Source organism: Coffea arabica, chromosome 4c (genome assembly GCF_036785885.1).
Source record: "Coffea arabica cultivar ET-39 chromosome 4c, Coffea Arabica ET-39 HiFi, whole genome shotgun sequence".
NCBI lineage: Eukaryota > Viridiplantae > Streptophyta > Magnoliopsida > Gentianales > Rubiaceae > Coffea > Coffea arabica.
In genome coordinates, this window is record NC_092316.1 from 8,538,901 (window position 1) to 8,598,581 (window position 59,681).

The 59,681-nt window shown below is 34.5% G+C and overlaps 3 protein-coding genes and 2 long non-coding RNA genes across 8 annotated transcripts in view; 3 read left to right on the forward strand and 2 right to left on the reverse strand.

The window, feature by feature from the left end:
* Positions 1–3,293: 3,293 nt before the first annotated feature.
* Positions 3,294–3,976, forward strand: LOC113739804 (uncharacterized). Its single transcript, XR_003460316.2, has 2 exons — positions 3,294–3,388; positions 3,667–3,976. It is a non-coding gene; the product is annotated as an uncharacterized lncRNA (long non-coding RNA).
* A 6,245-nt stretch (positions 3,977–10,221) lies between these two features.
* LOC113739377 (uncharacterized) lies at positions 10,222–10,771 on the forward strand. The gene is made up of 2 exons (XR_003460230.1): positions 10,222–10,327; positions 10,475–10,771. It is a non-coding gene; the product is annotated as an uncharacterized lncRNA (long non-coding RNA).
* A 5,327-nt stretch (positions 10,772–16,098) lies between these two features.
* LOC113739802 (omega-hydroxypalmitate O-feruloyl transferase-like) lies at positions 16,099–18,605 on the reverse strand. Its single transcript, XM_027267141.2, has 3 exons — positions 18,146–18,605; positions 17,522–17,989; positions 16,099–17,167 (listed from the first exon to the last, which is right to left on the reverse strand). Exons 2-3 carry the CDS (start codon positions 17,960–17,962, stop codon positions 16,310–16,312), a joined length of 1,299 nt encoding a protein of 432 aa, XP_027122942.1. The 5' UTR covers positions 17,963–17,989; positions 18,146–18,605; the 3' UTR covers positions 16,099–16,309.
* Positions 18,606–21,304: 2,699 nt separating this feature from the next.
* LOC113739801 (DEK domain-containing chromatin-associated protein 1-like) lies at positions 21,305–28,007 on the reverse strand. Of its 4 annotated transcripts, none has more exons than XM_072045897.1 (11): positions 27,200–28,007; positions 27,055–27,088; positions 25,796–25,875; positions 25,531–25,590; positions 24,789–24,902; positions 24,624–24,704; positions 24,424–24,501; positions 22,645–23,173; positions 22,133–22,230; positions 22,014–22,044; positions 21,305–21,930 (listed from the first exon to the last, which is right to left on the reverse strand). In XM_072045897.1, exons 1-11 carry the CDS (start codon positions 27,638–27,640, stop codon positions 21,767–21,769), a joined length of 1,710 nt encoding a protein of 569 aa, XP_071901998.1. In that variant the 5' UTR covers positions 27,641–28,007; the 3' UTR covers positions 21,305–21,766. The 4 variants fall into 4 exon arrangements, with proteins under 4 accessions (XP_071901998.1, XP_027122941.2, XP_071901999.1 ...); XM_027267140.2 differs by having other exon boundaries at positions 24,424–24,504; XM_072045898.1 differs by having other exon boundaries at positions 24,624–24,700; positions 24,785–24,902.
* Positions 28,008–48,806: 20,799 nt separating this feature from the next.
* The window catches only part of LOC113740225 (protein MICRORCHIDIA 7-like), a 12,004-nt gene continuing 1,129 nt past the window's right edge, over positions 48,807–59,681 (forward strand). Inside the window, exons 1-18 of the mRNA XM_027267767.2 lie at positions 48,807–49,360; positions 50,774–50,848; positions 50,945–50,979; positions 51,104–51,182; positions 51,709–51,801; positions 51,895–51,979; positions 52,259–52,334; positions 53,426–53,554; positions 54,528–54,626; positions 54,746–54,847; positions 55,925–56,086; positions 56,183–56,278; positions 56,625–56,676; positions 56,751–56,862; positions 56,947–57,011; positions 57,278–57,687; positions 59,149–59,222; positions 59,315–59,402. Coding sequence (XP_027123568.2) covers positions 48,907–49,360; positions 50,774–50,848; positions 50,945–50,979; positions 51,104–51,182; positions 51,709–51,801; positions 51,895–51,979; positions 52,259–52,334; positions 53,426–53,554; positions 54,528–54,626; positions 54,746–54,847; positions 55,925–56,086; positions 56,183–56,278; positions 56,625–56,676; positions 56,751–56,862; positions 56,947–57,011; positions 57,278–57,687; positions 59,149–59,222; positions 59,315–59,402 — 2,286 coding nt within the window. The 5' untranslated portion in view covers positions 48,807–48,906. The remainder of the gene's footprint in view (positions 49,361–50,773; positions 50,849–50,944; positions 50,980–51,103; positions 51,183–51,708; positions 51,802–51,894; positions 51,980–52,258; positions 52,335–53,425; positions 53,555–54,527; positions 54,627–54,745; positions 54,848–55,924; positions 56,087–56,182; positions 56,279–56,624; positions 56,677–56,750; positions 56,863–56,946; positions 57,012–57,277; positions 57,688–59,148; positions 59,223–59,314; positions 59,403–59,681) is intronic.

Here is a 59,681-nt window from a genome sequence, read left to right on the forward strand (position 1 = left end):
CCTTTAAAATAACGCTGTAATGAAACTCTTTCTTTGATGTCTATTATTCTTTCCTTTTCTTTTTCTATTCTTATTCTTTCCTTTTATATTTTGCAAGTACAACTATGAAACTATCAACACTGTCCTAAGCCTTCATCATAACCAAATGTCGAACTAGTCATCTTTTTTGACAAGATAACATTGGATGTGATCTTTTTTTTTTTTTTTGCTATTTTTGTTTTGATAAAAAAATAATAACTCCAATTGCAATAGTTCAAAATCACTATCAAACTATGGTAATTCTACCACTACAAAGATCCATAAACTCTAAAAATTTTATCGTAACACTTTCTTATTGTAGTAGATATCTATATTCTCAATAAAGCAACTTCAAAATGTTTCCTATCTTAGTAATAGGATTAGCATCATAGTTTCTTATCAAATGATATAAGTACGAAAAATTTGACACATGTTCTTTATAATTGTGCAAAATTATTTTACAATTGTTTAGAAAAGAAAATTCAGCTTTTATTATATGAATATCTTTCTCTTTTTATTAAAATTTTAATATATGAATCTATTTTAGGGTATTCATTTAAATTTTTTTGACCAAGTTGAGGAGATTTTGAGGTTCAGTTCTTAAACCTATCAAATCAGGAAAAGTAGGTATAATCTTTGAAACCTTGAAGAAACTCAATGAAAATGTTAGAAAGCTCAAGAGAGGTTTCTTAAATTATCCCTATAATCAAAATTTACACAAAAATTGACAAAAAGTGTGCATATAACTTTTTTGTATTTATTGATGTAAAATATCTATAAATATTATTACTTAAAAAAGTTATCATTACATACTAATAAAGCTTGAATTTGGGCTTCCTGTATTGTCGAACTTACTTGAGTCAAGATCCGCCAGGCTAGTTATGCTGATTAGAGTTCAAGCATTGCATTATGCATTATGCATTATGCAATGTCAATCTTCGAAGAAGAAAAGCGATACTGAAAGTAGGGGTGCAGAGAATTCGAGTAGCTTGAATCGAGCTCGCGAGTAGCTTGGTTAGCTACTCGAATCGAGCTCGAGCAAATTCGAGCTCGAGGCGATTTCGAGCTACTTGCTACAGTAAACGAGTCGAGTTCGAGTAATTAATGGCAAGAAATTTTAACTCGTCGAGTAGCTCGAGCTTGGTGGCCTATTTGTATATTTTATATATCAATTTACTCTTTTAGGTTTGTTAGTTAGAATATTTACGGGCTTAACCAGTTATGTTGTAATAATAATGAAGGGTGAATAAGTAATTTTGGCTCGTAAACTAAAAGCGATGAAATGCATTGCAAACTCTGTCCTTCATTTGCCTTCTTCGTTCCTCTTCAGTCTTCAGAGTTCAGCTTACCTCTCAAATCCCAATCTCAGTCTTTGGCTCATCTTCTCAAATCTCAATTGTCACTCAAAAAAATTGGGGGCTGCTGCTGCTGCAATACTTGTAATGGTTTCTGAGCTCTTGAGTCTTGACTTAGAGGAAGCTCTTGAGTCTTGCGCGCTGCTGGCGCACGCCGTGGAGGAGAGGGCGTCGCGCGTTGGCAGATGACTGCGCGCCGTGCGCAGCTGCTGCTGGACTGCTGCGGCTGAGTTGCTGCTCGATCTGCCTGGAGGTGAACTGGAGCGCAAGGGGCAGGCTGCTCGCAAGGGGGCGACTGCGGTTGAGTCGCGCAGGGGTTGCGTGAGAAGGAGCTGCTGGTGGCGAGGCGCGGCTGGGCAACAGGCGCGATGGGCGGCAGTGTGGCGTGCGGCGATCTGGCGGGGTGCAAAGTGGCGGCGGCGGACAAAGAGAAAAGAAGGAAGAAGAAGGAGAAAAAGAAAGAAAAGGAAGAAGAAAGAAAAGAAAGAAGAAGAAAAAGAGAGAAAGAGGGGAAGTAGGGCTGATGTTGTTGTTGTTGCTGTTGTTGCTTCGATCGGATGCATGTCAAGTTCGAGTACTCGACTCGAGCTCGAGCTCGATATGCATTCAAGCTTGATTGAGTCGAGTACGATCTTACTCGTGCTTGTCTCGAGTCAATCCCGATCTTCATTGCTCGAGCTCGATTCGGCTCGATTTCACCCCTAACTGAAAGAGAGAGAGAGATGTACATGTGCAAAATGATTGTTTTAGTTCTCACAGCAAATGAAATATCAAGTATTTTTAAAGGATTTTCAGATGTTAGTTTTTTTTTAAAAGCATAATTAATTAGGAAAAGATGTTAGTCTTTTGAAAAAAATATAATTAATTAGAAAAAGTGTCAGAATTCAGGGGTGCAATAACTTAGATGTAATTTAAAGAGACGCCTTTTAGAAATATCACTTGTTTTATTAAGAGGCCTACTAGCTGTTTTTGTACAATATGTGATTAAATTTAACTAAATTTGTCAAGAAGGATTTACTTTAATGGTTAAAATGGAAACCCCAAAAATTAGAAATCTTGGATTCGAATATTTGTTTTACATGTCATTGTTTGAGCTCAAGCTTCAAACTCAAGCGGATATTTGACCCAGAAGCTTGCAAGTCTCAGTTCATTTATACCTGTAGCACGGTGATATGCTCGAATTGGTGATTTAACGTGTACCAATTTTTGATGTAGGTAAATTGAAAACTCAATAAAATATAACAACAAAATTAGGATGAATAAAGTTGGTCAACATATACTCCCGCGGTCCATAAAGATTGGCTGACTTTACTTTTGTGTATGTCCCAAATTATACGCTTATTTCCTTTTTTAAAGAATAGTTAATTTGTTATTTTACTAATATACTCATATTTAATGTACATAGTTATTACAAATTTTTTTAATAAACATTAGTTGCCTTCTATATTGTTTGGCAATTTTATTTTTGTTATTTATTTTAGTCAAACATGTAACATTAATTTGATTGACTCTTGTATTGAAAAACTAAAGTACCTTAAGTTCCTAGAATAATATAGTAATATGAACCTGTTACTTTGAATGAATGATCTAATATTAACAAGGGGTATTTGAGGAAAGCATGAACACAAAAATAATTATTGTAACTATGTTAGCTAAATTTTTTAATTTATGTAAAAAAAAGAAATAGGTCTATCTTTACAGGACGGAGACAGTAATTAATGCATATAAAGTAATCCCAACAAACTTTACGAGTTATCTCAAACTCCTATCCTAGGATAGGATGGATGGATGTAGTTGGTGGTTGAATTGATTTATTTTGCTAATGTCTCATTTCCATTTCATCTTCAAGAAGACATCATTAAAAAGAACACGCCACTCTATGTGGCCTGTATAAAGGATCCACAAGACAGAGTTTCAAGTACCCAACACTTGCATTTGCACCCATCAGTCTTGCAACATGTCAAAAGTTCTTCTCCTCTGCTGCATTCTTTCGCTCCTCTTTGTCATGAATCTTGGTACTTTTTCCTTTTCACTCTCTTCTCTCAATCCTTGTTGTTATGAAAAAGAATAATAGACAAATGTACGCTGGATTGGCAGATATGGCCATCTTAATTAGACTTGCTACACATTGCCTCCCTGACAGAGAAAACTAGACCAGTTTTAAGTTACATATATAAAACTGAAATTTTCGCATCGAAAAAACGAAATCAATGCATATGATTAAAAAGAAAAGCAAAGAGGGTTGTTGGATTATGAGTTTTTTGTGAACTTAGAATTTTTCTCACATGTACAGCTGAAGAAGTCCCAAATGCAGGAGGGTTGGAGGATTCCAAAGTTACGGTAAAGCACCTTGGACTCAGATTAAGCGTAGCGCAATGTGTTAGAGATTGCCACGCGAGGTGGCCAAACTCCACAGCGAGATGTCCCATTTTTCATGGCCATATATGCGCCTGCCTATGCTATGTCCCTTGACTCCCTTCTCTCTAATTATTATTGTCAATGATAATTTCCGTAAGCGAGAAGGCCTATATAATATGTATGTGACTTCTCGGTTTTTATACAGAAACTATTACATGCTATGAAAACTTCTATATTCCAACAAACTTTACGAGCAATAATCTATATTCTTCGCTCCAAAAGTCAAAGATTAATCATCCAACTGGACCATCATTAATCCTAAAGGCATGAAGAACAATGACAAATTTTAAAAGTTCTGAGATCTAATGGAAATTTAGTATTAGCTATTCAAAATTTGCTACGTGATCAAAAAGAACGATGGAAACGAGTTTGTTGGACCATTAATTTCCAAATTGCTTGAAATTTTTTAAACCCACATAATTTTAAACACTACAGATGATGATTCAAGGCACAAATAAGTTGAAAGGAAAAGGCAAAGTGGGTGTGAATCTTGGACGTTATATATGAATCTTAGGTACAAGGAAATGTAATCCGGCACTACAAAACCAATTTTGCATCCTGCCAACTAAACAAATAATTAAAATTATAAAAGCGCAAAGTTTAAAACGTGTATATATAGCAACTTTATACAGACCTGATTCTGCTATGAAATTTCTTATAATTGGTGAATGAATTGAATAGTCAACAAAATAAAGACACAGAAATTTAAACAAATTCGAGGTCAAATATATCATGCCTGAAGGTGTGAATAAAAGGCTCATTCTTCTACCCAATATCTACCTTAGTTGGTAGGAATACTAGTACGTGATCATAAAATTCTTCATTCAACTTTTAAACTCATTTTTTAGAAAAGGTTTGGAATCTCCTCTTAAACTAAAAAACAAAGAAAAAAAATGCTTATCGTTTAGATATTGGAGGAAAATTCACCGCATTCATATTTGAATTGTTGAGGCTTAAATTATTGAGTTTTAGTCTTTTCTTTGGGTTTCAAAATTGTTAAGACAATTAATTGTCCTATGGTACAATAATCATGCCGTCCCATCAACAACAATTGCGTACCTCTCAAAAACACGAGAAAACAAATCATGCTTTATCTTTTCCCAAGCCAATCCGTTGTTCGAGGCATTATCGTCTCAAACAACTAATTACTTGATGGATTTCTCTTTACGCCCAAAAAAAAAAAAAAAAAATCAATCAAGAAAAAAGGGCTGAAGTTTTTTATTCACATTCAATTAGGAATCTGTTCACCACATCTCAAGGCTGTCAAGTCCATGAGTTCATATAGGACGTTAGATAATTTGGGTCATTAGTATTTACCTTCTATGGGGAACTATACAGCGTTTGCGGCCTCTCCGACTGCCGGATAGATCAAATTAGCAGCGCACTTTTATCGATTTCATCCCTTATCCGACTTTCTCCTAAGGGCCATATAAATGACAGCAGAAATAGAAAAATAACTAACTAGAATTTGCCAAAGCGAAGCCAAAGTGCTCCAGTATTGCAAGTATATAGTAGTACTAGTACTTTGTGATTTTCATGATTGGTGGTTTTTGTAATTTTGTATGGCCTGACAACTTGACAATTTTTTGCCTTGGCTTATGGATAGTGGAAAGAGCAAATGGAAGAACTATTCAACGATCAAGAAATTAGTGGTTTCTTTATCTTTTGAAAGCATTCCTCCAAAATCTTCAAGAATGGAGGGTGCTACAACCATTTTTTCGTCGAAGAGTAAATCATGGCATTGTGCTGGATCAGCTGAAAAATCCCAGCAAAATCATGCTGAGTACAAAACAAGGTATAAGATTGCCCCTAAAGGTTGTTTTTCAGTGTATATTCAAATGGTATATGTTGGCCCTGCGAAACAAAGATTTGTTATCCACTGTTGAAGATGCTGAATTGGGATATGCATAGAGCAATGAAGGCCCTCTTTTGCTTCCATGTGATATTGATCTTTTTTGACAAGGTTTTGGCTGAGATGGATAGCGGGAAAGAGGCCATGGTTGATGATTCTGATTCATCAGCTGGTGGTGGATTTGCGTATGGCTCCTGCAGTCCTTTTAGTCCGGCACGGGGTCTCCGAAATGGCACCATGTCTAAATGTTATAGTCCATACGAACTTCTCACTCCACCCAGATTGCTGAACATCAATTAGTACTTCTCATTGCCTTTTCTAAGTTATTCTGCCGTGTAGGTGTAGGAATAATGTCTTATTTTAGGCTTTCTCAATAAGTATGGGATGTGACAAAATGAAACATGAAGGGTTGAATGCCGTGAAAATTTATTACTCAAGTGTTGATTAACACCTTATCTGCGTGCATGTGTCCAAACTAGGGCTATTTTGAAGTGTTTTCGAGGAAGATATGTTCTCAGGAAAATAGACATCCAGTATCTCTCTTCTTGTCTGAAATTTTTAACTGGATTATGAATTGAGATAATTGTCAAAAAAGCTTCATTTAGTCATATAAAGTTTGACTAATATCGCCAAATTCATAATCTCACTCAAACTTTTGGGATTTTGGTTTTCACAAAGAAAACCAGAAAAGATTTTTCTCTTTTTAATTAGATACTTTGCTCCTCACTTTGTCATCAGAAGTGCATAATACATGTATAAGTCGACTTAGTGATTCTGCCTTGAATGATTGGAACTCCCAAATAACGCCCAATATTTTATTCATCAAGGGAAATTGAGTGCATCGACTAAACTTTCTGGCAGTGGATCTACTAATATTAGGGTGAGGCATACAACTTAGAATTTTCCAAATTAATTTTCTGGGCTGATGTACCATAGAAAATCTCCATATATGTTTGCCCTTTCCCTGGTTCCCACATCGTTCGTGTTAGGTGTGTGTGAGTGGTACTTAAGGTGCTCAAGTATACTCAGAAGTCAGCAATTACCTTTTGGGTATCCTTGTGGAGTTACCTTAGGTAACCGTTTGTGTATTTTTGACAAAAATGGTAGAAAAAAACCACCAGAGAGGAGAGATGTGAGTGGTACTTAAGGTCCTCAAGGTCCTCAAGTATATATCCTTGTGGAGTTATCGTTTGTGTATTTTTGACAAAAATGGTAGAAAAAAACCACCAGAGAGGAGAGATGTGAGTGGTACTTAAGGTCCTCAAGTATACTCAGAAGTCAGTAATTGCCTTTTGGATATCCTTGTGGAGTTATCTTAGGTAACCGTTTGTGTATTTCTGACAAAAATGGTAGAAAAAAAGAGATACAGTATGTCTCATAATCTTTGTTTACGAGATTGACGGTTCACCAAACAAGATTAAATCACCTTCAAGTAATATTGACTGACTTCCAAGATTACTTGTTGAATAGAGTCCCAAGATTAAGTTGATGATGGATTTTGGAATAAAATAGCCAAATGCCACTCTTTGAAGCCTTCCAAGATAGCTAAATGCCACTAGAAAAACAAGCCGGCTCTTGTACTTCCACGGTTGGAAAAGTTGCAACATCCTTGCATTTCAATTTGATGAGCTATAAAGCCTTTAGATTTAGGTTAATCAAGAATCAAACTAGAAGGCTTATACATGAGAATTAGGTATGTCAATTGATAGGATCTTTTCCAGATGCAACCCAGATCTAATGTACTTGGATAGAGTTTGAATTTAATTTCTTAAATACAGATCCTATCTAAACCCAGACTGTAAAAAAGTTATGGATCTGGGTAAAGTCTGATTTTGTGTGATTCATATCCAAATCCAAATACATACCAGGCCCAATCTAAACCCATGTATATATAATTAAATTATGTATATATATATTAGTAAATTTATAAAATATTCTAATATTTTATGGCCATTGGATCGAATACAATAAGATTTCATGATTATTTTCTTTTTTTCAAACAAATCCTAGTTATCATTGTAATTAGTACAAACTTTTTTATAAAAAGGAGTCAAAGTAAAGGCAAATAAATGAAAGATTGGACTTAGATATAATTGAAATTTAAAAAATAAACCGAAGTAGTTAATAATAATTATTTTTTGAGTACATAATATTGCATCCAACTTCTTGAATATTAATTTTATTATTTAAAAATAAAAATTGGATGGTGTTTATATTTTTTAAAATCTATATATTTTTACTTTAGTATATTTAGGAAAATATAGCGAATACCCATTGGGTATCCAAATCCATAAGAGTCTAGATTTGGACTTATTTTTTCAGACCCATAAGGGTTTGGATCTAGATCTAAGTTTAACTAAATTTAATGGGTCTGAATCTAGATCAAAGGGATGTAATCTGAGCCCTACCCATTGATATACCTAATGAGTTTAATGGACTTATTTTTTCAAACCCATAAGGATCTGGATTTGGATCAAATTTAACTAAATTTAATGGATTTAGATATAGATCAAAGGAATACAATCCAGATTCTACCCATTGACATGACTAATGAGAATAATATATCTTAGTATAAATTTCGTTAGACACGATACAAAACATTACAGATAGTTGAGCAGGCTAATTATACCTCCAGTAAATTTTTTCTATTCCATTTTTTTTTTGGATAATGTTATTTACACCCCATTATGTTATCTGCACTTCCGCTATCCCATTTTCATCTTGACGAGACTATATTACTACTATTTTAATTTCTTTTCCTACCATATCTTGTGTTCACATGTAAGGAAGTTCAGTACAATTGTTGTACGTGTCCAAAAGGTAAAAAAAAAAAAAAATTAACTTTTGCTTCTTTTTTTTCTACATCTACATAACTATTTGTTTAATTTTATTTCATATTTTTATTTTAATTTCAATTTTACAGATTTTTTATGAGCACAATTGAGGTTTCATTGCATCATCTAGTGACTAGATGCTATTATGCTTTTGTTGGAATATACTAGAAATGTTCATTCCTTCTATGGTGGTTATATGAGCTATTCTTAGTAGGTTTTTCGAAGTATTAATATCCTATTTATGAGACATTATAGTTACATTCAAGTTTTGCTCATCTTTGATTAGGGGTGACAATTCTTGACACGACTCGAAAATATGATTCGAACCTAATACTCATCATGAATTCGGGTCAAATTCAAATCAAATCCGAATGACCCGCTAAGTAAATAGGTCCAATTCAGGTCAACTCACTGGTTGACCTATTTGACCTGTTTAATATATAATTTTATAATCTAATTAATAAATTAGAGGCATAAAGTAAATAAAAAAACTAACTAAGGCTATAAATTAGTATTATAAGAATGGAATCATGAATATTATGTGAAAATAAGGTATTTTATTTGTGAAAGTGTCATAATTTTGTTTTTGTTCATATTTTTTTTGTAGAAAAAGAAAAATAAAAAATTACAACGAGATTGGGTTGTAATTTTATATATTCTTATGGAAACTCCATTATAAAAAAAAATCCACCATACTACCAAATTGAGAAGGTTAAAAAAAATATTAAACAAATAGGTTATGCAAGTCAACTTCGGATAACCCACAAACTAACGAGTCATGTGGTCAAAAAAGTTGACCCATTTAAATTTTCGGGTCGGATTTGGGTGGACGTCTTGGTAAGAATACCTCAGTCTCAATCCGACCCGTCAACCCACGATCCGACCCGATTGCCACCCCTATCTTTGATGCTTGAGATTTTATTTATTTATTTATTTATTTATTTTGGGCTTGAAGTTTAGAATCTATTCATATTACATTGTTAGATTGATCTTTGGCATCTTATAATTTCGTGAAATTTTGTAGAAAAATACATAATACATATAAGTGACAATTTTAAATTAGTCATTTTAATGTGTAATGGAATAATTAATTTGTTTTAGAATGTAAGAGAAAATCTAGAAAAGTTAACTCATAGGCAAGAAGATGAAATTAGAGAGGGGGTAATGTGGTCTCGTTAAAATAAAAATGAGATGGTAAGCGTGCAAATAACATTACCCTTTTTAAATTTTTTTTGGCATAGATTAGTACCTATGATTAACAAAATCTTCGTTTCAATCCGGCCCAACTCCTCATGTCTTGTTGGCTCGGTGGATTGGGTCTGACCTAATCAGGAATCTTTCAACTGATGCCAATCCTAATAACTCATAAACTTTGTGATTAAACTCTAATAACTTTCAAGTTTCACATAGCATTAATTGTTTGAGCTCAAGCTTTAAAGTTTAAAATTCAATCATCACCGGGGTCAAGCTGATCTCTAACGAAGAAGCTTGCAAGTTCTCAGTTCATTTACAATTACACCCCTAGTACATTTGGTTGACCCATAATTAATGCATATTGTGAAAAGCCTAACAAACTGTATGAGTTATCCCAAATTTTAACAGAGAACAGATTAATGCAATAAGTGTCCAATTAATGAATTCTAAGAGACGCCTAAAGATCTCATTTCCATTTTTTGTTTTGTGGAAAAGATCATTAAATGAAACACACCACCACTACTTGGCCTGTATAAAGGATATACAAGAACAAGTTTGAGCAGCCAACACTCGTATTTGCACCCATCTTTCCTCCAAAATGTCAAAAATTCTCATCTTCTGTTGCATTCTCTCCCTTCTCTTTGTCATCAATTTGGGTACTTTTTCTTTTCACTCTACCCTCTCAATCCTTGTTATGATAAGAAAAATATGCACCATAGTGAAAAAGAACGAATAGTTGTTATTCTGTGAATTAGCATATATTTAGCCATACTAACCTAAAATCTTTCTCACACTTTTTGCAGCCGAAGTGCCAAATGCAGGAGGTTTTGGGGATTCGAAAACTAGAAGAGTGATTCTGGGAAAGAGATCAAATAAAGTAGTCTGTATTAGAGATTGCAGCAGACTGTATCCAAACTCCACAGCCAATTGTTTCAAGATACGCTTTGGAAAATGCCTCTGCTATTGCTATGTACCGGACAGCCCTTCTTCTCCTCACTAATTTATCCATGTTAATGTGTCTGAATGAGGGCCTATATGTAACATCACAGCTTTAATATATATCAGCAATTCAAGGTTTATTGGATTATATTATTGAAACATTTTTATCAGCAATTCAAGAAAGCTTTATGTGAACAACATAAAACATCTCTTTTCCATTTAATAAATTTTTTGTTTAAAAAAAAAGTAGCAAAGCAGCGAAGATATATAGTACAAATACCAGCAATTTTGAAGAAATCTTGTTTATTATAAGAATAAATGCAAACTAATTATCTCACAAATCGAATGAAGATTGTTACGAACAGAACCAAGAAATTATAGTCTATTGATCAGCTGTAATTATAACGTAAAATAAATAAGTAGCAAAAGACGAATAATATTGTGAATTATTCACCCATAACCTTTGTGAGAAAATCTTACATTTGGAAAAAAAAATTTAACATGCAGTCCAACTAACTATCTAACACAAATTCAATAAAGAAAATGATGTTATAGACAGAACACAAACATTACATCCTAGTGTTAATTAAGCAGACTCATATCACTATTTCTTGTTCACAACTTTTAATGCGTTCCTCTTTTACAACTCTCAGTTAATGCAAGTATTTAGTGCCAGTAACTAACCTGCAGCTGAAAATAAATAACCAGTTAGCATTTTCTTTTTAATGCGTTTCAACTAATTCTCAGAGTTTTGGTGACAATTAATGCTTCCAGCTGCAGGTTTACCCTGTATGATATGCAAGGCAAAAGCCCTTGTCAAAGGTCAAAGGCACCAATGCTGATGATTGAACATCGTGGACATGGGTACCTAAGAGTGCAATAAAACCTGAACCAGGTGCCATAAAATTAGCCTTGTTATCTGAAGGCATTGTATTGCTTCTAATGCACGCATATTTATTGCTTGTATTGACCATTAGTTGATCGGAATTAAGGTCAATCGTCTGGATACAGGAGGACCATTCACCACATTCACGATTCATGTTTTAAACGGTTGACAGCCTTACATGATTTGGCTATATATAACCTTTTTTGGCTTTCAAAATAGACAAAAAGTGCTAAGCTCTTCTTCATTAATTATTCAGGATGATTATCAGTCCCATCAACAACAATGTGTACCTTTTAAAGAGTACAAGAAAAACAAATCACGCAACTTAATTATTTAGACTAATCTTTTCCCAAGTCAATTGGTGGTTCGAGATTATTGTCTCAAACAACTAATTTCTTGATGGATTTCTCTCTTGCACAACAAGAATAATAGAGTCAAGAAAAAGGGCTCAATTTTTTTTATGGACAAATTACACTTTACCCCCTGTTATTTAGTGTTTATTTACATAACCTCCCCATAGTTTCAAAAATTATACATATCTCCCTCATAATTTGGACTAAAATGTCAAAGTAACGGAATTTGCAATCCATAATGGAGTCGACTAAAATGTCAAAAATACCCCTATATAAAGTTAAAAATTATTTATTAACCACATGGGGGTTATATATATATATATATCATTATATTGAAAACCATAAGGGAGTTATATGGTAAAGCACTAAACCATAAGGGGGTTATATAGTAAAATATAAAACCATATGGGTTAGAGTGCCATGCATATTATATTTATATATTTTGGTCACTCCAACCGCATTAATTTTTAAATAAGAGTAATATTGACATTTTCATAGGTTCCATTATGAATAATCATTTCTATCAATTTGACACTTTAATTCAAACCATAAGGGATTATATATAGCTTTTAAAACTATCGGGGGATTATGTTCAAACAGATGGGTAAAGTGTAATTTGCCCCTTTTTTATTCACATTCGATTAGATATCTGCCCGCTACATCAAGGCTGTCCTAGGTCCATGAGTTGGTTGACATTGGACGTTGTATAGTTTGGTTCACTAGTATTTATATTTGGTGCGGAAACCATACCACGTAGTTGCCTATTCTATTTACAAATTGCCCCAGTTAGCAACTTAACAACTGCACCTCATCAATTTCATCCCTTATGACAGTCAAGGTAGAGAAATTATATACAAGAATTTGTTGAAGCAAAGCCAAAGAACTCGAGTATTGTAAGTATGACGATATAATAGTACTAGCATTTTGTTATTTTCGTGATTTGTATCTATTGCTTTTGCCTGTAGCTGTTGGACGGACAAATAATGGACACTGGAAAGAGCAAATGGAAGAACAATTCAATGATCAAGAAATTGGTGGTTTCTTTATCACTTCAAAGCATTCGGGCAATACCTTCAAGAATGGAGGGTGCTACTATCATTTCTTTGTCGAAGAGTAAATCATGGCATTGTACTGGGGCAGCTGAAAAATCTCAACAAAATCATGATGAGTACAGAACAAGGTATAAAGTTGCTCCTAAAGGTTGTTTTTCAGTGTATGTTGGTCCTGAGAAACAAAGGTTTGTGATCAAGGCAGAATGTGCTAATCATCCATTGTTCAAGATGCTGCTTGAAGATGCTGAATTGGAGTATGGGTATAGCAATGAAGGCCCTCTTTTGCTTCCATGTGATGTTGATCTTTTTTACAAAGTCTTAGCTGAGATGGATTGTGGCAAGGAGGCCATGGTTGATGATTCTGATTCATCAGCTGGTGGTGGATTTCCATGTGGCTCCTGCAGTCCTTTCGCTCCGGCACGGCGTCTTCCAGACGGCACCATCTCTAGAGTTTATAGTCCATATGGACTTCTCAGTTCTCACTCCACCCCGATTGCTGAAGATGAATCACTTCTGAATCGAACAAATGTATAGATTCTAATTATTGCTTTGTCTAAGAGTTTTTTGACCAGTTAGAAAAGCAGATTTGATTAAATATGGTATCAAGAATTATCATAGACCTCATGTATTCTTTGAATACCAGATGATATAATTTTGCTAAATCATGTCATGAACAGCCCTATAATCTACCTTGACCGATTGTATCCAGTTACTAACCTTTGATATAGTAGCCCAGCATTACTTAATTCCTAGTACGGAATAAAAATACTTAGTTTCAACTCAAGTTTTTTTTAAAACATTTTGACCAATCCTTCAAAAAAAAAAAAAACATTTTGACCAATCGGCCGTTGATAAATGTTTTCAGGTGACTTAAATGGATATGATCTCTCATGCTAGGAATCACTTTCATATCAGTTAATGTAAGAGGAAGGAAATTCGTGCTGCTTTTGCCAAAAGCATCCTGTCTAGCCATTATATAACATGGCCTTTTAAGTGCTGTAAGTATGGACGAAAGGGAAACATAGCAAGTCCAGCGAGATCTGAGAAGTGAGGAAATATAAGTAGCCTATATATTGTCTCGCAAATGACTAAAGGATTCCATACCTGACAAAATTACTAATAGCTAGTTTGGGAGGAAGGAAATGGATAGAAAAGAAAGGGTTTGAAAGGATAATAAATTCTTTCCATCGTTTGAGAGCCAAAAAGAGAAGGAAAAGAAAGGATTTGGACTTCCTTCACTTCTCTCTGTGTATTGGAAAACTTTCCGCCCAAAGTTGGGCGGAAAAGGAAGGAAGGGACTGTGCTTTAAATGAAATTTTCAATATGACAATATTACCCTCAAAATCATGATACAAAAATTTTTAATTCCGGATGAGTCTCTCAGCTTACTTGATTCACATTTATTTTCAAAAAGGGCAATTTTGTAAAATAACCTATTTGAGCATCTTTTCTTTTCATCTGTTTTCAACTCCCAAACAAAAGAAAACCACTTACCTTCTTTTCTTTTTTAAAACTCCCAAACAACTTAGATAGAAACTTAAATCCTTTCCCACCCTTTCTTTTCTTTTCTAACTAACCCTTTCTCTTCTTTTCTTTTCTATTCTAAACTCCCAAACTAGCTATAAGCCATTTCACTCCTGTGTAAAATGGCAAGGACTTGTCTCAAAACCCAATTTAGCTAGTAGATCATGATGTCTGTGGTTCGATTGTCCGGGCTTCCTTTCTCACTTCGCTTTTGTAAAGTTTGGAGTCTCTTGCTGATTAAAAAAAAAAAAAAAAAAGGAAAGAAAAATGACAAGAACTTCCCATGCAATCTATTATTGGGGGTAACTTCGCTTTGCTAACTCACATACATGTTCTACACGTCTCAAAAATGGGATAATTTAGCAATTGCATATGAAACAAATTAGTCTAAATTTCGATAGGATGTTCCAATTATTACAGACATAGAACAGAAAAAGGGTAATTTGTAGTCAAAGATTGCACATTACAAGCTCAAGCCGCAGCAGCAATGTAATGGGGACTTTTTAAGAAATCGGAATTAAGGATGCAAAGTGTGACAAGTGCTAAAATTTGAGAGTATATATGCATGAAATTAATGCACCTCCAAGTAAACCGATTTAATTAAATGCTTATAATCCTTTCAAATGACAACTGAAGTGGTTAAACTGGCATCAATAAAAACAATTTTAGCATTTTATTTACTCTTTTTAGAAAATAATGAGCTATACAAACTTCATTATCTGCCCTTTTCTTTCTCATGTGTACTAATAATGTACATTCCTAGAAGAAGATTCGAAAGTCCAGTAAAACGCATAAGGACTAATGTGTGGAGACTAAATTGCGATTCAAATTGCTATTACCCTCAAACTGGCTAAATGAAACTATTCAAGGGTTTTTGTGTTTCACCCCTAAAGTTTTCATCAACATCGCTTTGCAGCCTTTGTGTTTGTGAACTGTGCCTTTTTTGTTTGTTTGTTTTTTTTTTTTTTGTTCTGGTCTAACACAACCTTACATTGAATTTTGTATTTTGTTTATTTGTTTGGTACAAGGGAGATTTAGCATAGAGTGATAGTCGCATTCATTAATCCATGCCAATGATTACTTCTGTGAGATTGGGACAGGCATTAAAAACTCATAGTTACAATTGTCTCAATCAAAAATCATTACTAACCCTGTACTATTCTATTCCCAATTTTTGCAGACGTTGCTAGCTCTTCTCAATACTTGCTTTGGGAAGAACATGAGAAAATTTATTCATAGTTTTGAGCATTCATGTAGAGATCATTTTGCATTGAATTCTCAGGGGTTAAAGGGATATACACAGTAGCGGTGTTAAAGCTCCATGAGTAAGGGGTCAATAGTCACTTGGATCAATAACATGTAGTTTACGTTTCAATTCAATTATTGGTTCACAGAAGAAAATTAGTATAATGCAGTTGTTGTTCTAAAATTTTGAATCCTTGTCCGTTCAAGTGGTATTTATTACTTTTTCAAATACGATGGTGGAAAATTTTATATTTTTAGAAAGAGAGTAAAGGGAAATTTTTCCCATAATTTAATTAAGGGTTGAAAAATTATGAAAATTTGAGGGGGTTGGGGGGCAATTTGTCTGCCTCAGTAGCCTGGCTCTGCCCCTCCATATGCACAGTAATCTATGTGATCAATCAACATTGATCAAACATTAGAAAGAAATATGAACAATAATTGCACTTGTTCAACTGTTGGTATTGGTACAAAATCAGGAACGACAATCTTACATAATCTTTTTTAGCCAGAAACATAGCTTGGAATACATTCCTGGATCAGGAAATGTAAGTGTTGTGGAAACAAATACAGAACATAAATAATGACAATAGGTAGAATAAAATGCAGGATGAAAGATTCAGTAACAAAAGGCTCTGAGCTTTAGATCTGCATGAGCTCTTCAAACGTTTTCATTGCAGCAGCTGGCAACCCCAGAAGCACATTGATGCTTTTCCTTTCTCTTCCATGAGACAGAAACAGGCTTACTTCCTTCTCTGGAAGGGCTACAGGCCCTGATAAAACAGGTTCCCCCCATCCAAAATCAGTAGTATGGAAAGATAGCCTAGACCAGGTTGTGATGAGAAGCGTTGCAGTCAAAGAAGGCCTTACTCTAGTTGCTTCGAAGTAGTCTATAGCAGATCTCATATAACTGTCTGTGACAATTTGGACTGATTCTTGGACTAGCTTCACTGCAAATGAAAGTGGATTCCCGACTAGCTCACCCGCGCTGCAAAATGAATTTGTAAGCACAATTCCATTGCCAAAGTAGCCTTCTGGAATTGGGGGATCAAATCTTGATCTTCCATCAACTGCAAAGAGAAGTTTTGTCTTTTGATCAGGCTTCATCTTCAGGGCCTGGCTACGAGATCGCCATATGAATGCTGACAGGGCTTCAAATGTGGTGCATTTGGCCAGAGCTCCATCTTCCAAAGCTTTCCTTTTGAGCTTTTCGAGTTTTTCTGGGTCAAAACAGAATGACCTGTAGTGCATTTCCTCCTTGTATAGTTCAGCAGTATTTGATGTGTCATCAATTTCAGCGAATTCATGATGGGGAAATTCTATCTTGGGAGGATTTCGGGCTTTGAGTATGGTTCTGTCCATAAATGGAGGCACTTTTAAAGGCAGTCCTCTGGCAACTTCACCCCAGGAGTTGACAAATTCCATTGCACCAATCCCATCAAACATGCAGTGGTTCATGCACAGCCCAAGAACAAATCCTCCACACTTGAACTTAGTCACCTGTAGAGCAAAATCAGTTATCACTCAAAGACCTTAAATTTCCAGGGTAAAGGAACAATAAACAGCAGGGCAAGCCATACCACGTAAGATTGCACTATTGCAATAATTTCTGTTATGAAAGCTCTACCGAACTTTCAAGGATAAAATGTAAATTCAGATGCTCCACTTCTTTTCTTGATCATGTAATATACATGTGACATTGCAAAAGCCTAATTCCTGAATCAAAATCTTTTCCTCTTTTTTTATTCGCGGCCTTTTTCTTTAACCACAGAGATTTGCTTATATTTTAGTTATTCAAAGATGTAAGTTTGCTGGAGCTAATACTCGAAATAGAAGTTAAAGACATGTTGTAACCTGAGCAGCCAAAGGAGGAATCTCCAGTACGTTTTTCGCCCCTGGAACATCATAAACCAGCTTTCCGAGAGTAACAGGATCAGGCTTTGTGTTGTCGCCGATGTCTTCAATGGTGCAATCTGCTTCAGCCTCAACAAAGACAGCCCCTTCTCCGGTACAATCCACTATCAGCTTTCCCTCAGGACTAATGGTTAAACGCCCTGCAAGAGGGTGGTACTGAACAAGAACCTTTGATAAAGCATCCTTGATCATCCTTACAGCTTCCTCATTGCCCTTTTCCCCTGATTTAAAGCAGTAAATTGTACGAACAATCACCGCAATGTTCTGATCAAGATTTGAGAGGAAATACAGGCCCTTCTGTGTTTCTTCAGCTGGAGGGATCAAAGTCGGTTGTCCCTGCTTGACGGTGAGCTCAAATGTGTTGCTCTTACCATTCTCCATTGCTAAAATTGTTCAAATGACACAATCCTGAGTCAAAACACCATGTTAGTGAAATTCAAAGAGATGAAATTTGTGTGTTTCGAGTGTTTCATTCATGCAAATTGCATCAGTGGAGATAAAATCTCATGACTTGTTTAAAACTAGTAAAGACGGTCGAGAAAAAAACATGTTCAGATATTTTACCTTCAATAAGCACTCACTAGTAAAGAGAGCTTTTCTATCTGTTGGCTGTGCTAAACTGAGAATATCATGTTTTGGGGAAAGGGATTCAAGGAATATATAGGAAGACAATTGCTTGCAAAATTTGAAGATTGTTAAGTTTTGGTTAACAAAGATGGTCCAATGAAAATGACTAGTACTTTATGATTGGCAAATTTAATTGCTTAGATTCTTCTTGTAGACTTCTAGAGAAAGAAGATATTAGACTAATATATATCTTTTGCTTTGTGTTTGGGGGGAGGGGGGGGGGGGGGGTTGTTAACATTGCCTATTAATTCTTATGTACGTAATCCCATTGTACTTTTGATTTTAGTAAATTTTGTTTTGGTCATTTGGTGAGGACAAATTCTATATACTCATATTGGTATGGTTAGGCTACTAGCCATGGAACAAAATTTTAGTAACAGTCAAGAGAACATGGCGTAGTAGAGAAGATCCTGTGGGGTTGGTTGGTAGGGTTGGCGTCCAAATTTTGATTACTTGATGCATCTAAAATTTGATGCAGCAAAATGCCACGCTACCCCAGATAATCACTTTATTCCTAGTCACTTCACTTATAATATAGCATAACAACAAGAAAAGCAGATTATGATCAAATCTCCACAACATTATGGTTTTGTAATTAAGTTGGCACTTTTTTGGCCTGGATTGATGGCAATTCACCCCTACATTACTCAAGGATCAAAAAGTGTTTTGGGTTTCTTGAGGGTTATGCTCTGTTGAAAACAGCCAAGGAGAACATGTTACAGCATCAAGGCATTATTAGCTAATGTTGGGATTTTTATTATTTTCCCTTTTCCTTATTTTCTCCTAAAATCTCTTCCTCTCCATTACAAGTCCTTTTCTTTTTTCTTCTTTCATCTCACTCTCTTCCTCATCTTTCTCAATACATTTCATGCTAAGTTACATATATCTTCTTTTCACGTATGACCTAAATTAGAGGAATTTTTTATTTTCTTATGTATGTATTGAAAAGAGGAAAAGAAGACCACAGTTCTGCATGGGTTTACCTCTAACTTTCTGTTAGGATGATTAGTTAGTTAATGGTGTGTAAGCACAGCCCTTTTTGATCTTTTAATCTCTGATAAGTTGACAATTAGATTGAGCAAGTTGCTATATGGAAATTCTGAAAAAGATAGATTATGTAAGAACAATAATAATAATGATTTGAAAGCCATAGCTGAAAGTAAAAAAAAAAAACCCATATATCTCCTGTGCGTTGATATTGTAGCCTAACAAACTCAAACAAAAACTTTTAAATCTTAGATTAGAACAGAATAGCAAACTTAAGAACTTGATATATGAGTTTGGTTTAGTTGGTGCACACCCTACCCTCATCCAGAACGACTGCACTTACCTAACTTAATCACAAGGTTTTTGTTCATTATTGCAAAAAAAAAAAAAAAAATTTTTTTTGGGGTTTATCATTGCAAATTTGGTAACGTTGAGGGACAAAAAAATTTACTTTCAAATTTTTATTTATTGCTTGAAATTAGGGCGAAATAAAAGACTTTTTGCTCACTTACATTAGCTTAGTAGCACTGCCAAAAAATAATTCCTAATTATGCCAAAGCTATGTTTTGAGTAATAATCACGAAATTAGTCAATATCTGAGCAATATTTCAGGGCAAAAATCCAGTGCTATTGGATTGGCTTTCTTCTTCTCTTCTTCGTCTTCTTCCTCTTCCTCTTCCTCTTTCTTCCCTCTTTTTTTTTTTTCCCTATTGATAGCTATAATTGGGAGAAATAGTCCCAAATTGTGATCTCAGATTCTGACGCATATTCTCACTTCTGAATTCAACAACATTTAGACTTTATCTGAGACTATATTATGCAGACAAGACAATTTTGCTTCTTCCCTTGCTTTCCTGTTGATAGCTATGATTGTGAGAAATAGTCCCAAATGGTGATATATCAGATTCTGACGCATATTCTCACTTCTGAATTCAACATTTCGACCTTATCTGAGACTATATATTATGCAGAAAAGACAATTTTCAGATTGCAATAAATTTGTCATTCGATTAGTGTTTCGATTGGATTTTTCTACCAAAAAATTTTTATGTTTTCCACAAACACGTTTCTAAATCACATTTGATCTCACATATATCAAATCGTTACAATATATTTTTCTACAAAGCTGCAGAAAATATCAATCCAAACATTTTTACAGAACCATCCAACATTTTTAAGATAAACTTAAACCATACATGCTGTGCAAGGAATCAAGGACAGCAGCACCAGTGGAAACGTCAGGTCAAGGATATACATATGATCAGAACACACCCACTATGACGTTAAAATGCAGCCAAAACCCACCAGAGACAGAAATCCCTTTTATTCTCTTATCAAGAAGAACTAATTAAGAACAAAACTATCATAGTTATCAGATAACAAGTAAGACAGATGATCTATGCATCGGATAGATATCATACTCATCAATTTGGAATTAACAGACATTGATGAAATGATTTTTAACGCCAACCACCTATGATAGATGGTAAAATCCCACTTATGAGAGATGGATTTCATCAGATGGATTTGATATTCTTTTCCTTTAACTACGAGTAGTCTGCGTTTACTTAATGGAATCATGTGTGTTCCTGTGCAATTGCTAGATTAATATATACAATTATCTATAGAGGAAATTTTTAGGAACACAAAAGGTGTCATTTCAACTTGTGCTTTAGATATTGTTTACATTTGATTTTACAACCCTTTTTTTTTTCTCTTTTACATTACAGCAAGGTTATTTAATTAATTTTTTTTTGTTTGTTTTATCAAGCTATAGCACGGTTATTTTACCTACTCGAAGGATTTAGGTACTTGCTTAACACAATCATATCCGAAAATTTACTGTACTTTTTTTTTTTAATTGTGGAGGAATGTAGTTTATTCTATTTTTACAATGATTCCACTAAGTAAACTAGAAATAGGATAGCAACTTGACAACGACGCTATTTCCAAAGCAAGCAAGAAGAATGCATCCAGGAGCAAGCATCTTGTTAATAACTGAAAAACCAAAATTACTACTACAAGCAAAAGTAAAGAGAGTTGCACAAATTACAGGCTTAATGGCTTGCAGCGCATCAATATCAAAATGAAAACTCAAGACATTGAAGATGAGTAAAAGACCGTCCTTTCAAATCCACCCTTCTCACTGTAAAATGTCTCATCTATGTGTCAAAGAACAGTATAAAAATTACAAATCTAAGTCCACTGTGAACCCACTTCTGGAAAATTTCCTAGGTGTTTTACAGAGTTTAACATCAAATAAATACAACTACATCAATTTCATGCTCAAGCTATAAGCTAAAGATAGGAAGGGGATTAGAATGTAAAAAATCCCTAATGGTGAGATTTCATCCAAAGTACAGACACACAGTTAAATGTTATATGATACAGGTGACCTATTCCGCCTTCATCTGTAAGAAGTTTGACAGAAGGAAATGATACCGCAGTTGCAGTTGTGCTGCACACCCCCATCTGATAAGAGTCCCTTGTACAACGCTTCTCATCATCATACTGAACAACTAATTCAAACTGATACTTTCCTCATCCACGGCATATGCTTGGATTTTAAATTTAAGCATCATTGTCATCATCCTCATCTTTCTCATGATTACTCCCAGCCTCAGCTTCCTCATCTTCTTCCTCATCTTCCTCGTCAGTCATGTTATTTATAACCTCAGTAATTATAGCCTTAACTTCAGACTTTCGGTGCATTAGATCCACTCCAAAGTGGGTTCCTGAAGGCAATAAAGTCAACCAACTTAGCAACCACAAGTGTAACTTAAAGAGTACGAATCATATGATTCCATTAAAAACATACCAAGTTGCCTGAGAATATCAGATAAGGTTGCCTGCAATTAAGCAAGTACAAAGATTAATAATAGACTCCACGCTGTCAGAAATAATTATGCTCCATAGAGAACAACAGAGACCACTTACAGTGTTAAAATCCACTTCCTTCAAAATGGCAACTACTACTTTATGCATTTCCTCATTGCTGGGTTCTGCCTTAGCCTTCTTGTCACTCTTTGATTTCCCTGTAAGTCTCAAAGCAAGTTATAACATGTTCACAGCATACCAATGGACGTGACGTTCTTTCAGAAATGTGAACAATCATGCAGCAAATATTTGCAACAACTATGCCCAGATGCAATTACGCCACACAATTCATGCATCTTGGAACTTTCAAAAAATTGAGTGAATTTTACAACCAATCTCATATAAGGTCATTACTCTTATGAACTAACATCAATAACATACTAACCAGTAGTCAAGCATAAACGCTAGTAGTCCAAAATCAAGGACAGAATCCTCAAACATTCCGAAGCCATACAGTGCAATGCATGGATGCAGTAAAATGATAATGATGAATGGCAATAACACTCTGAACTATGCTGTCAGTATTTGAATAAGATTTTGGATCAAACTATATTAAACAATAAACAACACACCTTGATCTTTTCCTGAACCCTTTGTCGAAGAGTTGCTTGACTGCTTAATACTTGTAGCTTTTTCTTTCCCAGAAGCATCACGTACTTTCTCGCTGTCCTTTTCAACCTTCTGTTTCTTAGAAGATGAAACTTTGGACTTCTCCTTTGAGTCAGATTCAGTAGCAACTTTCTTAGATCCTGAACTCACAGTTTTTTTGGCACTTTTACCAGAGGTTTTGGGAGATTTGGCTGGGCTCTCTTTCTTCACTGCCTTAGACTTCTCCCTGTTATTACCACCAGATTCCTTCTTCACACTCTTCTTAGAAGCACTTTTCTCACTTGGCTTCTGCTTGGGTTCCTCATGATCTTCTTCAACATCTTCATCTGACTTGCTCTGCTCATTATCACTTTCTGCTTTGACAACTGCATCACTATCCTCATCCCCCAAAGATTCTTGTTTGCTGTCAGAATGCTCAAACGCATCATCTTCTTCATCCTCAGTTGAGGAACGCTTGCGCTTTTCCCCAACTTCAGAATCCTGTTTTTGTTTCTGAAATTGAGTAGAAATAACATTACCAGTATTGGCAACAAACAAAAAAAAGCCAAAGAAATCGGAACAAAACCATGACCTGCCAAATGATCTATGTATTTGATAACATACTACATGCTTTCAAGATACTAAAAACTAGTAGCACTTTGATCTCAAAAAACTAAATTTGATAACCTTTCTCATGATTAAAAAAAAACATTTTCTGTGCAGCACAGCAGGACTTACAGAAATATTATACAGGAAACTGGCATCTTAGCTTGACAACAACGAAACTTCAGTATCTTGAAGCAGATAATAAATATTACTTAATGGACCCTGAAGGGCCACTTCCTTTTACCTGGCTTATCTAGTCAGAAATTAATGGAATCACAAGGCTGTTTCCAAAAGAAAACAGCTGGATTCAGCTATGAGTTACTTGAAAGATGAAAGCAAAGGAAACTATACACACCAGACCATAACAGTCAAATCAGACATCTCTCAGTAATCCCAGAGACAAATGTTACAATCAATCTCTAAACCCAAACAAAGAAAATAAAAAAGTTGAAAATTAATTCTGTTACAACCTAGGCCTGGACAACATAACAAGATCATCCATGATCCAGGAAAGAATGAAGTTGCTCACAAAAACTTCATCCTAACATACGTAAACAGACAACTCAAGATAAACTCCAGAAACCCCTCTTGCTAAACAACAGCAAAAATTCCAATTATACCACTATCCAAACCCATCAAAAGTAGGACCATACTCGCTGGAGAACACTACACGAAATCCATTTTTGTGGAAGGAACATCCCATTAATGCCCCAAGCAAGCAGTTCCAGTAGCTAATGACAAAACCCTTTGCTCTAACTGAAACTCTACCATTCTCCAGTAAGAGTCTTCAATCTTGCAGGGCATTTATTTTAGTTGGTAAAAGAGATGGAGAAAAGAACAGTTATTGCTTATATCATCTACATGCCAAAAAGAGATTCATCCACAAGCTATGTAAATTATCATGGGTTCCTTTTACCAAAGAAAAAGCTTTCTGATAACATGACAAACCAAAGAAACATTTAGGCATCCTCCATTGGCAAGTACAAAGACAATAATCTACTTAAATGACCCAGAATGTCCACTGATTACTGGAAATACATTGAATTGGCATTGTAAATACAATACCACCCATTCAACAGGCTCATCTACGTGAAAAATCTATATGTACCAGATCTTTTCCCGTACACTGTTCTGGCAATCATATAAATGACACTAACCTTTGCTGACTTTCCTGTAGCTGCATCCGAAGAGCCTGAAGTTTTACTTGTTGATGCTTTCACCTTCCGTCTCTTACCCTTCTGAGATAAACAAACAACTTTAAGAACAAGAATGACATATTAACTCTGCAGGAAAAGACAGCCAAATATTCAACCGAAAAGAGAGAGAGAGAGAGAGAGAGAGATGTTTGAGTAATCACCTGTTCCTGGTCAGCAAGCAAAACCTCTGTGGTAGCATGTGGGGATTCCAAGAACTCCAATAACTTTGCTGAAAGATCTTCCTACGGAAGTGTACAAGATTGATTAAAAATAAATGGATGCTTCAACAAATAACATAACCATCAGGGAAGTAAGCGGCAACTTGCCTTCTTTGCAACAGCTTTGTTCAACCGAATATTGAGGATATCACAAAAGACAAACAATCTGTCCTTAACACATTTGTCAAGCTTCTCCTTGACTTTTGCCCTTTGCTTTTCCTCCTGAAGACGTCAAACAAGGAAGATTATATAATGTCAGCATAATGATCAGTACATCACAACCCATTCATCTAGGCGTACACATAAACTTGCTACATCAGATTACCCACTTAAAATATACCCAAGTTCACAAATTATTCATGACTATGGCTTTGAAAAAACAGAAGCAAAAACCATACAAAGAACTTGATCTTTTAGCTTATGGTGGAAAGCAAATGAACAGAATAAAGTAGAATACTTGTCCTTAAAAAATTTTCTCCCAGTTACCCCAGTTTCAAATGACAAGGACCTTCCCAGTTTTAGATCCATCTTCAGATTCCCACGTGTCCACAAGGTCAATGGCTCATACAGACTTATTAATTATCATGCAGCAGCAGGATAGTTGATTTGTCAACCCAATAGATCCAAATACAACCAATTGGCATAACATGCTCAAGGCAGTTGGATGATTTACAGCCAAGAACCACTGATTTCATGAATAAAACAGCACATGTGAACACTTAACAGCCATCAGAAACTGCACAACCCACAGCAAGAGAGATACAAATCCAACCATTTCACATAAAAAGCTTTACCAAAAAGACCAATAATAACAAGAAATAAAGGACCAAGAGTTCCACGTGATTTTTACCTCATTTTCTGTCCAGACAAAGCCTGAAAACATGCCTATGTTTTTCTTCAAAGTCTGTGCCTGCATCACAAGACAAAAATACTTTACAAGGACAAAATACTTCTCATTCCCAAATGAGCTTACAAAAAGAAAGTGACAAGTACATAAGGCACCATACGCATACCATTTGGCAGCCATTTCTAGTTTAACTACAAAATAGCTAATTGAATAATGCAATCCTAAAAAAAACAATGAATATTTTGGGTTAAAAAAAAAAGAAACTCACCCTTCCTTTCTTGCCAAAAAGAATGTAGTGAAGCATCTGTAGAGTGTCATCAGCTTTTCTTTTTGATAGCTTATATGCCACTGAAACAATTCACAAGATCAATCTTAAAAGGTGAAACCTTTTCCAAGGAAGTATAACATATAGACAATAACACAACAGCCACAAGCGAAAGAAATTCTACTATGCTAGGGACAAAAGGATCTAAGAAAACTAAATAATCCAATTTAGCAACAGCAATAACAAACACTAAACTAAGGCATTGAGGAATTCTAAGAAGTTAAAAATGAATGTGCCTACAAGATACCAGGAAAAGAAGCCTTTGACCACTTATCCTTCCAATCTGCTAAAACTATTCTCAAATATCAACAGACAGAACCATATCAGGCATACGATTTACAAATCTAATTTTACTCAATAAGATAACAAAGTCAAAACCTTTAATTGTAACTTACAAAACTCCAAATCAATTTGTCAGCAAGTTTCCAAATTATACCTCCTATGCTGTGGTAAACACGATGTAGCTACAATAGGTTTCCCTTCTTTCAACATAGCCAGAATATAGGCATTTCAAAGATTTCTGACCAAACTCATGAGAAACCTTAAATTGTGAATTAATAAGAGTTCATAGGCCCTTTCTTCCTCCATGACTAGTTTTCTGTGCTATCAATAAGACTGAATCAACATCTTTTAGCCACCATGATAACACCAACAAACAGAGAACTCACCTAGTACTAAAACCCTTAAAGCACCACTGCACACCGAAAACCACAAAAAAGAATTTAACCCTGCTCAGGCTTAAATCTCAGAGCTGTCTCCAGACAGTCACAATTCATAAACCACTCTTTGAGTTCTCTTTCCTGGACACCCTGAATCTCAACATTCATTACAAAAATTAAAAAAGGCATACTTGGAATGTCCACAACAAAACAGAAGCATTCTCTTGCATGGGAATGACAAGAACCACCTAGAAAACTTGTACTATTGTACATAGACATAAACATCTACACCCACCGACAACACAGTACCCAGACAAAAAGAAAAATCACTACAAGTCTAAAACTTTAATCCATGAGAACAATAAAGGCCCTAAGCTTCTGACACCAACCACATCATGACAACTTTGAATTATTCAGCTTATGAATATGCAAGATAACCACAATTACGGGTCGAACAAGCCTCAAATAGTCAAACTCATAAAACTCTTAACTATTAACTGCATTTCACTGAACTAAAATAAAATTATCACAGTGAAATGATACCATTAGGAATGTCCTTTAGCGGCGTGCCTTGACCCTGCAAAAGGAAAAAAAAATTACACAAAAACCAAATGAATTTCGAAACAAATTTTGCCAATTAATTCACTTAATAGTCAAATCCCATACTGAAAGAATAAAAAATCATTGCCTTCTCAATAGCTATCGGTTTTGGCGACGCACTCCTTGCGGCAGAAGTCTCGGTATATCTCTCCACAGTCTTCCTCTCCCTGGTGGGCCTCTCAATCGCCGGTGTCGCCGGTGAAACCTTCTCTTTCACTTTCTTAGCGCTCTTCTTCACTTTCTTCTTCTCCTTCTTATCCTCCTCTTCTTCTTCTACCTCAACTTTTTCCTCTTCTCCATCCTCCTGCTCTACTTTCTCCTCTTTCTCTTCCTTCTTATCAACTTCCATCTCATCTTTTCCTCCCTCTTCTTCCACCTCTTTATCCGGCAACTTCTCTTCACCCGCTGCGGCTTCTTTTACCCCTTCTCCACCATTTTTCACAGCAGCATCCGGATCCTCCTCTTCCTCCTCCTCCTTCTCCTCCTTTCCTGGCTGTTTCTCCTCGAGGGTTTCTTTCTCAGAAGCCATGAATCAAAATTCACCAACAAAAACCAAAAGGGCTTGTCGGGAGAACAAAAAATTGACAATAGATTATACTACTAGGAAATAGAGTAAAAGTAAAACCCCTGGTCTGGGATTTTAGGGCTTTAGGGGAAAAGGGGGTTTTGGTATTGGGTTAATTTTTTGATCGTTCGAAGAAGAAATCGAGTGAGAGTAGGGGATGAGAGAGGAAGCGGTGAAAGCATAAAAATAAAATGACGAGAAAGGGGTTTTGGGGGGAGGCAAATTTTGGGGAAAATTTTGGGGGAGGCGGGGAGATTTGTGGTTGGGTGGGAGGGGGCTTGGAGTTTTGAAAATTTTCGCGAAATTCGGTGCCGATTCAATTTACCGGGTTGATTCGCCTAGTTGGCTCAGTTGAGCTTTTGGGGATTTGGGTCTCTCCGGTCGCCTTTCTCCTATTTGCTGCAACTTTGATTTGTTTCCCTCTATTCAATGAAGATAATGGCTTGAATTTTAAATTTTTGAAATTATTATAATTTAATGGTCAATAATACTCATTTTACATTTCAACTCTAAGGTCAATAAAACTCAATTCAGTAATTAAATTTAATAAATTCAGATTTAAATATATTCAAATGTATTTAATAACTAAAAATTAAACATTTGAATAATTAAGTGATACTAAATTTTTTAGACAAAACTTACTCTAAAAAATAAATGATAATCTATTCATTTATCACTTAATATGATATATACTCAAATGTGTTAAATTTAGTACTTAATAATTTAATACATTCAAATTTTAAATTTCAGTTTTCAAATTTCAATTTTATCAAACGTATCCTAAATTTAGCTTAAGAGTATGATACTGGAAAAGAGCCTGTAAAAGTCCTTATGTAGTATTATTTTATGTATGGTTGTCGTTTTATCATTTATGAAACTTTGGGCAACTATAATTGTCTTATATTCGATCATTATATTATCTAGCGTATAATTATAATATTATATTATTATACTGAATATATGTTAAATATTTATTTATTTATAGTAATATTTAAAAATATAATAATATAATGTGATTGTGTACCAAATAAAGAAGCAAGTATGAGAAGCATATAAAACCGGATGAAAGCACAACAGCGTGTATTATATTGTCTGACATTAATGCAAGGGAAACGCAAATGGACTATGGGCCTGTTTTCGACCAATGGCAGATTTATTCATTGGTTAGTGGGAACACGAGCCGCTAATGACCAGAGAACAATTTTTTTCTAGGCATAGAACTTTTTAAAAATAAATAAATAATTTTTATTTACTTTTTTATCAATATGCTCATACTAATCAAAAGAAAACATATATTTGATAAAAAAAACTATCTGAACCCAGATAATAGATAGAAATTCAATATAAATATGTATCCGTGAGTGATTTGCTAACAATTTCTCCTAATATACATAATCCATCACTTTAATGATAATTACACGTACAAACTTAATACCTTAAGGGGCTTAGTGAATTAATCTAAGATAATTAATGAGTTGTAAAACATTGTTGGTTAATTATATCCTCTTGTTTTAATTATTGAGTATTTATGTCACTATTTCATATTTCTTACTAGGTGTCTATTATTATTTCCATACTACTATTATTTTTTTTCATTTGATTTTGATTTTTTTCAAAGACAGTTTTACAGAAGTCAAATTGAAATAAAAAGCCATGTATGTTATACCCTCTAATTTTGCCTTTTTTAAGCTTTAGAACAGTTAAATACCAAGTGAAAATAGTTGAGAACATCACATAACAAATTTTATAAAAGAAGTTACAAAGACGAGTCCAAAAAATCAGTTGGGTACATGTTTTTATAGGGGTGAGCAAAATTATCCATTAACCCGAAAACTCGATACATCCGATCCGATTTGAAAATTAGAATACCCTGTTTTGTATTATTTGATCGGATCAAAAAAGAGTCGAATACCCGCTAATATGCGAAGCGGGTTAGGGTCACATAATTAAAAATCGCCACGCATATAATTTTTAAATTTTTATACACGTATTATAAAATAATAATTTAAATCTAAATAAGTAATTTCATTGAACAAATTGCATTACAAATGTGAGAGACTATAGTTTATTTACAATATTCGTTGGTAGAGGTCATAATCTTATATTTTATAAAAAAAATTAATTAATATGGAACATATATTTTAAAAAATATGCTACTTATTTCAAACTTTTATTGATTTTGAATTCTTTTAATTTTTTCCTTTATCTTGTATTCTCTTCGCATGCTTGTTTCTTGGTGTGAGACTTTTTTTGATAAAAAATCTTTATGAATCTTAGATGAATGTGTAAAATATAAAAATATATTAGTATAAATCATTTTTTTTTAAAAATTAAATGATAAATGGGAAAGGGCAGGGGGCAGGTACCTGTTGACTCCGACCCTATCTTAGCTGATACCATATAACCGAGTGCCCGTTGATATGCAGGGCAAGTAAGGATCAGAAAATGGTTGACCCGCAAAGTGCGAATTGAGTTAGTCAAATAGTGAATGAGGCGAGTATCTGACCTGCGCCCACCCTTAATGCCTTGCGTAAAGGTAACAAAGAAAGACTCGTTTAGAACTACACTTACAATTTTTGGACTTTTTGAAATCAAATTGATGGCCTGTTTGGAACCTCAAGTTTTTAACAAGTTTGTATAATACTAGTTTTTTAATAACTTTTGCTACAAGAACCCCAAAAAACTTATCAAAGTTTTTAACCTACACACTTTAAAATAATACACAAAAAACTTTCTCTTTAACTTTTCTTCTTTTTCCTCCCCCACCCACCCCACCACGTCCTCCGTCGCCGCCCGCTAGCTCCATCACCGTTTCTGACGCCGGTCACTATTCCGATTGTTATTGTCGGCCTTCCTCTTTTTTTTTTTTCTCTCCCTCTCCCTCACCCTTTTTCCTCCTCTCCCTTCCCCGTTTGACTGATCTGTTGGAGTATGTCTCTTTTTTCTTTTTTCTTTTTCTTTCTCCCTCCCCATTCCCTTTGCCTCCCCCGTCACCTTCTCCCTCCCCGCTAGCTGCGATCTGGTCATGCGGCCAGATCGTAGCTAAGGGAGGGGAGGAGAGACAAAGCTAAAAAAATAAAAAAAAATCCATGGCTGCAACAATTCTGGCGTCGGAGGAGGAAAGGGAGGGGAAGAGGGCAGAGGTGCTGGGGGAGGGGGAAGGGAGAGGTGCCGAGGGAGAAAAAAAGAGGGGCAAAGGGGCAACTGATGCAACGGGAGGAAGGAAGAGAGGTGCCGGGGAGAGGGAAGGGAGAAGAAGAAGAAAGAAAAAAAAAAAGAAAAAAGTTTTTCAACCTAAAAATTTTTCTTACAATTTCTATAGTAATCTATAATAAAATATTAGACAAACACCCAAAAAACTCACATTCTAAATGGGTTAATAAGTAGGGAAAGGCTCGTTTACACGAGGCTAAGCTAATACAATCTTTGCATTTTTTAAGGTGGGGTTGTGGCATTTGAATCTCCAATCTATAACCAATAGAATGATTTTTTTTTTAAAATTTAGAGTTCGGGCTTTAAATCAAGATTATTATCCTGGTATTGGTTAATTTGTTTGATAATTTAATTCAACACTTAAAGTTGATGAATTCATATCTTAATATGTTTAGATGCATTTTATAACGAAAACTTGAACACCTAAATTAATTAAATAGCACTAAATTTTTTAGACAAAATTTGTTCCAAAATATAAGTGATAAGCTATTCACTCATCATTTAATATGATATATCCTCAAAATGAATCAAATTTAGTATTTAAAGATTTAATAATTTAATGAATTCAAACTTCAAATCTTAATTTTCAGACTTCAATTTCATCAAATGCGTCCTAAAACTAAAGGTGATCAATTTTTGATTCAAAAGGAGGCTCCAAATCTTACAAGGGGGGAAAGGAGAAAGGGCAAGAAAAAATAACCAATTGATGGACACACTTTCATGTAAGAAGGTGAAAATTTCAAATACTTTAATATTCCTAGCCCCACTTCAACTCTTTTTAGCACAAGCTCAAACAGGGTAAAATCAAATGAAGGTTCCGTGTCCGAAATTGATACAAACACAAAACCCGACTTACCTTGTTCCATGTTTTATCCGTTTGGCTCGCGTCTGACATGAAAATGAGTTTGTCTTTTCTTTTTTTTTTTTCATAAGCATTGCTCTTCAACTATTTTTTCCTGTGTGTATGTGTGTGTGTGTGTGTTTTTTTTTTGCACAAAATTACTTTTAAACCCCTACACCATACTTCAAAATTGACCCAATGGAATTTTTTTTTATGATACATTTCAACTACGTACATTTCTGTACACTTTTTTTTTCATATATATCATGAAAATTCAAGATTTCAAATACGCTAGCGATGTATAAGAAGAGATCAAACCTGACTCGCAAAGTTTCAAGCCAAATCTACGATCTCAACTTGCATATGATAATCTTATGGAATCCCAAATCCAGTTCAAATTCGATAAAAGTGCATCTAATTGCAAGCCCTGATAAAGCTTGATCACTAAATGAAGCTCAAAGCTTCTATGGCCCCTACTATTGTATGCCTTTAAGACTGGTCTTTTGTTGTCAAGTCTCAAGACTTATAGTGTCATTAGTGCTGGTGTGAAGATGGGCATCAATTTTGCCCCTCCTAATTAGATGTTAAAAATGAAAACCTGTGAAGTCAAAGGGTGTCTCAAGTTCTAAGAACACGAATAATAGGTATAGCTCATCTCATTCTTTATCCACGAAGCAAATCAGATAAGATGCTACCTGTTTCCCAAGCAATTGTAAGTACATATGCCCTTAATTCCACGATTAGCATTATTTTCTGGTACGAGCACCTTAGTAGTTATCCGATGATGCGTCTGTTCAGGGAAATTACACCCTCACCACATAGTGCAAATTTACCAGAGCCAGCTATCATGAAACCAACAGAAGAAAGTCGCCAAAGTTTATAAAAAAGGGAAAGTCATTCAAAACATTTTTCACATTTTACCAAATAAAAATATTCATTCTTCATTTTAAAAATGTTAATTTTACGTTTTTTACATATTCAAGTTAGTAAAATTTGGTCTAGACCTAAATTTCTAATAATTTTTTAACGTGAAATCACAAAGTGATTTACATGCAGTCATTTTTTTATGTATAAAAAATGTCAGATCTTTCATTTTTTTTTTTTTTTTTGCAGTGACAATGATGAATATAGACTGGGTCCCAACTCACTTTTTTAGGGAAAAAAATGAATATGGTACAATCAGATCCTATTTTTTTTAGGGAGTAAAAATGAATATGAATTCGATTATTTGTTTAACTACAAATGAGATCTAAACTTTTTACTCTTAAGAAATGACTATGTGCGGATCACGTGATAAATTCAAAATAAAAGTGATCGAAAACTTAGATTGGAACTAAATTTTATTAATTTGATTTTGTAAATGACGTAAAGTTACCATTTTAAAATTAAAAGGCGAAAAAATTCATTTTAGTGAAATATAAGAGACATTTTGAACGATTTTTAACTACATTCGGATTGAGGAAATAAAAAAGAAGAAATAAAAAATTTTTGCTTATTATTTTATAAAAATCATATCTTTTAAAAAAAAAGAAGAAATTATTTTAATTCCTGAAGTATGGTTCAAATTGAGGAAAACATGTCCTGTGCTCTCCGCAACATGCCTTGAACCACAAATTAGAACCATACTTGAGGATTTAAAATAATTTCTTCTTTTTTTATTTTTCTTTCAATTTATCTAATTCTTAATATTCATTTTTAAGATTTAAAATAATTATTGATTCAAAACTATTTATGCAAGCAAAGATATGGTTTTTATAAAATAATAAGGAAAAATTTTTTTCTATTTTTTTGGATTGTTTCAGGGTTAATAAAATAAAAATATGTTCTTTTTTTAATACAACATGGCCTCAATAAGGGCATTTTCTGCATTAAAGGGGTTTTTGTTAAATGTTTGATCATTCAAAGGGTGTGACCGTTATTTGGACAAATTATAGGGATTGATTGGTAATATGGTCAAAACTCAGGGGAGGTAAATGTAATTAACCCTAAATATATATATACATCATATTCAATATCGTAAGGCCCATTCCGAGGCTGCGATTTAGTAGTGTTTGGAGGTCCATAAAAGGAGAAAAAAAAAGGGTTAACTTGTTTGGCAAATTTTTTGAAATAAAGCTTGCGATGATCATATGTTAAATTCATGTTTAACCAAAATCTACTTTTCCTTATTGTTCTTAGGCATACTTAATTTTTTTTTTTCTAATGTGATTGTTTAACCCTCGAATCACAAAGGTCCTGACTGAATAATGCTCCAAACTGGCCTTATATCTGGTTAAATTGGTCTCTGCTCTGGTCAAGGGATCCCCTTTCGACAATCCTTTCCGACACCAGGAGGAGGTCAAATGTTTAAATGTTTCCTATGTATCTGAATATTAATATTGATTTGAAGGCTCTCTTGGCAAATAATTTGTACGAATTCCTGTAAACAGTGAATGATTCTGAGAACATATTTTTAATATACAGTGATAATTGAACCGAATCCATTCAAAATTTTTCTTATTAAAAGGAAATCCATAGCTCCATGGGTATAGCGAGAATTACGTACAAGCAAGCTCTTGGGAGTTAGGAGATTATTGGTGACAAACTATTGTTGCGGCTGGATAGGAACAAGAACTTGAGCCAACAATAGTTTGTCCACCAGTTATTATTGGTTATCCACATTCGAAAGCTGACAGCAGAACTCAAGTGTAAAATAATTGGGATAGATATGTCTTTTTGTTTTTAAAGAAAATAACTCACATGGTTGACGAATACAATTGGGTAGCCGCCATTCCATGATTATGGTATTCGATTTTTTTTTTTTAGGCACCGTTCGGATTGAAGGAAAGGGAAGGGGAGCAAAGGAAAGTCGAGGTAAGGAGAAGACCTGGTGAAAAAAAAAAAAAGAAAAGTAGAGAAAATCTGGAAATGGGGCAGGAACGGTTTGTTCTAAAGTTACGTCATGTGCAAAAAAAGTTACACCGTATGCAATCAAAATTATGCACAGTAAAAAATGAACACAATCGGCGAAAACGGCTGCACCTGCAACCGTTTGTGCCCCTTATCCAAAAAATCTAAATCCCTTCATGTTGTTTGGAATACAGAAGGAAGTGAAAAGAAACTATCACGGGTTATTTACGTTTTTATTCATAATTTAAAAGCTTATTTTATAAATACATTAAAATTTTTATTAATTTTGGTGATCTTTTCCACCGTTTGAAGTCCCCTTTTAGATGGAAAGCAAGCGGACAAGAAATAATTAGTTCTTATCCATCTCTCTCTCCCAACCATTCTATTTCCTTTCTCGAAAATCAATTCGAACATCAAAAACCTTATCCCTCGATTCTCTTTTCTTTCCTGTCCCTTCCACTCCCTCAAAACAAACAGTGCCTTAGCAAAAGTCAAAAGGAAGTTGGTATTCTCTGAAGTCTGAACTGATTAATAGCAAAGGTTTTGCAGCGACCGAAGGCAGTTTATGAACTCAGGATGCTTTTGCTTATGGAAATTGTCCTATTTTTTATTCTCTCCCTGCCTTCCTTCACTCTTATGGTTCTACTAAGAATTTTGTACTCTTAAAAGTCCACCATAACAAGCAGCCCTACATTCATTTAGATAGTAACCAAACTGTGACAACAACTCTCAAGATTATGAATCTTTATCAAACGGTTCCTAAACATTTGGTTACCTTATTGCCCTGGAGAAAAATTTCTAGGGAAGATGAATCAGATGACTTGACACCAATAAAAAGTTAAGGGAACATAATAATTAAATTAAGTGGATTATAACTCCGATGGAGGCAGTGAAAACGCGGCGCCAGTTCAGTAAAGCATTATCCTGCCCGGTGAGATGCCTATGTTTAAATGCCTATGTTTGCATGTCGATTGCTGTTGTTAATTTTGACCAAACAAGCTTATAACTTTAAACAAGTTAAGACGAACCAATTGTCATGCATTATTGTGGTGGACCTTGGGATAAAATTAAAATAAAAAACAAATTGCACCAAACGAAGCAACATTCTTGTATCCAACCAATTGTCAACTGCGTTGCCTCTTCGAACTGGTTGGTTTGGCGCTAACTGTCAAAAGCAAGAGATTCCTACATTAACAAATTACCTAGAGAAATTTTTTTTGGGGTTAGTTTTGGAAAAGATAAGGAGATTTAGAGCCGCGGGAACGTTTGTAAGCATGTATCTCGGCCGTGTTGACTTTTTGCATGTAATTAGTTTGCAATGATTATTTTTTTTTATAAGTATCAATAACTACTACTCCCTCCGTCCCGTTTTATTAGTTTTGGTTTTTTTTTCACACAGATTAAGAAAGTGTAATTAATTTGGTTGGAAACATAAATTTAGATTAATAATTTCCTAAAATACCCTTATGCTAATCACGAAGAGTGCATTGGAAAAGCTCAATGTATTCAATGTTGTGAGTTAGTATTTAATAACAATGTATTAATAACAAGATATTTAATAAGGGTATTTTAGACAATTTGAAAGATTATTACATTCCTTAATGGGGAAGTGGACTACAATTTGGGACGGACGAAAAAGGAAAACAAGACTATCAAAGTGGGACGGAGGGAGTAATTAATAGGGTAAAAATATAAAATCTAACATGCTAAAAAAAATACATAATAGAAAAATAAAAAGTATGCAGAAAATTCACAAAATCCCTTTTTCTATTATTTTTTTGCAATCTATAATTGTGTTCTGCTTTTTTACGTATTAGTAGTCACTGGAACTTCAGAAAAAAAAAATTAAAGTAGGACTTTCGTAAGACATACATGGCAATCTAATTTCATAGAAGGTGACATAGAGCATGAAATAGAAAGTGATATAAAAGATCCATTTTCCAATTAAGACAAGACCATTGGAGAGCGATTGACAAGATGTGAGAGAAAGGCTTACACAAAAAGGAAAAAAAAAAGAGAGGAGAGAGAATTAGATGGAGAGGAGCAGCTGCCATGGAGTATCGGAGGAAAGAGAAAAAAATAACGAAAAGTGAGAGAGAAATTGACAAAAAAGGAGAGAAAACCAAATGGGGTGGGGTGCAACCATGGAGGGGTAGAGCAGAGAGTGAAAAGAGAAGAAAGATTTGCTCTGGAAGATGGGATAAGAGAGAAAAGATGAAAGAGAAAATCTGATGCTAAGTTGCTGCCAAGGAGGTTGGTCGATGTGAGAGAGTGACGAAGATGACACGTTTTCTTTTTTTGTTTTTTTAAGTCTTCGAGTCATATATTGAGTCAAAATTAGGAATCCACTAATACCGCTCAATTTGTTGGGGATTGAGAATCTGTAAATTTTAATGATTCACTTCAACATTTTCAGAATCCAACACATGTAACTCAAATAACAAGAATTGGAATTATCCTCTTTTACCAAATGGCACCTCAGTTCATTTTTATGTCATTTGATGTCTGGATGGTTGCATGATTATATATCACTCATTATCTTTTTTTTTTTGGTTATATGGCATTACATAACCATGATAACGTGGCACTTTCAAAATGTGTATATGTGTATATCGTATAACTTACATGTAAGCCCATAAATCAGGTCCACATAATTGTTTAAAGTACAATCCTGCACAACTAGATAGATATCTATTGTATATGTTCTCATTCACCGTGTCTTTCGAATAACGTTGAGGCCTGCTTTTGGCAAGCAAGTGGCGTTATTCTTGGCAAGATTTTTTTTTTTTTTTTTCTAGACAGAGGGGTATCCGGGTCACCGAATAAATCGAATTCGACTAAACCCTTCCGGTCCGAGAGGAGAGACCTCGTCCCCTCGAGCACGTTAACCCTGGGATTTGATTCCTGATAGGAGAGATGGACAACGATCGCTTAGGAAGTTTCGTGACTAAACGAACTGCCCTGGAAGGGCCGTTATTCTTGGCAAGATCGTTTACTAAATGTTGAAGGTTCATGAACTTAGCACTACAACCTACTAATTCAGGATAAAAGAGGGTGTTATTATCAGATATACAATTCATCTAGCCAATCCAACGTGGTATCTTAATCTGTTTTGGTCCTCGATCAATGGAATTCCAATACGTAAACTTGTTTTTGATTTATTATCGAGGAATCAGCAGAATGGACATCAAGGCTGTGTCTAATCTTAGCTCAAGACCAACTATACCAATGGGGAAGGCTTAACTAATAATTTGGTTTGAAAACCATCTAACCACCAAAAGCACTGGTACGACACTTGTTAATGACTACAAGAGAATCTTGATTACAATAAGATTCAGGAAGATTAAATCAGAAATCCTTTTGCCTGTGCTTGTCCTAAAAATTATTTTGAACTTAGATGAGTACTTGTTGAAAAGTCCAAATTGTTAGCTAAGTAGCCATTTGAGGGAGTAAGGTTTTAAGAGTCAAAGAAGCAAAATGCACTCAACATTTCGATTAGTGATTTTATAATAGAAGAAATCTTATTTTGATAAGTGAAAATCTCTAGAACATAAAAAGGGTTTAGGTTCTAATCCATTGTCACTTTCGTATTTTTTAAATTTCACCCCTCCCTAGCTAGAGAAAAAATAAGTGAAAATCTGCAGGAATCCTCTCGAATTTTAGGAATACACTATCAGCTCTATATTAAATAGACTGGTCACTGTGGCACCCCATCTGCTAAGCTGTTTTTGAAAATACAGTGATGGTGTCCAGTATGGTGGTTGTGCTGTAGCCTGACAATGCTAACAAAAAAAAAAAAAAAAGAAGGAAAAAAATGAAAGAGTAAAAAAGAATAAGAAGAAAAAGAAAACCTAAGCGACACTGAAACGTTTTGACCCAAAAAAAAAAAAAAAAGTGACACTGAAACGTGTCCCTCGACAACTAAACAGGGTTGTGCCCGCGTCAATTTTGGTCAAATCATTATGCAATAAATATAGTTGGGATTAAGCGTGAATTTGCTGATAATCATTTTCATAATGGAGTGTGTCTATATCGGAGAGAGTGTATATATATACAAACACACGTAAACTGCAATGTTAACAACATAAATAAATCACAAACTTCTCTTGAGATCATATGGGATTTTCTAATAACTCTATTGCATCCTTTTTTGTTATGCGACTCTAGATTAACAAGTTCAAAAATAATCAAACTTGGAAAAAAGTTTTGATTAAAGAAAAGCACAACTCTACTAGGCCTGCCAATTGGGTCATATGAGTTGGACTTTCATAAGGTCAGGTTGAGTTCATTCAATTTGTAACACTTTTGGATTTTGGGCTGTGAGTTTTTGATTAGTAAATATAATAATCATATTTAACTCACAAAATATCTGAGTTTTGAACCTTATTAGGACTTAACCCAATCTTACTTATTGCTCATCAATTTTCTTAATATAATTACTACAACTATTGAGTTGTAAAACTAATTTAACAGTTATAGGACTATAATGTTAAAACTAAACATGAACAAGTAATAAGTCTTAAAAAGTACATAAACCAAGAATTTTTCAGCAATATTTATATCTAATTCGTTCAAAATACATAAAAAATAGTAATAAAACATACAGTCATAAGCCAATACATCTTCAAAGGTTGAAATTTCTTCATAACTTTGTGACTTGAATCAAAACATGTTTGATGATTTGTGTTTCTACACCAAAAAGAAATTAACCAATATTATGTCAATACAAAAATTTACTCAACCAATAAGAAAAGTTAAATTTTCTGTTATCCATTACCAATATTGACTCTTAAGAAAGCTAATAGAAGAGTTTTCAAATGTATTTTTGTGTTTTGTAATTTGTATATATTTAGTACTTAGTAATAATAAAATTGAATATATAATTGTATATAATATCAAAATATAAATAGTATATATATATATCATTATATATATATATATATATAAGTAATTTAAGGGTCGGACTTATATTGGGTTTGAGTCTAATAAGGCCCAAACTCGACTCATATTCTATTTAGACATAATTTTTAGACTCAAGCTGAGACTGACTCATTAAAAGGTCGAGCTCATCCTGCTTTTTCTTGAGCCAAACGACCCGAGTTTGGGTTGGTTCGACCCCATTAACAGTCCTAAATTCTACAAGGAAACATGAATCTACAAGGGTAACAACATAAATAAATCACAAACTTCTCTTGAGAGTTATCTTGATCATATGGGATTTTGCTTATAACTCTATGGCGTCCCTTTTTTGTTGGGTGACTCTAGATTGATAAGTTCAAAAATAATCAAACCCTAAAAAGTTTTGATTAAAGAAAAGTACAACTCTACAAGGGTTAATAAATCTACAAGGTTAACAACATAAATAAATCACAAACTTCTCTTGAGATCTATCTTAATCATATGGGATTTTTTTATTACTCTATGATATGACATCCCTTTTTTGTTGGGTGACTCTAGATTGATAAGTTCAAAAATAATCAAACCCAAAAAAGGTTTTGATTAAAGAAAAGCACAACTCTACAAGGGTAATCATATTGATTCAAGAATTTATGCCCACAAACAAAGTGGGAGGCAAAATCATTAATCGAATCGAACAACTATTGCAAGTTCATTAAACTAAAGCACAGCAATTATGCGGCATTTTTAAAAAAAAAAAAAATTTTTTGACCACCTTAGAATAGCCAAACATGTATCTACGCCTATTTTACTGTAGCCAAACATGTAACTACAGCTAAAACGGCACCTGCATAGGATCAGAATATATCTGAAAATACCTGCATTTATAAGCTGCCAAAATTGTCATCGTTGGCCATAAAAAGTCGCAGCCGCAAGTTGTGCCTGCGAGAAAAGAAGTAAAAGAAATGACTAAAAAATTTTAGTGCTTGAGAATTGCAGGTCAATTTTACCACTCAAACAAGTTAAGGTTACTTGTATTTGCGAAATTTAAGATTACATATGAATCAAACACGAAGTCAAGACCAAACATCAAAATTAGAACATTTGATTTGACTTAACGCCATATTGTCAACGCATGGATTATTACAAATCATCAATCATCACTGACGTTCATCAAGTGTAAAAGTCAATACTATTTAAGCATTTGGCTAGGGGTGGCCTATACAGGTAGTCACCAGACTAAGATCAATCTTTATTATTATTATTATTATTAAGTTTGGGTTGATTCGGCATAAACGATATGAAAAAAATGAACTTCAAAAAAGAAATGATTAGGGAACTGTACAGTTAATTTGACGCCACCTGATCATTAATCTCCCAGGTAATAGGTTTGAATCATGCTAAAAAATGAAAAGAATTATGATTCAAACCTTGATGTTTTTTCTGCGATCACATTTTTTTATTACTTTTTTTCCTCATATACATTAAATCGCTATAGTAATTTTTTCATGAAAAATACAATGCAAACTGTGTTGAAATTCTCAACTTTGTCGTGCTTCGAAACATGACCTCTGTTGTCCTTCCCAAATAATTTTTTTTAGTTCTCCCCCCAAATAGTGGTTGTAGTCTTGATTAAATTACCACCAATACTTAATTGTTGGAGAAAATGTGCCGTTTTTAGAATCTACCATTTTTAAACTTTTACTGGGAAAGATGTTAGCTTTATGCCTCTGGCTACAATACACATGAAATCTTTCATGCTCATTAAAATTGAAAAAAAAGAGAGATTAAACTACAATAATTTTCACATGTTTGGATAGGTAATATCTGCACAAAAATTATTTGTTTACATGAAAAACATATTTTTCAACATACATTTTTATCTTTACAATTACCTTTTCACTCACATATATTATATTATAAAAATACTATAATAATTATTTTAAATAATATTTTGAATAAACTCATCTGCAAACACGGGTGGAATCATCGCACTTTCCACGAAATTTCCCTGTTCTAGCTACTCCCACTAGTAGTTGGAATTATCATTTCCAACATCACTAGTCATTTGCTGTTGGGGGACTAATCAAATCTCTGTAAACACTTGTACTAACTTTCTTGTTGTCCACCAAACTATGGCATGTTTGGCAAATAAGTATTTATCCAAATTTACTTGCTACAAGTTTTTTAACAACTTTATCTATAGTAATCTTAAAAATTTTTTAAAAATTTTAAATTATACATTTCAAAATATCAAAAAATTTACACATTTCAAAAAATTTTCTATAATCTTTATAGTAAATTATAATAAAATTTTAGATAGATACACATAAAAATCATTTGCCAAACGGAGCCTATGTTGCATCCAGTTAAGGCAAGAACAATACTTTAACAAGAAAAACATCAAGAAAAATATGCCAACAATTCCAATAAACCGAATCTCATCTGTTTGTCCACTACCCCCCAGGCGTTGAATTCACAGAAGGTGGACCATCTTTTGTCCCTATTAGCAGTCTTAGTACATTGATATCCTTCTGTACCGTAAATGGCGATGGCTATTTCTGCGTTGACAAATTAACTCTGAGTACGGATGTGGAGAAATGTTTATTCAGTCTGGGGCTGTATATCAATCAGCCTCTCCCATGCATAATTGTCCCAGTTACAAAAGTTGCTTTCAGACGACTCTCTCTTTTGTCAATTTGCTAGAGGCTTTATCTTCTTCCCTTGTTCTTGGTTCTTATCCCTTATTTCTATAAATGGTCTTTGGGTTCTTCAAAGCTACCTCTTGATACAGATACAAATAGTAGAAGAAGTTCAATGCAAGTTTTCTTTATCCAAGCTTTGCTTTTTGCCACATAGTTACATCTTGATCAGTTTTAAATATGAGCAATTCTGCAAGACCAAGGATGAGATCCATGTTCAATTTGGCGTATGATAGAGGTTGAAAGCTCAAATCCCACCAAAACAACCACAGCCAAAATCATTTGTAACCGTACCATCTCCACCGTACGTACTTCTTTCTTGCACCGAACCCTCAAAAATTTCTTGGAAAAACTTGCAGGAAAAAGAAAAAAAAAGAAAGATCTTGTCATGAAGAGTAAACAGAAGAATTCATTCCTCAAGAGAACGATACGTTCTCTAATATTTTCTCGAGATGGTCATACCAATAGTTCAGCCATGCCTATTGATGTTCTGCCGAAGAGCAAATCACATAACTGTGCGACAGCTTCCAGGGCTTCAATCAAAGGTGATCAGAAGCGCAAAACAAAGGGCCAAGTAACTCCAGATGGTTGTTTTGCGGTGTACGTCGGGCCAGAGAAGCAAAAATTTGCGATCAAGATTGAATATGTCAATCACCCATTGTTCAAGATGTTACTCGAGGATGCTGAATCGGAATATGGTTTTAGCAGTGAAGGGCCTATTCTGCTTCCATGTGATGTGGACTTGTTTCACAAGATTTTGGCTGAGATGGATTGCGCAAAGGAGATTGATTATGGCTGCGGTCTTGCATACGGTTCGTGCAGTCCATTCAATCCAACTTGGCGTCTGGGAAGAAGTAGTGATGCGGCTAAGGGTTACGGTTCATATGGATGGGGTTCTTACTCCAAACCGTTTGCTAAACTTGAATTATTGTTGAAAGTGTAGATGTGTTTAGATTAGTGTCACTCTCAGGTAGGGATTATCATATGCCTGTCTAATGTACCAGCGTACTAGATACGGTGTTGTAACTTGCAAGGTGCATGCTCTCAATATAGGGAACAGGAATTTGGATGCTAGCGTGAGTTGTGTATGCTTGCCACTCGATATGGGGTGCAAATAATAATACGTAAAGTTTTTCTTGTACATTAATTTGGTTTTACACTAGGAAAGTTTAATCTGTTAGTAAAAACTTTTTCAAAGTTTTTTTTTTTCCTCCCAAATATGTCGGTTTTATATTATGGAAGCTAATTTGATGGAGAGTTAATTTGTTGAGCACTAGAATTTATTTAGAATGTAAAGATAAATAGTTATTTGGTAGTTACTGAAATTAATTGCATATCGCTTTGTCCCCAAGAGTAATGATCGAGCATTATTGGTTAAAATTTTGGGTTGAAAATATGATAAAAAGTCTTACATGCAGTATAGTAATTAGTGCATGGACAACATAGTTTTCTTTTTTTTTCCCAATTTGTTATATTACTACTAGTTTCTCTCATATTCTATTTGTTAGTATTGCTTAGAATATATATATATATATATATATATCTATATATCTATATATTGTAAATAAATCACTCTATGTCGTTCTCTTATTCTTTATAAAATAATTATTTATGTTAGTTTGTTAATTTCATTTTCAAAAGTTGATTCTCCATATAATTTCGTAACTGTATGATGTGTCAAAATTGCAATGTATAGGTTAACTAGTAACTAATATGTTCACTGGGGCATACGTTATAAAGTAATTGATAATGTCAATTTTTTATTTTTTCTTAGGATAATGTTGTTTTCATTCACTAAGGTTCTTCTTAAAAGACTTGAAAAGAACATAAATTAATTTCTTTCTTTTAGTTCCACGTTCTTTTCTTTTCTTTTCTTTTCTTTTCTCGAAAATAGATATCCTTCGATTGGAAGTTCAATTGAGAGCACATCTAATCAAGTAGCCAACTTAATTACATGGTTATGAATAATTTGTTTAACATAAAAATAACAATGTATGATACACAACAAATAAATTAAGGTACAAAAAATATTATTGTAAATTTGATGATATTTCTTGTGAATTGATAGTGCATCTCATAAACTTGGTCAATTTTATTAATTTTCTAATAAACTAGAACATAAAAAAGTAAACCGGCCAAGAAAATTCAAAAGCAAAACATTTCACTTCTAATTTGTTACAACTCTTAATATGTGTTCGTATCACTGGGAGATATCACTAGTATACCAATTAATCTAATCTAAAGGAGATGAATGAATCAATATATCTTTGAGGGGATGAATGGATACTCAATCACGTTGTTAATTTCATAATGAAATTAATAGATTTCTGTGCAATTTTAACAAGTAGGCGCCCAGATGAGAAACAAAAAAAAAAAAAAAAAACGAATAAAAAGGATGAGGATGGATTGGAATTCCCATTTTACCCTCCTAATTTTGCATATTTACAATTAGAGGACCAATTTCGTTGGGTTCTGATAACTGTGTATTTGTTTCTTAACCTTAAATAGGAAATAACCACTTAAGTGGACTGCTCATCCATAATTGATCGACAAGTAACGGCGGCGCGCGCTATTAATCATCAATTAGCTATGGTAGTGATGCACACGATTTGAATTGAGTTATTGATCAACAAGTAATGACACAAAAATAAAAATAAAAAATAGTAATAGCGGGAAAACTCTAAAAGCTTTCTCCTTACTTACAACTTGTAAGTTACAAGTGCTATATAGACTCTAATAATAGCTCCAAGTACTTCGCTTTAACGTGTTATTACATGACTATGTTTTTTGGACTAGGGGCACGGACGGTGCAACCGTCCCGGGCAATTTTGATCATTATCAACTGCGCGTAATTTTCTTTGTACATCGTGTAACTTTTTTTTCACAAGATATATTTTCACAAAAGATAGTGGTGGGGCCCACACTTGACGCGAAAATCGAGTTATATGGTGTAATCTCAGCCGCATAAAATTTTGAGGGCAAATCTTGACCCTTAACCGTGCAGGGACGGTCATACTGATGACCGTCCCTGCCCCAAATCCATGTTTTTTTGCCCTCGCTTTTTGGCTAATTGCTCTGATTATTGCCCAAAACAAAAAAAAAGCCGGAACAATGTTGTTCCGACAATACAGTGGTATAAAACTATACCTATCCGACGGTTGAGTTAGCATGGTAGGCAAAAGAAATTTTTTTTTTTTTTTTTTTTTAAGTTTGGCTGGCGGGCTGACTTGCCCGGCAGCTATTGGAAATTTAGAAAAATAAAATGTTGCGGGCTGTCCAGCTTAACTATTAAAAAAATATATAGCCCGGCACCAGTGGAAATTTGCCTAGAAAGTTGCAGGCTGTCTCCAATCACTAAAGTAACACGTTTGCTATGGATGTAAGGAGCAATGAAATCATCAAGGCAAGAAATTATGAATAATAAATTAGCATATTGGTGAACCAGGGCATTATATTCTAAAAACTTATGCTGCCGGCTGATTACGCCCGGTAGTTATTTTGGTTCAAATTTTTTTAAAGTTGAAATTTAAGAAAAAGGTTCAGATAAATTTGCTAAATCAATTATTTTTATTTTACGTTAAACTCTAAAAAAAAGTTTTAGATAAAAAAATCTCATTCAATTTACAAGAAGATGCATTTCCCAAATCTTTGAAAAATAATCGTTGAAATTATTATGTATAAAATTTGATTTTATATTTTTTTTAAAAATATATAGAAATTTGATATTTACCTAAATAAAATATACAAATAAATTATTATTTGGCAGTGGATTGTTATGAGAATAAAGGTAAAAATAAATATGATAGTGGGTAGTTAAGTATAAAAAGTAATTTTTAATGTAAACTATAATTTAATAAATATAAACTTATTGGTGCAATATAAAAATGAAAAGGCAACAAATAGAAAAGAAGAAAATTTTGATAACGTGAAATGGCGAAATATATTTGTACTTCACTAATTTCACCAGTCTCAATTTCAAGGGGCAGCTGCCCTAAATGAACTAATGCAAGTTTTGCTTTGGTTGATATTGTCGTATGAGGATCAACTTATTTGATGTATCTTTGTTGTGTAAATTATCAAATTATTTATTTGTCATATTTTTTGGTAGTAAAAGTAATAGAGTCTACCATTTTGTGCCAAGATGATCTATTAGCCACACTCTTAATTGGCTTGAACGATCTAATTCAAGGATTTCAATATGTGTTTGGATAAAATAAATTGCTGATAAAATTTTGTGTCTAATCTATAATTTGAGCGTGCACTTATTGTGCATGAATTCTTAAAAGAAAATAAAAGAAAAGGAAAGGAGCAAGTGAACCCCAACTACGGCCAGCAAAAGTTTTTAATTAAATAAAAAAAATTTAAGTTGGCTGCCGGGCCTACTGCAAGTTTTTTTTTTTAAGTTAAGCTGCAGACTGTCAGCTTTTGTCCAAAATTTCCAGTAGCAGCCAAAGTTAAAAAGAAAAAAAAAATCTCCTGCTTACCGGGCTTAGTCAGCCCAGTAGACATAATTTTGTAATGCTGGATTGTCAGAACAATGACATTTGTTCCGAATTTTTTTTCGACAAGAATCTGAGCAATTAGTCCGCTTTTTTCTACTGCATTACCCATAGCACATTACAAAATTAAGAATAAACTTCTTTGCCGCTTGTTCGTGTCCACTCCATCGCCACTAGCACTTTGCCCTAGAAAAAGGCAAATTTTCAATCCTCTCAACTCACCTCAGTAGCCAATTGTTCTCATCCCATGTCCCATCTTGTCCCTTCAAATCAAATACTAAACTCTCTCCTATAGTTTTAGTTGTCCCGGACTCTCCCCTTCAAAGTGCAAAAAACTCCCAAAAATTTGACTTCCCATGCTCTTGAAAGTGAAAGTGACAGTGAATGGACCAACAAAGATTTTACGGATTTCATGTGGACTTTCTCTTAGATGTTAACATCACTTGAAATTGGACAATAGGGGTTACAAGTCTAGATGTTATTAATTCTTTGAGGAAACAGTGCTATAAGTTTAAGTTTGCGTGATAAATTCAGTAGTGTCATTTAATTAATTCATATATTTTACTTTTGATTATAAAAGAACGTTTTAACACGTTAAAATCTAAACTCAATAAATTTAAGTATCGTATTGAATTATCAAATAAAACCTTAATTTAATCACTACTAGTGGTCATAATCATATGTATACCTGGCAATTAGACGGGTTTTGGGCGGGTTGATATTGGGTTTTCATTTAAATGGATTACATCAAATCCGTCCAATATTATGTTGGGTTAATTTTGGGTTGGGTCATATTGGATTATCTCAAACCCATGACTCAAATATATTAAATAATAGATTTTGGTACATAAATTCTCTCAAATATATTTTCACATATAAAAAAAAAAAATCACACACATAAATACATTTTCACATAGATAGATATATTTTCATACAGTAATACACTCGCAGATACAAACACACACTCACTTTTTAAGTTCTTTTGAAATACGTTATTTTTACACATACAAAACACACTAAAATAAACACTAATATACTTTCACAAATACACACACATACTAACTGTGTTAAACTACTTAGATCCAATCACACTTTAAAGAAAGTTATAAACTGAAATTTTGATCCAAAAAATAAACACAAAAGAATCATGCATGATAACACATCGGAGCCGTTGTAAAATGGAGAAATTAGAAATAAACACAAAATGAATCATGTTGCGTCCTAAAAGATAACTTCTGAATTTGCATCTGAAATTTATTTTGAATATATCATGAGTAGAATTTGGCATTTGATCCTCCATTCAACATTTTTGTGTTATACTCCATATTACGCCATATATCATTCATGATTAGTTGGCCATTCCTATGATCCTTATTATGTGTGTCATCTAATTCATAGTGTAACATGAAATATAATTATAGTAAAAGTTTAACGAAGAATGCCAAGACTTAAATTATTCTTCTCTTATTCAAGAAAAACTTTAATTCGCTTGAGAGTCAAATTTGATGCTAACCAGAAATCTGGGTAGTAATATTTATAATTTGCACAAACTAGAGAAGACAATAATATAAGAACAAGTTTTACATCTCTATAAAATGAAATTGAAAGTTGAGTAATGGGTACCCAACACAAATAGTCAATCCGTTCAAAATATATTTGGATTTTTATTACCAAATTTAAAATTGATCCAACACGCAAATTACCCAATCCAATTTCTAAAATTAGTGGGTGGGTTATTGGATTTTGAACATAATTGTCAGGTATAATCATATTATTGGTTTTTTTTTCCTAGAGAGAGAGGGAGAGTGAGAGAGAGAGGAGGGTCATTTTGCTTTTAGACAGAGAGGGTAAATTTGTCACGAAGCAGTAATTGGCAAACAGGAAAGGGCACTGGTTGACAGTGCCGCACTCATCAGTGATCACCAATGTCCATAAAAATTTCATCAATCTCAAAAGAAATCCAACGGCTAAGAATCCATCTCAGAGCACGGGTGAAGCCGACTTAACTCATCTGAATCTTTGAATCTCCCACTTTTCTAGTCTGACTCTAACTCACTTTGTATTAATATTTAATAATAAATACTACTAGTACTAGTTTGGTACTACTTTCCCACCCTTATTCAAAGGTCCTCTCTTTCACGGTTCATATATCGAGAAAAGCAGAGAAAAAGGTTTCCCCCAAAAAAGGCCATGGCCGAAAAGAAAATTTCCCCGAAAATTAAATCAGAAATTCTCGAAGAAATCTCGCCGAAGCCTTCGACGGAGGCGGCGGTTTATTTGCAGACGGCTTCCGTAATTGATCTCAGTAGTAGTAGTAGTGATTCAGATTCCGATGACTTGCCGCTTTCAGATGATGACGTGGCGGGAGACAATTCGAGGCCGAAGAAGAAGAAGAAGGTGGACGGGTCGACTGCGAATGTGAAATTGCCGCTAGGGTTTCTTGATCCTTTACCAACTAAGGAAACGAGGTTGTCTTCATCATCACCGGCACCGTTGGCTGTGCATGTGCCGGGGGATGATGCTCTTTTAGCCTTGCCGGCGCCGAAGGGAATTGTGGCGGTGAGTTTGGAGTGTAATGCTAAGCAGTTTTGGAAGGCTGGAGACTATGAAGGAGCTCCTTCCGGTGATTGGGACTCATCTTTCGGTTAGTACTGTATTGTTGATTGGTTTTTCCTTTTACTATTTTCCTCATTTCTTTTCTTTTCGAAAAAGTTGTTCTCTTTTGCATTCATTGAGGCCCACAAGTGTTTGACGGTTTATGTTTTCATTTTGGTTTTTGCACGGAAGATTAATTTCATCATGCATGAAATAGAGTGAGGTAAGTTAAATACAGATGGCACATGCAAAGTTTGATTTGGATCAGATTTTGCAATTTGAGTTTGGGAAAATGGTAGTGCGGTTGTTGGAGCATAAGCTGAAATGTCTATCAGGAGCTGTAGTTCTAAATATTGTTGTTGCATGTTTTCAATTGTGGCCTTTTGTTCCCTAAATTGGTTTTCTGTGACTTGAGTCTTGTTTGTGTCTTTTAAATATGTAATCAGGTTAACTAAATTTGAAAGGTATCTTTAAAGTTCAAATGGTGTCGAAAGATGCTGTGTGCAATTGGCCATTCAGTTCTCGCTATTGATTACATTATGTTCTTCGTGCATATTGCTTGGATATGCATATTTTGTTTGCTTCTCCTTAGATCAGGTTAAGCATTTAGCTAGATTAAAGATCATTTTCCAGAGCTTTATGCATAAGTAATGCATCTCTGTGTGCACGTGTTTGTAAAATTTCAATTGCTATCTGATTAAACCACCCAAGTTTTCTTCTTTTTTCTTAAATTAAGTTGATTTTGAATATTGGAAAGAAAAAGTGTAACAGTAGGAGTTTGCCTTAGACCCCTACTTAGTCATACTATTGCTGCCTGGTTCAGTGCCCTGTTTTCATTTCCTTTATGTTGATTCTGACAAAAATAGGGAAAAAAAAGGTAAAAAAAACTGCAGCATTGGGAGTTTTGCTTGGACCCTTTGTTAATGATAAATGTAATAAGAAACTTCGAGGAGGGGGGTTTCACATTTTTCTACATGCATTTTTATCTATTTTGTTTAGTTTTCAGTTTATGTGTGCAATGGTTGAAAATTTCCATCAAACTAATTTCGTGTCTCACATTAGTTAATGTGCTTCATATAGAGCAACTCATCTAATCTTACTGGACACCAAAGTGAATTGTATCTGTTGAATGTACCAAGTGACTGCTGCTTTGCAATCAATACTTGATGTAAGGTGAAGTCTGCTTCAGTACTGATTTGTTCATTGTACCATCATTGTGACAAGTTTGCTTTGAGAAGCATGTTGGTGTTTACTAGCAGTAGAATTATCCTAATAGCGGATAGTGACATACTGAACTAAAACCTTGGTGTTATTGTGATTTACTAATGTTTGAACATTCTGGTACTATGATGATACGAGAATGTGCATTGGTTCAAACGCTATATGCATCTTTTTCTTGTTTGAACTATAATTTTTAGGTCACACTTGATTAAGCACATGCTAAACTAATTCTTGTGCACAGGAGGGATGGATCACGTGAGGGTTCATCCCAGATTCCTGCATTCAAATGCCACAAGTCATAAGTGGGTCCTTGGAGGTAAGTCGTTATGTTATTATAAGGAGTCTGGACAGGAGAACAAGAATAGTTTTGTATTTCTTGCCTTATTTCTTAATTGGTAAATATGTTTTGCAGCATTTGCAGAGCTCTTGGACAACTCACTTGATGAGGTATTTTTTCCCCATCACCACTTTCTTGTTTGCTAATCATGGATGCAGCATATAGTCTATCATGAAGACTGCTATGTTCTAATTGTTATTCAAATTTTTTTTATTCCTCTTTATTGTGTATTAGGTCTGCAATGGATCAACATATGTTAACATAGATATGATTGAAAACAAGAAAGATGGGAACAGAATGTTGCTGATTGAAGGTATTCACTCTGTTTCTAAGATTTTATTTGTAATGTCTCTTTATGGCATTTAAGCCATATTATCATGCAGCTTTTTCTTCTGTATTTCATGCAGCTAGAATTTTTAATCTAGTATACATTCTGTTCTTAAAACATGATAAAGCTAACTTGATTGAATCCAATTGTGGCTAGTGGCACGTTCTTGATTTTTTATCCAGGGTAAAGAACTGGAGTAGGCCTGCTAGCCATGCCTCTAGTGGTCTTATTTAGAGTCCTGTACAAACTAACAAATTGTTTGCTTGCTTTCCTTCTTCTTATTTTATTGGACAGTAGTTGATGTCTGTATCCTAATTGCGTTTCTCCATCTGTTAGTGTTCGTAAAGGGGACACAATTTATAAAGTTTTGGTTGTTGCCTCTTGACTTTGTATGAAAGCGTTGCTTTTTGAATATTTGCAATTTCCCCATTTTTCTCTTGTCCCTTTTCGATGCCTAATCTTTCTAAAAAGTTTGTTGGTGAAATAAAAATTTTGTTTCAATTGGCTGTAGATAATGGTGGGGGCATGAATCCTGATAAAATGCGTCAATGCATGTCACTTGGGTATTCGGCGAAGAGCAAAATAGCTGATACTATTGGGCAGTGTAAGTCCTACTTGAGATCTCTTTTGTTTCAAATTCTGGTTGGTTTATCACTTCAACGTGTTTAGCTCTATTTGACCTTTATCTTATCATCAGATGGAAATGGCTTTAAGACTAGTACAATGAGGCTTGGAGCTGATGTTATTGTTTTCTCACGGTCTTGTGGCAAAGAAGGAAATAGGTTCGTAGTCAATCTGTAATAAAATTTTCTATGATTTTTACCTGGTTATTAATGTTCATGGTCTGATTAAGTCTATATCGGCCTCAATCTCATTTGGGCACTATTCAGTCAAATCTTTTCTCTACCATGAATTCTTGGTTTGGCTCACCGAATGTATGTAGGTGGCATGTATCAGGATGTGGAGATGTAGTTTGAGATGTTGTTCAATTGCTTAAACTAACCCGACTGTTATCCTCTTAATTCTCTATTAATACCTTGGCTTTACGTTTCTGTCTCCAGGTCCACACAAAGCATTGGTTTATTGTCCTACACATTTTTGAGAGGCACAGGAAAGGAAGATATTGTAGTTCCCATGGTATGATGCTGTTCTTTTATGTGTTGTCTAGATAGGTGCTTGTAATTCACATTTATCAAATGTTGACCATATGTGGAGTTTTATGCTGTTAGAGAGGAGAGTGGTTGACTTCCATGCACTTAAATGTGTCACCAGTACTTTGGAATGCGTTCTTTTCAGTAGGACACATACGTGCAAATAAGGCTGCTGCAAGTACTGGACCTAGAACCTTTAGCTACCATGATCTCCTATTTCATCACAACTTTACGTTGGCATTTAAATAACAGACAAAACAGATGGTATTTGTGCATTTCTATAAGTTGCTAAAATTCTTTCATTATGACCTTTTCAAAAGCTTCAGTGTTTGAATGGTGATTTTAATTTTAGTACTGAAAAATGAGAACCTTATTCCTATGAGTAGGGAAAATAGAAGAAGCAAATTTTATTTGCTTTTTTTTGCTGTGAAAATTTAAGAAACAAAAGAACAGGGAATACTTCGATTATCTCCACACCATTTATTCTACTTGTTTACCTGTGGAAAATATTCCAGTTACTTGTGATACAACAATATTAATTGTCCTGACCAAGCTTGAAAGCTGAATCCTTATTCATTGATCCTGAATCTGCATGCATTCAGTCCTGTTTTGCCCTTAGCATGTTTATTGTTGAAATGTCAGGAAATTGGACACTCTGATTTGGATGACTGAAGTCCGTGCCATGTTTAGTTTGGTTTTTTTTTTCCTTATAATCTTTTGGTCTTTGCTGAGGATCTCTTCTTTGTGGGAAAATTATGAGGTCTGAAAAATAGAGATGAGGCAGTTATTTACCTCTTAGTAATTCCAAATGAAAGATAATTTGTGTTTTTTTAAATAATTATTTTACATTTTTAATGTTATTCCTGTGTCTATAGTTGGCTCAGGTTGGCGTGCTCTAGTTTGCTGTATTAGGCATTTCAATTCAACTTTCTTGTTGGAATGAGCCACTTAAGAAACCTCCTCCTAGATATTTTCATGTGCATTTCTTGTGATGATTAATCTCGACTGTTTGTAGGAGTTCCTTTTCTTTGTTCATGCTCTCATGGTGATAGTTGTTTCATTGCATGATATCAAAAGCTTGATTATGAAAGAAGAGGCCAAGCGTGGGACAAGATAATAAGATCATCTGCTGCTGATTGGAGTAGGAATGTAGATACTATAGTGAAGTGGTCTCCTTTTTCAAGTGAAGCAGATCTTCTTCAACAGGTGATTTTCCTTGCTTATCCTTCTAAATGTTTTGGCTATCATGGAGAGAATTTTTTCCATACAAGTTTTGTCAAAAAATTAGGCAGGAATATACGGCAGTAACATTGGAGTTCCTCAAGGAATTAATTTAATTACTTTGTCCTCTATTACTTTTGGAATTTACTTTCTTGATTGATCTGCTCTAGGAGAACTTCAGGTAGACTATAACTTGTTATTAAGGAGGATAATATGAATTTGATGCTATTAGATTTTAATGTAGCTTCTTTTGAATAAGGTTCGGTCTTTGGCCAATACTGGATTTACCATGTTACAAGACAGTCCATGAAAGAATAATTTTTTCCTATATAAATATACTTGGGAATTAAAAGCTTGTCTTTGATCTTGGACAATAATTGAACATTTGATAGAATGTGCTCTAAGTATACTTTTTATGTTAAAAGGGGAAAAAAATCATTGAACATGAAATGATCTCAGGCAGCTCTTAAAAATCACTGAATTCTGCAAAAGCATCTGGTCATGAAAGTACAATAGGAGATCTACAGATTACCTGAAGAGAAATCCCAAAAATTAAAAGATGTTATATTTCTGAGTGGCAGTGATGGTATTAAGGACAAGCACAAGTTTGAAGAGTAACATTATGTTGGTTAATATTTCAGTATTTAACTAGAAAGGTGATCGTCAGACGCATTAGGTACTCTTTTAAGTGTAAAGCTCAAAGAAAAAACTTATATCTGTCACCTCTACATAAACTTTTGTATTGCACTATCCAAAGATGAAACTGAATCATTTCTCATGGGCAGTATTCTTTCTCTGAGGCTGGAAATTAAGATTCTTTGTAGTATTCTTTTTATATCCAGGGAAGATTGGTTTGAATTGATATTAGCTCTTTCTTTGTGCTTTCTTCGATTCTTTTTCCCCTCTTATCAGTAAATGGACTCCAATGTGTTTTCCTTTTTGACCTTCAATTTTGTAGTTTAATTGGATGAAAGATCATGGCACTCGAATAATCATATACAATCTTTGGGAGGATGACCAAGGACTGTTAGAACTTGACTTCGATGCTGATCCCCACGTATGCCCTTTACATCTTTGTCCTTGAGTTTTTTTCCCCTTTTTCTAGAAGGCCTGATTATTGAATATTTTATTTTGTTGAAGTGTTGCTGGTTAATCTATTTTTTCATTATAACGTAGGATATTCAAATTAGAGGCGTTAACAGGGATGAGAAGAATATACAAATGGCTCAACAGCATCCCAACTCCAGGCACTTCTTGACCTATCGACATTCATTAAGGGTAATTTTGGGATTCTACTAATCATTCTTTTACTAATATTTTTGTGTGCTGAGACACAGGTTATCTGGGTTCTTATTTTCTTTTTAAGTCAGCAGTGATGTACTCATAGTTGTTGCTATTCCATTTTCTTGTCTCAATGGCTTTGCCCTTCTGCTAATTTTGGTGTTTTAATTTCACAGCTACTTTTGCCATATTTGCAATTCAGAGGCCTACTCTTTGTATTTATATGGATGTAACTAATTAGTTATTTCCTTCATGCCTTCTTTAATGGATCCTTTTAATGATTGAGACTTGCTTTTAGTTTGTATCTGATTGTTTGGTCGAAACATGTACTGGTACAATATCCTTGGGGAGCCCCCTGTCAAATTACTACTACATCTTGTTTTGTAATTAGTATTGCATCTTAGTTGGGTTAGTAAGAGAACTAATCTTGGATGGAGAATCTGTATTTTCCTTTATTTCTTGATCCTTTGCTTTGGGTTTAACTGTGAAACTTAAAGCTGTAGAAAGCCTGAGTTGTTTTGGAGGTTGTGTTTCCAATACCCATTCCTATTACCAGGATAAGCTGATCTGTTGTAAACTTTAGCTAAGCAAGCTGTCTGTCGGTGATAGGGCAATATCAACCATACTATGGTATGTCTTATGGTGTCTAATAAGGATCTGCAAATTTGAATGATCTCATCCATGGTATTATAGCTTTATCTGACGTAGATAAAGATAGTCATTTAGCATGACTAGAAGAGTCACTTGGATAGAGAACTTTCATGCTGGCTTTGTGCTGCATTTCAATGACCAAACTGAGCTAGTAAAACTGGCAAAGATTATTTTGCACTGGATATTTAGTTGGTTGATTCTTGTATCTGGAAAGAATGGTGAAATGCAATGTCTTGCCCGCCGACGTAATGGAACCACTATAAAAGTTATAATGATGTTTTTATGCTTCATATTGCTGTTTGAGATGTGGAAATGCTGCTTTGCTTGTAGTAGTATTCTCTAGAGCGCTTTCTTGTCTTCTTGTACTAGAATTCCGTACTTCCTAATCTGATCATTTATCTTTATTGCTTCTTTAAATTCCAGAGTTATGCATCAATACTCTATCTTAGGATTCCACCTGGTTTCCGGATTATTCTCCGTGGCAAAGATGTTGAGCATCACAACATAGTGAATGATATGATGATGACTAAGGAGGTTACTTATCGCCCACAGGCTGGTGTAGATGGGATCCCAAGAGATGTCAATGTAATGTTCATCAATGAATGAACTTCTTTTTTATTTTGTTTTTACTTTTTTAATGTCTGGTTTAGGATTCCACTGATTTTCCTGTTTGATTATTAGATGGTTGCCATTGTCAATATTGGATTTGTGAAGGATGCCAATGCTCACATTGATGTTCAAGGATTCAATGTTTATCACAAAAATAGACTTATCAAGGTATATTGCTCATGTTAATAATTTAATATTGACAAGCTTGACTGAGTTCCATTGTGCTTGAATTTTTGTAAATTGGATTTTGTCATCTTAATTCTACATGCTTTCTGTTGGGCACTAGAATTTCTTTTATGTATTTGTTGAATTATTTAAGCTGGTTGTTCTTCTTGTAGTCTCGGATAATTTTCAACTGCAGTCACATATACGATATATTGGACTCCTTTAATTAATATGCTACATGGAATGATTTATTTTAACTTGCTGTGTTGAGCATGAGTGTTATCTGACCTTAGATATTGTACTCATGTGTTACTGGATCTGCTATTTGAAACTCATATATCTGGCATAGCCATTTTGGAGAGTTTGGCATCCTCCTGGAAGTGATGGCCGTGGAGTCATAGGTATGAAGCTGAGCCTCTGAGAGTTAAGTACTCTTGTCTTTTATTTTGCTTTTTAATTTGTTTTGTTCATACAGGGGTCTTGGAAGCAAATTTTGTTGAACCAGCTCATGATAAGCAGGGGTTTGAGCGTACGACAGTTCTTTCAAGGCTTGAAAAGAAATTAGTAGAAATGCAAAAGCACTACTGGTTTGTTCTCGTGGATTATGTTCTTCTAGTCCCTACATTCCTTGCTTACCCCTTCTTGGACTCTGAAACTCTCTAGTCTTTCAGGACTAGCAACTGTCACAAGATTGGCTATGCTCCACGACGTAATAAAAAATCAGCTAATGAGGAAGGTAAGCTTGATGGTCCATGTGCTGATTTCTTTGGTTTCTTCACAGTCTGGGCAACATGCAGTTTGTCAGTAGTATATAATGAATGGGGAATTATATGAACGAGGGGAGGGCCGGGAAGGTAGGGGTTAGTGGGTGGAGAGGAAGAGTAACGCGCATTTTTAGGTTAATTTGACATGTTTCTAGTTGTAACTGTCTCTGTTTTTTTGAATTCTTGGTCACTTAAGGCCTTCTAGCTAGATTTTTCTGACATTTTGTTATTTCTTCAGACAATTCTCCTGACTCTTCTCTAAAATATAAATCGGCAAAGAATGCTGAGATGATTGATAAGGCACCTGATTCAGGAAAGAGATCCTTGCGCTCTAACTCAGTGGACGTTAGTCAAAATGGGCATACAGAACAGGGGAATAATAGAAGTAGAACATCTGGAAAAAGATTGAGTTATTCTGAACGATCATCACCTGCTGCTGAGGATGTTAGTGATGATGATGGTCCAACTAATGTCCACAAGAGTCAAAGAAATGATTTTTCTCAAAAATCATCATCTACCAGGAAATTACATGGGAAACACAGCTCTCAAACGGTGCGTTCACCTATGCGCTCAAGATCTGTGATAGCTGGGCACAATTTCTCTAAAGGTGGAAAACCTGTTGGAATTACAACAGAGTTGGACTCTGAGGTATTCTCTCTCAGTAATCTCCTCCTTATATAGAGATAGCTTTAAAAAGAAGTCTCCTACCTCACCTTGTATGACTCTGAAGTCCATTCATTTAAAGTTCTACCAATGCCAATTTAATGTGAGAACTTGTTCATTACCTGAGGCACATCCTTATGTTGAAAATAGTAGCTGCACTTAATGAACGAAGAACAGAAATAGGGAAAAAGAAAGATGATGTATTTTGCATAAGTGGAGTTTTGAGATGCTATTGGTCATGATCCTAGATGCACTGGTGGCTTGTAAAGCAGTATTTTCTTGCCCTTTTCCTTCTATTGTGTTTACAACAGGGAAGGGTCTCTAAATCACTTGTTTGCTACATGTGAGTTAATGATGCACCAGGAAGTTGTGGAATGAATTTGTTTTTGTGTTAACTAAGCAGCAGTCTTAATGATTTTATCTGTTGTTGAACATTAATACTTAAGGAAATGCCACAAGAATGTAAGAGAGTCGTTGAATGATAAGTTAGGAATTTGGACTGTGGATTGCTGTACTCTTTTGATCCCGATGAACTAACTGAAATACATTATAAAGTTTGATGAGGAAGTCTGTGATCTCTTGTTTGTTTTAAGTTGACATTGCTTTTGATGAAAAATCTCTGTTTCTCCTAAAGGCATTGTACCACATTATGGATTTTTTTTTCCTTTACCTGTTTCAAAGATTTGGGCAAGAAATGTCCCAATGCATGATTCATATGTGGATATATTTCTGAAAATTATAGGTTAGTAATATTTTATTAGAGATAGTCTTTGAGGTAATATTTTGTTATACATTATCTTTTAAGATTGAGCAGTATCATCTTTTATCCATTATACAAGAGTTCTATGTGTTCTGTACTCATTTACACACGTTGCTGCAAAAACTTAAATGCTTACGTGGTGTTATATTTGTCAATTTGGGGAAGATTGGTGTTCACAAGCAGGCAGTTTCTGATTCATATTTCTCGTGCCTGCAGTTTTACTTGCATGCAGTTTTAAAATCAGTTACTTATGGTGGAGGTGGGATGCTGAGTAAATGAAGCCATTGGTTAAAGCAAACAAATTTTTTGAACATTTGTCTCTTCATCTTTTTTCCTTAAAAACCAGTTGCTGGTTTGCATTTTGTGGGCTCCTGTAAATTTGGTTTTTTCTCTTGCTCTATATCTACCACTCAGGAAAGGGAGGGAAAAGAGAGAAGGAAATGGAATACCATGAACTACTGCATAATGCAATAGATCTTGCTTTTTGGTGGCACCTGATAAGAAAAATGTTTAATAGTCTCTTCAGGGTGTTTTTTACTGTGTCACTATTCCTGTAACAGTGGCTTAACAAGCTACAATAGCAGGTTATTCTGGTATAGTGTAACTGATTATGGTAGCTTGTCTCCAATGACTGGCTCTGATAAACTTCTGCATTAATGTTAATTGCCGGCTTGTTTGACTGGCAGAGTGAGGATGTTGGAAATGGATCCTCAGAGGTATTGGATAAGTTGAAAGAAGAAAATCATGTTTTGAGAGAAAGGTAGTCCTTCTATTCGAATTAATTATGAACCTTGTTGTTTTGCCAGGGTTGAGAACTTAAATTTCTGACTGGTTTTTTTGTTAATTGTGCAGAATTGAAAGAAAAGAGGAAGAGATCTTAGGGGATCTACTAAAAGATTTAGATGAAGAAAAGAAGAGATGCAAGTCACTAGAAGCACAGGTAATTGTTTGTCTCATTCCTGTTTGTCGCTAAAAGTTGAAAGAGTTTTTTCATCAGTCCTGAAGATGTTCTATGGAGTTTAGATGTGTAAAGCGATTGAAAAATGGAATTCACATGTTGGGAGGCTGTATAATTTGTGTGGTGACTTTAGCAGCACAATATGTCCATTGCCGGATCTTAGGTTTTATTGCTGAATATTATCCACATATACTGTCAGCACTCAGTTTACTTTTTAGATGATTTATGGTAGATCTACATGGTCATGCAATAAATCCTCCT

Bases quoted from the DNA above. Each gene is read 5' to 3' on its own strand.
- LOC113739802 (XM_027267141.2), bottom strand. From the start codon at position 17,962: ATGGAGAATGGTAAGAGCAACACATTTGAGCTCACCGTCAAGCAGGGA. The intron at 17,168-17,521 runs GTTACAACATGT...TTTGCTCTACAG, and splicing joins TTCCTCCTTTGGCTGCTCAG to GTGACTAAGTTCAAGTGTGG.
- LOC113739801 (XM_027267140.2), bottom strand. From the start codon at position 27,640: ATGGCTTCTGAGAAAGAAACCCTCGAGGAGAAACAGCCAGGAAAGGAG. The intron at 27,089-27,199 runs GCAATGATTTTT...TTCCTTTTGCAG, and splicing joins AACCGATAGCTATTGAGAAG to GGTCAAGGCACGCCGCTAAA. The intron at 22,231-22,644 runs GTGTGTTGTTTA...TGAGACTTACAG, and splicing joins GGGTTCAGGAAAAGATCAAG to GGAAATCAAAGAGTGACAAG.